The sequence below is a fragment of the Carassius gibelio genome, chromosome A13, assembly GCF_023724105.1.
Source record: "Carassius gibelio isolate Cgi1373 ecotype wild population from Czech Republic chromosome A13, carGib1.2-hapl.c, whole genome shotgun sequence".
In the NCBI taxonomy this organism is placed as follows: domain Eukaryota; kingdom Metazoa; phylum Chordata; class Actinopteri; order Cypriniformes; family Cyprinidae; genus Carassius; species Carassius gibelio.
In genome coordinates this window covers 10,696,588-10,768,676 of record NC_068383.1, presented here as the reverse complement: position 1 = coordinate 10,768,676, position 72,089 = coordinate 10,696,588, and the positions used below count along the sequence as shown (strand labels likewise).

The 72,089-nt window shown below is 37.5% G+C and overlaps 4 protein-coding genes across 5 annotated transcripts in view; 3 read left to right on the top strand and 1 right to left on the bottom strand.

Moving 5' to 3' along the window:
• The window catches only part of cxcl12a (chemokine (C-X-C motif) ligand 12a (stromal cell-derived factor 1)), a 7,021-nt gene extending 5,084 nt beyond the window's left edge, over positions 1–1,937 (top strand). The window contains exon 4 of the mRNA XM_052612878.1: positions 1–1,937. This exon is cut by the window's left edge and continues 77 nt beyond it. The gene's annotated coding sequence lies outside the window, so the exon portion shown is untranslated.
• A 25,153-nt stretch (positions 1,938–27,090) lies between these two features.
• ercc6 (excision repair cross-complementation group 6) lies at positions 27,091–44,090 on the top strand. 2 transcript variants are annotated; one of them, XM_052612877.1, is made up of 20 exons: positions 27,091–27,237; positions 27,692–28,110; positions 28,222–28,342; positions 28,504–28,612; positions 29,312–30,017; positions 31,609–31,740; positions 32,084–32,242; positions 33,921–34,056; positions 34,853–35,023; positions 35,379–35,555; positions 38,347–38,463; positions 38,789–38,884; positions 39,829–40,047; positions 40,486–40,596; positions 40,692–40,811; positions 40,934–41,028; positions 41,462–41,607; positions 41,949–42,636; positions 42,744–42,822; positions 42,923–44,090. In XM_052612877.1, the coding sequence occupies exons 2-20, from the start codon at positions 27,725–27,727 to the stop codon at positions 43,346–43,348; spliced, it is 4,194 nt and encodes a 1,397-aa protein (XP_052468837.1). In that variant the 5' UTR covers positions 27,091–27,237; positions 27,692–27,724; the 3' UTR covers positions 43,349–44,090. The 2 variants fall into 2 exon arrangements, with proteins under 2 accessions (XP_052468837.1, XP_052468836.1); XM_052612876.1 differs by having other exon boundaries at positions 27,097–27,237; positions 27,715–28,110.
• A 1,652-nt stretch (positions 44,091–45,742) lies between these two features.
• On the top strand, positions 45,743–50,952 carry LOC128026784 (dorsal root ganglia homeobox protein-like). Its single transcript, XM_052614053.1, has 6 exons — positions 45,743–46,139; positions 46,670–46,770; positions 47,280–47,381; positions 49,079–49,248; positions 49,330–49,442; positions 49,907–50,952. Exons 1-6 carry the CDS (start codon positions 46,082–46,084, stop codon positions 50,236–50,238), a joined length of 876 nt encoding a protein of 291 aa, XP_052470013.1. The 5' UTR covers positions 45,743–46,081; the 3' UTR covers positions 50,239–50,952.
• Positions 50,953–56,305: 5,353 nt separating this feature from the next.
• The window catches only part of LOC128026125 (uncharacterized), a 17,470-nt gene continuing 1,686 nt past the window's right edge, over positions 56,306–72,089 (bottom strand). Inside the window, exon 2 of the mRNA XM_052612875.1 lies at positions 56,306–71,795. Within this exon, the coding sequence (XP_052468835.1) occupies positions 62,391–71,678 (9,288 nt within the window). The 5' untranslated portion in view covers positions 71,679–71,795 and the 3' untranslated portion in view covers positions 56,306–62,390. The remainder of the gene's footprint in view (positions 71,796–72,089) is intronic.

Below are 72,089 nucleotides of genomic sequence, written 5' to 3'. Positions count from 1 at the left end.
ATATGTACCATATAGTCCTCTGGCATGCTTGCTGACCCAGCACTTAACCTGCCAAATATGCATCCCCAGTAAATGACCACCAGACCATCATTGCCACCCATGTAGTCTCCTCTGTTAGCACCAAGTGCAATTTTATATGTATGACTGTATTTTTTTCTTTTTTACATATGATGTATATACAATGTTTTTATATATCGTCTTAAAACAGTAAAGAGCTATTTTTGGAGTCGTGCTTGCTCCTTGTTTGTTGGGTTATGTTGGGTTAGGCAGAACGGCAATGAGATAATGAGGTATTTTGGAGCAAACATTCAAAACTCTGAAATATATTTTAATCTCAGATGTTAAAGAATATGTGACTTTACATTAGCAGGACTGAATTTCTGACAATTCATATGCATGCAAGTGCTTTGACAGAAAAATAAGGGCATTGATTTTTTACTATTTCGTTATGTATTTTACTACTTCATAACTTAGACATCTGTAACAGCATAAACTACATGTAAACATTATATAGCATATCAAAAAAAGAGTCACTTGTTTTTGTTCTTGGAAAGGCAGGTTACTTTGCAAAACAAACATGAACATTTACCCAAATGGTTTTTGAATGACTTTATGTAATAGGTTTGGTGGAAGGCATTCGAACACCGATAGAAAGTCTTTTGCAACGTTCTGTATATACCAAAACATCTGTGCTTGCAAATGTTAATGGACCGATCAGAGTGTGTGTAAGGAGCTTGGTGTCACAACATAATAAATCTTGCTCCGGCAGAATTATGTAATGAACAGAGACATTAGAGACGTCAGTCAACAAAGAAAAAACTAGAGGTTAGTGAATTAAAAGCAGTGTTCTGCAAATACTAATTCATTCAATGATGAAAACTGAATTTAAAGCATGGTAGGCATGCTAATCTCAAAAAACTAAACAAAATAAAAACAGCAGTGTTAGTGGAACATTTGAGGCAGACCTTGAGGTAGAACTAATTGATGTAATGACTACCTACTGTATATATAACAATGCACTTTATAACCCCTTGTGACATTGACAGAAAAAAAAAAGATTCTGAATGACACGCATGACGTAGTGAATAGTTCTAGTGTCTTTGTTTAGATGTAGTTATGACTGTATTGCCAAATGTATTAAACATCTGTATCTTCAGCATCAGAATTATTTTGGGGTTTATTTAATTTGATTCCCCCCCTAGTGAAGAACAACCTAAGTGAGTCCCTTGGAAAACCATTTTGTCTAGGAATACACATAATGTGAACACCAAACATTTAGCAAAGCATGTCAATGCCTTCTACCTCTCCAAAGAAAATGAGTGTATGGAATTTGTGTTACATTACTCCCAATTTCATAATGTTTCAAAATATATATAAAAAAAAAAACAGACCTCAGAAACACAACCCTGAGGCACAAAATCTATAAAAAACCAGTACAGTACATCTTGCAAAAAATATCATGCACTCTTTGAAAATGGCTATTTCAGAATGTGGTTAAAGCCATATAATTAATGAATATTTTTCAACATTTAGAAAATGAAAACAGACACAATAAATGTGATGCCAATAAATAAACCATTTCCAGGATTAAACAGCAAAGTAAGGGTCGTTTAATATATATATATATATATATATATATATATATATATATATATATATATATATATATATATATATATATATATATATATATATATATATATATATATATATATATATATATATATATTCCATCAAATTGCCAATATTCTCAATGTTGTAACATAAGTAACTGTGGAATATACCGTCCTTCCACTCATTTTTCCCACTTAATGTGAAGATTACTTCTGTGTAAATGGCAGCTTAAAGCATATCTGTTGTTCTTTCTTTTGTAAGTTTGTATATTGACTTGATTTAATCCCTTACATGTTGATTTTGAAATAAATCATGATGAAGAATTCTGTATGAAGTTTTACTAATGGATGCATATGAACATCAGTCATGTCACCTGTGATTTGTTTCACACCAAGAGAAAAAAAGGTCACCTATATGTCTCCAACAATTAGAATATGGATGTTACATGAGCAAAAGGGAAATTAAGATTTCAAATGAGAATTGCAGGAAGACTCAAAATTCACACCTTGAATTCACACAGCTCTTATAAATAATCCTGGACTTTTTTTGATTTACACGAGACACTGAATGACTTTTCACCTGTCCAAACAACCACTGAGGTTTGTTGTCAAATAAAATACCTGCCTTGTACATTTTATAAGTTGTCATATTCAATTTGCCTTAAAAACGGAAAAAGAAACCCAATAAAAACCAAACTTTACCCTTACTCTCAGAAGAAATCATTTATAGCACAGCAGGGGTAATTCAGTCATATTAAAACTTAGTATAGCTGTCAAAATCAATATGCACAATAAGGTCAAAATAAATTAATATTGTTAGTCAAAAAATCTGGTACAGAGCTTATGCAAGATATATCCTTTAAAATAAATTCAATCAAGTTTAAATTTGAGGTACTAATTAAAAACAGACATTTAACTGACAGTAGAATAGTATAAAAGTACTTGTATAAGGTTACATTTGTTCAATGTTTCTAATACTTACAAAAGAGATACTTTAAGCAAATTAATAATGGAATTATTATTCAGATTAACACTTTTAACTGATATTAAAAAAGACAAAGGGAATGTGTGGCTAAACAATATTATTTGTGATATGTTTATGAAAAGTGTAGAATGATAAATGACAAAAAACATTACATATTTAAATTGTATAAATTGCTTATGTGAGTTAAAAATGTGGAATATAGTCCAAAACTAGGAACATCACAATGTTTATTATGTATTATAATTTTTTTTTATAGTAAATAAAGTTTCAGATTTAAGTGAACAATTAGAAGTTTAAGTTCAACATAACTTCTTTCACCAATTTCACAAAAGTCACAAGCAGCTACTTTAAGGCTAAATGTGATGTTTCTAAAAGGTAATACTAGTTGTATGAAGTCTCCAGAGGTGAACTGATCGATTCAGCAGAGAATGAACTGAATGAAGAGTTTAAAATTGAAAATACAGAAACTCAAGGTTGCCTGAGCAACCTCATGTAAGAATAATACACCAAGCTGCTTTAGAGCTTGAAAATTAGGACACTTACAGTTAAAATTGAGAAAATTGCTTTCGCAGACTTCATAATGAAATCAGGAGCAAAAATATACAAAGTCCTTCACAGAAGTCATTCTGGGCACTTTATTAACAAGCATGTAAGATTATTAATCAAACAATCATTGTATGGTAAACTCTGACACACTTTTATTTATAACCACCTTGTTTTAAGATCTACAGTCTAGAATGACATTGTGTAAAACTGTTTGAGGATGCCTCATTTTATAACCTGTCATCAACTATTAGGAATGAGTTACAGTATTCAAAGAGAAAGCTATAAAGATATCATCAACCAGATCAGTGTTTTCTGTTGCTGTGAAGATAGATATGATGTGAGTTATGAGTGTCAGTTTATCTTCACCGCAGGGCATGAAGAATGTACTTCAAAATGTGATACAAATATTGTATACATAATATACTTATTTAAAACTTATGTTTTAGCATCTGATTGGGTCTCAAGAGAGCACAGAACAATCAGTCACTATGAACACAAGTGAAAATTTGAATGCACAAAACAAAGTTCAGTGAAACTAAATGCAGTAAAAAAAAAAAAAAATTTTTACAGAAAAGGAAAAGTATAAATGTGCATTATGAAGCATAAAGTGTATAATAATTTGCATGGCACTGGGAGACACTGGGAGCATTTGAGAGACAGTTTGTCAAAATTCAAGTCAACAAATCTGTTATTACAATCTATATATCAATACATTTCTAGAGAGAGAAAAAAAAACACTGCACCGACAACCACTGAACTCATTGCCAGTTAATCAACAACCAGACTAACATGCATCAAATATTCTTTAAAAAGCTTTTGTGCCATTTAAACAGTTGTACTCTATTTGGAGGAAGATAATATATTTTCCTTTAAAGTTCAGCGAAATAAAAAAGTGTTTCTGTTTTACAAAGTGATCACCAGCAAGATTTTAGCTCTGCTAATTTCCAGTTCTTAACTTTGTGACCTCAAAAACAAAAAGGAAAAGACTACAGTAACATGTTATTGATAATATGATATTTTGTCAATATTATAACTGAAAGTTATTAGAAAGGGATTTGTGACTATGATCTATCTGGATTAATTACAAAAAAAGAAGGTATGCTAAAAATGATTTATACATTTCCCTCATTCAGATCAGTGATAGGTCACAGCGGTTAATTCTCATAGGGTTTCTGCGTCAACCCCTGCATTATATTTTGTCTAATCTTTCAAATAGCTTGAAAACCACTCTAATTCGCTCCCCAGGGGACACACAGCAAGGGCTACTGCACTTTCTCATCACAATCTCTCTGAAGTTGTACGATGTGGCCTATGGCCATTTAACTTAGTCCATATTCTTGCCTTATTGCAAGCATGCTCAAGGTTATGTGACAATCACTGAGTCACAATCCAGCAGGGGATCGCGCCGCATTGGCAAGCACTAGTTGTTTCTGTATCTGATGAAACTTTATGATACAGCATGCAAACGCTTTCCCTCAAAAGGGCAATAATGATTCTGGAATGGCTCTGTTTGAAACGTTTCCTGATTATACATAGCTGAAAACCCTTTAATTGTTCCTACAATGGACAGAACCTACAGAGACATAAATCAATTCTAGAAGGAAATAATTCGGCTGAATTTCTCGAGGGAAGGGCAACAATTGAACAGTGTTCCTGTACATAATAACATCTTCAGAGTTCCTTTAAAATATAAAAACAGCCCCCTGTGGTTGATGTGTTTCATGTGTTAAGGGAGGATTTTAGATTTAATGCCACAGAGTCCGAGGGATTATACAATATACATTATACAGGCTCCAACAATGGTGAACATAGATGTTGGCGAGAGCGAGATCTGAGCAGCAGACAAAGCATTGCACTGCCAGATTCTTTCGGAGTGACTCAGGCTCTGATGGAGGCTCCCCATCCTCCAACCATGTGAATTCCCTCTTTCAGATGGTTGGTGTTCTTTTCGATCACAGATATTCACAAGACAATAGACTCTATTTCATGCGGTGAAGTGACCAATAGAAAAACACTTCTCTGGGGGCTAACGAGGCATGACGGGGGCCTGTTTTTGCTTCCCCTCCACACCTTATGCTAAGATAATAATGTTTCAGGAAGCCATGTTGAAGTAAGAAATCATTTTCTATTACTCATTAATTACTAGCGGTAAGACACAGAATACAGTCTCAAGATATCATGACTTAAAATCACAAGAGGCCACATCCAACAGTGAGGCTCTAGGTGACTAAACCACTAAACAGCTGACTGCTGACAAGACAGTGATCTTATGAGATTTTTTGAAACTTTATCGGAGACACTTTTAACTAATTAGAATCAGAAACAAGCAAGAATTCTATTCTGAAGTCACATTTGCCTGTGTGAGTGTATATAATGCTGGGTAACACAGTAACACTTCATAAAAAGGTTAAATTTGTTAACACTGGTTTATGCGTTAAGTATCACAAACTAGCAATGAACATTTTTACAGCAATTATTTACTAACCGTTTGGGGTTGGTAAGATTTTTAAATGTTATATGCTCACCAAGGCTGCATTTATTTGACCAAAATACAGTCAAAGTAGTAATACTGTGAAATATTACCATTTAAAGTTTTCCATTTTCCATTTTAATACGAATAATAAAAATGCTATTTGAGAGCAGAGGATACCGCCCATTTTTTTTTTTTTTTTTTTGATATTTTGATATTTTATGTACTTAGTGGATTTTTTTATCATTCAAAATTAGCTGAGTGGTTAAAAATAAATTTTTCTGTGGTGTGACAAACTCAGAGCACATTAATATTGACTTTACAGGGACTTTGATAATGATATAAAGCCAAAAATCCAGAATGTGGCCCAAAGTGGCAATAGCCTGAAAGCTTACAAAAGTTTGCATTCGTTCATAGCAGCACTAAAATGAAAAAAGTATTGACACTTACAACCTAGCTTTTCTAAATCTATGCTGCAGACAATGGAAAATCACAATAAACACAAATTCCAGAGGATATTATCTGTCTTATTCAAGTTAAACTTATGCACGACCAGCCAAACTCAAATGTTCAGATTCCCTCAGGTTTTGAAAAAGAGACCTTCAAGCTGTGACAGTGACATAATACAAAATGTGATGTTCAGCCCATTCGAAATGTCTGGGGTTTAGTCCGGATGGAATTAAATTAAGATGACAGATGAGGAACATTAGAACTAATAACATATATTTCGTTAGCTTTATTATTACACTTTTCAGTCTTTAAATCAGAGCTGCTGCTGCTGCTGAGGAGATGTACAAGTGTTTGGTTTTTCTAACTGGAATGGCCAAATAATGTTGAGTTTATTTATTTTGGAGTGCTATTTATCCACAGACATACGAGAAGCCAAGTTGAGTCAGGGCTGTACTGGCACAAACATACTTATGTAATCATGCATATGGCTGTTGATCAGCTCCTTTATGCAGGTATCAGTTGTGAAAGATTAACTCTGGGCTGATCGTAATGAAATTCCTCTGGATCAACAAAACGGTTAAATCCACAAAAGGAACTTTACAGTAATAAAAGCACTGCTTCAGCTGGGAAATGTCTGAATGGCAGACAGTTGGAAGAGTGAAAAGGGAAAGTGCAGGGCCAGTAATAATTTGTAGTTTTGTTGAAATAAGCTATTCTGGGAAGAAATAATAATTGGCTGCTGTACATAGTCTTGCTTTACACATGTAAAGGATTATAAGAGAGAGAGAGAGAGGAAAGTTAATGTAAGAAGCATTGGATGCAGAGTAAAAATAAAATAAAATCTACCAGCAGGGGCTTTATTAAGCCAAACATGTAACAAGCCAAACAAAAAAAGAGAAGCAAATCTTTATTCAACCAGTTAAACATCTGCATGCACTCTTACCACATTGGTAAACTGTAATATAGTACCTTGGTACATCAAAACATATCTTTTACAATTAAGATTCATAGAGTAACAGACATGTACTGTTGAGAACATGAAACGGTTACGTATGGAGAGTTCCAAAAAAAACACTACCCTGATCCAAACTAGTACAACTTTTACGTCATTCACTTTTGGCATCATTCACGCTCTACTGTGCATTCAGCATTTTAACAGACACACTGATTACTTTTCAGATTCACAATGTATTCATTACATACAGACACAAGCCAAATGGATGACGCAATCAAGCATTTTAATATGATGGGCTGCTTTCTGCATGTGTCTTTTTTATTTTGACACCACAGACAACAAGATTGATTCCTCAACGAGGCATGGAACTGCGTAATAAAACAAGCTTTTAAGGTAAATAACAGTATGTCTTATTGTGATTGGACAGATAAGAACACCTTTCTGGCTTTCTTTTGAGCACTTTGCAAGTTCACAAATTCTCAGAAAGTATTGTTTTTTTTCTGTCACAATATTGAAATGATCTACAATGATGGTTCGTCATACATTTACTTTCACATTTAAAAAATGCACTTCGTAAGGTTGTAATTAAATTTTAATTTTGATTTAAAACCATTTTTAAAGTCTGATTTAATTTTTCTAAATTACATGTATAAACAGTTTTTTATGACCTCACCTAAGTTACATACCTTGACTATAAATCACCTCAGTTTCATGTTTGTCATTGCTTTAAGTTGCAGGTTTACAATTACTCTGTCAATTTTTTTTTAACTTGCATTATTTTGTGACCAAAAAAAACTCTACACAACAAAAAGATGTGGGGTCAATGGCCACATGAAAATCCCCCAGATGGCTGTCCACATAATCAAACCCCTATGCATGTCAGTCTGTCAATGAAAAAAACCCCGGACATTTTTACATTGAATTTGACAGTGTGGACTAATGGCACAGGTTCAAACAAAATACACTGGCAATACTGCTGTAAAGAACTGCACTCCTTTTCTAGTGTTTCACCAACATACTTCAGTTAAATGTGTTATAAGGCTGCAGAAACTGTTCTTTCTCAGCACATTCTCATTGTTAAGAAACCACATGAGGCTTATAGCAAGTCAATGAGAACTTTGCCTCCAAGGAAATCCTATTTATTATCACAAATCAACGGTAAAGCCAAACCACACAACTAAACAGTCTGTTTGAATGAGTAACAGACAAAAACAACTGTCCAGATGAAAAGTGTTTTGAAGTGGAATAGAAAATCAAATACATTTTCTTTAGTCCTATGAATATAAGGCAGACCATAGGGCTGTTTCAACATGGCACCATCACAAAAAATGTGTATTGTGCTTCACATGCACAAATATTGGTAAAATCATTAGGAATTTTGGATACAGATATCACTTACATGTTTTAACACTCTTTTTTCCGCTTGCAAAATTTAAAGCATGCACATGCAGAACTCACTCATGCAAAAACATGAGTGTCTGAAGAAACAGCCTGCAGATGTTTTAGTCCTTCATCACTTCCTGCCCCACTGAGACGCCACCAGGTTTCCAGGCCCTAATTAAAAGGTAATTGAGTTGGACCGGTTAAAATCTACCTAACCACTGAGCACACATTCCAGACATGGCATGTTTCACCTCTCGAAGAAACAACAAAAAATACTTTGATATTTAAAGGCGTGCTGTTTTGTCTCGGGTGGCATTACTTCAACAAACAAGGATAAACCGCAGGGTCATTTTGTTAGTGAAAAGAAGTCCAGGATTATTAACCTTGAAGGATGCAGTCTGAATGTGCTCAAAATTATTTTAGCAAATTAAACAAAAGCAATGAACGTTTCAACCGCTTTAACTTATATCACAGCTTAAACACTCAATATAATGGTATGAGTCATATTATTCACCAAAATCGTCTGGCTCAAACCCTCGGAGGTTCTGGTAAATCTGGACTTGGACACTCCTCGGTATGAGTCTTTGTGAAAAGTGGAACTGGAAAGTTACGTCAACTTTGTATTATATCTGAACTCTCTTGGATTATTTATACACCATTAAGTTCTAGAAAATGGAAGAGCATAAAAGGAGAGCATAAACACTATTTCCAAACTTGGACTGAAAGAGAATGAGTCAAACTATGAGTCAAATGTTTAGAGCAAACAAAAGACCTCTGCATTGAGAAATCAATAATAAACTGAAAATAAAAAAAGTGGAGGGACAGACAGAGATGGACAAGAAAAAAAAATGTAAACGACAGGACAAAAAAAGCAGATAAGATTCATACAAGAAGAATTACAGTAAATCCAAATGGAAAGCAAAGACATGACTTGGTGAAGATTCCTGGGAATTTGAGGAAAGAATAGTGAAATTAGAAAGACTGGAAGAAGTCAAAAAAGGTTCAAGAGTGTCATACAGAATCTTTTGAGGGGAGCAATAGAAATGACCAGTTACCACCAACATCTGTGGATCAGTTTCACCCCTAAAAGAAGAGCAAATTCCAAGAACATTCATAGTCTGATATTCTCCAGTAGTAAATCTCCACACGCTCCCTATTTAAAGTTTTTCATATTTTCAGGCTCGTACATTAACTCTGAGTCACACTGGTCAAATAATTCTTACCCTTTCACACTAGACAGCTATTTAAAAATTATTAATGGCCAGTTTAAATTTCCCCCTAAAATGCTCTCATGCTGAAACACCTGCAGTTCTTTAGACCTAGATTTCAGAAGCTGTCTGTGATGCACTGTCATAGCTTCACTGCTTTAAATGCACTGTAAATCTGAGTATCATCATGTGATTCATTACAATTCTTTACAGATTAAGCAAAATAATGTTTTCCTTTAAAATACCTTTAATGACTTATATATTATAAACATGACTAATATATGACATAATATATTTATGTGATTTCTTCATCTTGTTTTGAGATTTACACTGCATTTACTTCACTGTTTATATATTATAATTTGATGAAACACGGAATGTATAAATAATCTCCTACAGGTGGAGATACCTTTTATCGAACATAGCAATGTTGAACTCTCACTTGATGTTGGCTTACATACTAAGCCCCCCCAACTCCTAAATTAAAAAAAAATAATAATAATAAAGAACCTTTGCAAAGGGTATAATTTCCTGAGGTGAGAGAGCAGTTCACACCAATGCTGCTTTATTATTCCAAAGGTGAGAAGTATGTACTTTAATTTGATCTAGAGAGAGGATAAGGATATTAGTTACACAGGTTTTTATTGTTGTTCAATAAAAATGACAGAACAGAGTGTGCAATAGTCACATTCACACCTGTTTTTGTGAGACACAGTATAATTAGTTTAATGTGAGAACCTGCTTCAGAGTAAACTTTCTGAATAAACTTCTAACACAGTTGGTTATTATTATAGTCTTTAACAACTCTATAGTTGAACTCTTTGGATATTATCATACTATAAACAAGGACGTGTTATGCTTGGCACAATGCTTAGCATAAAAATGTTGTCTTAAATATAGGCATGTATATATAATTTAATAAGATGGAACTCTTTCAAATTGTCATATTGTTAAATTATTGTCAGATATTTTTATCATCATCTTTTTTTTTTCTTTGTAAATTTAACAATATATCAATAATGATCCAAAATGTGGTATTTCAGGACTGATCAATTTCAAAAGAGATTTAAAAAGTCAAATAAGATCAAAACTGTAATTCAATAGTGTAATAACATAACACTGCGTGAAGTACAGTGCAGCTGAGTGTGTAGCGTGAAAGTTCACTTACGTTTTTATTAGATTGTTTATAAGAAGAGTGTGAGGTTTCCAGTGAATTCCTGAATGTCAGTTTCATTCAAGCAGCTCCCTCAGTCCTGAGTTAAAGCAGAGATCTATAATCAGCCCCAGGCCTGACATCAAGTCATCCACAACTACCAACAATTTTTCACAGATCGTATGAAACATACGTCAACTACAAATCTCAACTAGAGCTATAAAGAACAGATAATGACCATATGACCCATTGATGCCCCACACTGTTGTAAAAATATTTCACGGAGCGATTGCTTCACTGAGAGATAAATGAGGAGTCACCCCACTGAGAACATTGAAAGATGTTTATGTTGCTTGTTGTTATGGGCCTTGAGCTCATTTGTGCTCCTTGACACTAAAACTGGATGAGACCACAGAGATCAGATACTTTATATAAGCCCCTTTCACACTGCACGTTGGTCCAGGAAAATTGCCAGAGCATTATCGAATTGCCTTCTGTGTGAACGCAAACACGTCCCGGGATTGTCTCCGGCCCGGGATCGTTCCCGAGTTGGTGAACTAGTTCAATTTCCGGGTTCAGTCTTGGAACGAGCTCTTTGTGAACAAAAGCCAGAACCAATGCCATAAAGGGTGTCATAGTGATGATGCACATTATCGTGCAACTCTTTTACAGAGTGTTTTGAAGGTAGATCAACGTTTGCGACGAAAAAATAGGTGCAAACTGTAATGAAGCAGAGATCAGTTAGTTCCTCACCATCCGCACTGAAGCTTAAAGTTAACGTGCCTAGCGTTTTTGACTCGTACATTTCACGTCACATCCTGATGTGTCACGTGTCATTACGGGGCCTTTACGGGTTGTGTGTGAACCCAGGCACATATTCCGGGAAATCACTGACAGTGTGCATGAACCAAAATCTAACGATCCGGGAACAATTGCCGGGACACATTACCCGTGTATTATCCGGAATCTCAGTGTGAAAGGGGCTTAAGACAGATGTATTCAGAAAAACACATTGCTACCTTCGTGACCTGCTTAATCAGATCAAAGGCGATCATATGGCCTTATACCGATAACTGCATCATATTTAATGGAAAGCCATATGGGATGCATTGGAAGGGTTCTGTAAGCAAAACACAAATGATGTTTACAATAATTGTGAAAAAGACACTTCTACATTGCTAGCAGCCAGAACGAGACGTGGCAAACACATCTGCTAACTAATTTCTCAAATGGGACACTTGTAGCAGTGAGTTTAGCAGAACTGAAAAGAGAAAGCAGCTGTGCAGATTAAAAGCCAAGCACACACTACTTTCCACCATTCTTTGTAGAAGCTGTAGAAGCTTTTTACTGGTTACAATAATGTACATTTAGCAGATTCTTTTATCCATAGCAACTTACAAATTAGGAAAACAAGTGATTCATCTTAAAGAGGCAATAACACACTATAGCAACAGAAGTCATGTTGCTATTGTTACTGGGGAAGTCATGGCCTAATGGTTAGAGAGTTTGACTCTTAACCCCAAGGTTGTGGGTTTGAGTCTCGTGCTGGCAATACCATGTCTGAGGTGCCCTTGAGCAAGGCACTGCACCCTCAACTGCTCCCCGGGCGTTGCAGCATAAATGGCTGCTCACTGCTCCGGGTGTGTGTTCATGGTGTGTGTGTGCACTTTGGATGGGTTAAATGCAGAGCATGAATTCTGAGTATGGGTCACCATACTTGGCTGTATGTCACTTTCACTCAACACAAAGCTCTGAACAACCTCCAGAATTGTTCAAGATTTTTAGAGAATCTACTTAAATGTCATCCTGTTCATCAAATAAAGCAATTGCATGGCTTCAGAAGAAAATGGAGTGCATATATAATAATAAATGTGATGCTTTTTCTGTCCGTCACAGCCCCTAGTCACGATTCACTTTGACTGTATTCAACATTCTACACAACAAAGAATGTGATCCAATTACTTCAAACATTCGAAAGGTGATACGTTTCACTCTTGCAGCGTGCGTTTAGCATTAGCAATGTTCCTCAGCTAAAGACTTGGTCTGTTTTGATTGCTGTGTGTGTGTGCAAAGGAGAGGAAGGTTATGATTTCACCCTGAACGGCAAGAGGTCAGGAGTGATGTGTATTTGTCTTGCTCTGTATGTGAAGTCTGGGGATGTTATTAATCACTGCTGTTTTACTTTAATGGAGCTGGTGCTATTCATCATGATCGCTCACTGAAAGTTGTTGAGAGTGATTAATTCAGAAAGTAGTCACCGGAAGAGGAATGAAACAACTTTACAACTCTTGTTATTTCATCAGAAGTGAATGAAAACATATTAGTACCTTCAGTTTTGGAGATAAATTGTGTTTAATCGTGATTTTTTTTTTTCTCCCCAAATTAACCAATCAAGGTGTTTAAGGAAATATTAAATTTAAAGTGTAAACAAATTCAGGTTGGACAATTTGTAGTATTGCAGCATTTGATGAAAACCAAATTTACAATACAAACGAAGCACAAAATCAGCTAGGATTTCCATAAAAAAATGTTTAAGCCTCCCAGCCAAACACTTGTTTTTATTCCTTATGTGAAATTGAGAGGAAGTTTAGACGCCTTTCAAGGCTCACAAAAATATCTGAGGGGCAACCTCGTGTATCAGACCTCCAAGCTCTCCTGACCTTTGCCTCTTTATGCCAGGGTTTCTAAAATCACGAACGCTCAGGGATTTCACATGCTTATAAGAGGGCCTCAGAGCAGAAACTTGTTTTGCTGAGAGTGTGATTGTCTTTAAAGAGCTTTGTGTTGGTCTAAAGGTGTGAGAGATAATAAAGCAGGGCTTACAGATGCTTAGTAGGGCAACAACCTTTTTAGCAGCATTACAAATTGGACCTGTATTACTGTGTGCTCAGATAGAAACACTTCACTAAGCCCAGCTGAGTCAATAGCGTCAGGACGGGAAATCCAGCTACCTGATAGAAGTTAGATAGGAAGTATTTCAGAGATGACTAATAGGGCACACTAATACATTTATTTATCCTTAAGTCCTTCACAGACTATTAGTCAGGTTTGACTTTCATAGCAAGAGAATAATGTATCTAATAGATTAAAATACATTTATCATTTTTTTGTAACATTATACACTACTGTTCAAAAGTTTGGGGTCAGTTATTTTTACTATTATTAATAGCAAAACTGTAATAATATTTTACAATAGTACTGTTTTTACTGTATTTTTATCAAATAAATACAGCCTTGATGAGAATGAGAGACTTTAAACATTAAAATTTTTATAATTTTTAAATAAAAAAATATATATATATTTATACAGATATATTTTAATAATTTTTACAATTATTCTAATAAAAGACAAGAATCAGTTGATAATGTTTACATATTTTATTTATTAATTAAATATTTAATAACATTTAAATATATATGTATATATATATTTTACTGCATTCAAACAGAGAACTTACAATCTGTAGTAAAGTTAGACCAAACTGATCAGTGTGTTCTCACTCTATTGATCTCCTGACACTCTAAACATGAGTAATATATTTGCCACATAAAGGGCCCCACACATTGTATACACTACCTTAAGCAAGCAAAAATAAATGTAATGTTGAATGGGGGAACAGTGTGCTACATATATTTTCTCTGGCCCCGTGTAATCACTAAAGATGGCTGTCAGTGTTTGCTCTTATCTGGTAGAGACTGATTGACTTCGTTTCTCGATCCAGTTTTACTTGCAAATTCCATGTCAGCATTTTTTTTTCTTTGTGAAAGGCCAGAGAATAAAATAGATGAACTGTAACTCACATTATTGCCTTTGCGCAATGTAGAATTATCTGAAAGCTCACAATAAAAAAGACTAGGTTTGCATTTCTTACAGTTGCTTAAACTACACTCAGCTCCAGGGAACCAGAGTCATTTGAGTGAGCAGCAAACCCAAACCCAAACCCGGACTCTTTGAAAAATAATTGTACAGGAATAGAATGATTGCACACATAAAGCAAAGAAACAGTCAATTGCCATATTTAACCTACTTCCAAAAAAATAAGATGTACCTCCTCTCATTTTTCAAAATATGCTTTGTGTAGAATAATAGGATATTATCCCCTATGGCACATTCACAAAGAAATGCGTTCCTGTACGGTTCTAGATTAGAAATGCAATCTAACCCTGTGGCAAAACATCTGGTCCTCACATATGAGTTGTAATCTGTAGAGTTTGGAAAATCCCAATAGAACATTTGTCCCCAACTTCCATCCTCTCATTGGCATGAACAGGATCTCTTGTATCAGATTCAGCTGAACAGACTCGTTACATATTTTCTCTGAGAATGTCTTTAATGTCCAGTGCCCTGGAGGCCTGAGTGCTGTCAATTTGGAGAATGAAAGGTGGCGACTGTATTCTGCACAAATTATATGATACATACAGTGCCCTGAAGGCCTTAGACTGGTCAATAAACAATTATATACAGCACTACTTGGGGGTTTCCATTTCCTCCCAAAATTACATGCCAAATCCGATCCCTTGCCATTCTAGTCATCAAATGAACCAGAGGAAGACTGGTTGAGTACATTTCATTTTAGAGTATATATATGTATTCTTATTTTTTAAAGTTTTTAAGACTCCAATAACCAATAATCTTAAAAATACATTTGTTTTAATATTAAAATAACACTACACATTCTGCTAAATTCTAAAACCACACTTGCAAAAAACTTGAAGTTCCTTATAAAGAATGTTAAAGGGATAGTTCACCCAAAAATGAAAATTATGTTGTTAATTACTCACCCTCATGTCTTTCCAAACCTGAGATATTTTTGATGAAATCCAAGAGCTTTCTGAACCTACAGACAACAATGTAACTACCACGTTCAAAGCCTAGAAAGGTAGTAAGGACATTATTCAAATAGTCAGTCAACCGTAATGTTATGAAGCAACAAGAATATATTTTTTGTGTGCAAAAAAAAACAAAAAAAAAAACACCTTTATTCAACAATGTCTTCTCTTCTGTGTTGTGTTCATGAGAGCACCACAGCCCATGCATCTGCATTCCTTTGCTTGTAAACTTGTAAACATTTCTTGCATCAGCATCATCACATGCATGTGTTGTGGTCCTCCAGTGAACATGTCCACTGACAAGGAAGAAAAAAAATAATTGAAAAAATGTGTTATTTTTGTTTTCTTTGTGAACAAAAGTATTCTCATAGCTTCATAACACTATGGTTGAACCACTGATTTCACATTGGAAAAAATATCTTAATTTGTGCTTGTGGGTTTAGAACAACAAGAGGGTGAGTAATTAATGACAGAATTGTCATTTTTGTTGAACCATCCTTTCAACATTCTTTTTAAAGGAACTTCAAGTTTTTTGCTAGTGTGGTTTTAGAATTTAGTAGAATGTGTTTTGTTATATAAAAGCAAAATTATTAATTTTTTTTGTTAGAATTTTCATTTTTGGGTGAACTAACACTTTAAGGGGAAACCGTCTGCTTGAGTTATGTTCTCAGTGCAATGTACAAGTTTTTTTTTTTTTTTTTTTTTGGAAGGATAATGTGGGAAAATACATATTTCTTTCTTTTTATCACAACGAATAGCAGCAAGTTGGCATATTTATGAGGTGATCCTACAACAGTGAGTCTCTTTGTAATAACCTTTTGCCTGTACATAAATAATATATTAAGGACTGGGCTGTGTCTGCAGTTTGACTCTGGACCATTTAGTTATCCAGAATGGATCTGCTATTCCCTGCACACTTCTTTTAGGTTCACTCAAATTATTAGTGTACTGAATTTGACATATGATCCAATTCATCACAACATCAGTTATCTCTGAAAGATTAGCCAAGGCACAGGGCCAAGAGTTCACATAACCTTTACTATATTAGATTCAACTAAAAACCAGCAAGACTAAGTATAAGGAAAATCCCAAAAGGCCAAAATGATTGTCTGCCAAAAATAACAGATTATAAGAGATAAACTCTTGCTGCTAAAAGTAAATGAGGAAGTGCAGCATAAGCTGACATTATACAAATGCAATGTCACCAGGCCCAGAATACGATAACAAGGGTCCTGGGAAAAGGAAACCATTCAAGTGGTTTGCCTGCAAATATATATTTTTTGTAAATGAACAAAGGTACAGTTGGAATTTACAATGATCTGTTTGCCCCTAACTGGTACCTTGAGCAGGTGCTGACAGCAGCTATGTTGGGTGCCAAGCAAGAAAAACAAAGAACGCAGCCAAGAACATGCTCTGTTTGTAATGCCAATCCAACCCATGTTCCTTCCTGACTGCCAGAAAACTGATAGTAAATTTTTTTTTCCTCTTAGTTACTTTTATTGATATAAAACTAACAAGGTGTTGACAAACAGGTAACACAGTGAGCAGATACAGCTTTGGGACTTTCTCACACTGTGTTTGTCTCACATCTGTCTAAATGAATCCATTCCCAAAACCATTAGCAGTCAGTTTGGGACGTCTTGTAACAGTAAATGAACATTGCATAACCAGGATGTATGCTTGACCCTCCAAAGAAGCATTAATCATTCCCTCTTAATGTCAATTTACTGTTTATTTTTGATTACACCAACTTATTTCTTGAAACTCCTCAGTGAACCTCTGCAATGTCAAAGGCAAAGGACCTGTACATACCTTACAAAAAATACAGCACATTCTGTTTTTCAACTATTATTAGATGTGGCTAGCTGATTCTTGATTTTTGTATCCCCCCAATTCCTAATATTTCACATTGAACAGTCTCCTCTCAAAGTAAATGAACAAGGACATTGTGTTTCTCCCAGCAGTGATTGTGCAACTGATACAAATTTGTGCAAGCTGTAAGATGGATCGAAAATATGTCTTCCATGACCTGCAGTTGATTTCTGAAAGTTCCAGATTGTACACACAAGAAATAAAATGACAAAAACAAAGGTTTGTTTGATGGGCTGTGACTCTGTCACCTGATTTTCAGTTGGTTAAACTCATTTAATTGTTAAAGGTCTTTCCCCTGGGCCACTACAAGAAGCTTGCACAGCTTCAAGCCTGATTCTGTGTGACATTACAAACCTTGTAGAACATGACTTTAGTATGTTGAAACAAATGAAGTCTGAACCCTTGAGGTCTGGTCTCTCTAGTCACTTACCTGAAGCACAGTCGACTTCTGCAGCAATGAAAGCATGCTGGAAACATTATTTTGACAATTAGATAAATTAAATTCATATAGAATATATTAAACTAGAAAAAGTTATTTTAAATTGTAAAAGTTGTTACTGTTTTTATTGTATAAATGCAGCCTTGGTAAACATTAAAAAAACACTAAAATAAGGTGACAAGGCACACAAAATTAACTTATGTATTGTGAACATCCCAGTTCTATAAATAGACAGAATGCACTCTTTCCTAGAGCCACATTTTTTTATTTCATCTTCCATGATAATTATGATTTATATAACAAATTGCCAGTCTGCCAGGGTTTTTATTGTGCTTGACAAAAGCAGCATCTGTTTCCTAGAGTCCTAGCAGGGCACACTGCAAACTCACCAATGTTGGGAGTGAGGACAGAACTGTGGATTGCTCCTTGACTAAACTTCAGAGTCTGTTGTAAATGATCTGTGACTGCTCTTTTTCTGATTTAGCACCTCGAGTTAAATAACATCGACCACAGGATCCTCGTGGGCGCTCTGCACTAGGCCAGACAGTCAATCTTTGAGTCTTCAGTCTCTTTCAGACTTTAGAAAATATCAGTGGCTCCACCAGCTGACATGGGTAAAAGATAGAACGATACGGGTGGACAGTTCTTTTGACCTGAGATTTTAATCTCTCATGACTTCTGGTGGGGGGGCAAGACTTGACTGGAAGCTCAGGTCTGTTCCCATTCAATGGCATAGACTAATTGTCTAAGGTCAGCGCTTGAGGAAAAAACTAAACAAAAAAGAGAAAAGAAACATTGACCTCCTCAAACTGCGAAAACACAGAATCAGTTTGTTGTCCTCAACAGTATTACTCAGAAAGGATGTGAGCATCAGACCTGGGCTACTTCTGTGTTGCAACCTACCACATATTTCCTGTCCTTTATGCATGGGATCTTCATTGGGACGTTTTGTTTTGCTGTAAAAGACAATGCCACACACATCTGTTTGTCTCATTAGAGATAATAGAGGGGCAAGGTAATATCAGGGCACTGAACTCAAGTTTTTCACTGCTGCTCGCTTACTGTAAAACTCTTATTATCCACATAAACGTAGCAATGCCTATATATACAGTATGAATATATATATTCTCGCCACAATATATATATAGTGTCTGGAGGCAGAGCAGATGTAATCTTTAGTAATGTTTCATTTTATCTATCTATCTATCTATCTATCTATCTATCTATCTATCTATCTATCTATCTATCTATCTATCTATCTATCTATCTATCTATCTATCTATCTATCTAATAAGCTCTCAGAATATGGCAAGAGCAGACATGATTCCTTAGCACTAAAAGTGTAATACAGTCTTAGTCTGCTGGCTCAGGGGGGTGTGATGGCTCATTAATAGTGTTGACACAGTGAATTCTTTCTCATAAAGGGAAACATGGACACAAAGGGGAGGTGGCACAAGGGAGAGAAGGGGAAACTTAGTGAAAGCATGTTTCCTACCACGGGAAGAGGTTTATAAGCACATAAGGCCTAACTGCAAGACTATAAAAGTGCCAGAGCCATATTTAACACACTGATCTGCTAGAAAAGACTGATGAAGATGCGACGCTTCTATCTGCAGCCTTGTTTCTGTTTCTCCTTAGAAAAACAGGAAAATGAGGTCAAACTTAAATCTAATAAATTATTGTTAATGACTGCTAGAAAAGACTGATGAAGATGCGACGCTTCAATCTGCAGCCTTGTTTCTGTTTCTCCTTAGAAAAACAGGAAAATTACGTCAAACTTAAATCTAATAAATTATTGTTAATGACCACTAAAGACTTGCAATTCAAATGCAATTCAAATACTATGTATCTTCCAAAAATGAACATGCTATCATCATTTACTCAAGTTAATGTTGTTCTAACTCATGTGACGTTATTTCTTCTGTGGAACACAAAAGTAGTTTGGCTTCAGAAGACATGAAACAGTGTGTCCTAACTGGCTTAATAGTGCTTATCCGCTCCTAAATATTCAGCTTCAGAGTTCTACATATGTCTTTGCAGTCTGCATTGAATGTGATGCAAAAGGGAGACAAATGCAAAAACAAACATACAACACAACCAGTGTAGTCAGATTCATGAACAAATTATGAGCAAGTTTTTACATTTAAAAAGACGAGTTACCAGTTTCAAATCTTTTTAACTTAATCCATTAGTGGCTACTGAATTTTCTGATTTATCGAACTGCAAATGTGTTCCAATAAAGACCGAAAAGAAGCGCAATAAAAGTATTAATAAAGATTCAAAGACAGAGACTATCAACATTAGATAATTATATACAATTGAAGCCATTTAACTATAAATATGGTGGAATCTGTGGTTACGGAACCATCTTCTGACTCACTCATTGAACTGCAAATCCAACAAATATATTCAGTGTTCCAGAAAATAAAGAAAACCATATGCAAATAGGGTGAGTGAACGTTTGCTTTTGGATGCAGCAGTTCCTTTGTTGTTTTTCTGACTTGCACTAAACCGTTGCCTTCACACTGAATTATGCATCTGTAGCCTGTTCAGTGTCAGTGCAACCTCAGACAGAAGATTAGACGGACATGTTGTGTGCTTATTTCTCTGGTTATTAATCTCAGGCCTTTGACTCCTCCAGAACTGTAACCCTCCCGGAGATCTGCTAGTGAATGGAGTCCTGATGCCATTGCTGAAAAGACACAGCATACATCACCCCCTTGGAATTCCAGGCACACTTTCACTAGTCTGACCAGATGTCGACTCATCATGGTTAATCATTATTTTGACTACAGCTGCTTTTTCTCATGATTCACAAATGCTTTTTCAGTGGATGCACTTTTGCATTAAACCAAGGCTTGATTGTGGCTGTAGAAAATGGTTCCAGTGGACAATAAGATCCCTGTGAGATTAATTCCAGAAAAATGAATTGTTGCTCGACACTGACACCTCAACACCAGAGGTCTCCAAGCCTTCATGCCCCATCAACACATCTGATGTGAGCATCAGTTCAGAAGAGCATATAATGATTCTTTTAATTGCTAAATAACTTACATATGTATTTTAACTCAATACTGCTTAGCTAATGGACGTGATGCTACCGACTCATCCAAGCTAAATATGAAGCAAAGGCTCAAGTCATTTATCATCATCAGAATCATGGCAAACTGTTCTCTGCAGCCATTCCCTACAAAGGCTGAAGAATTTAATTACTACCATAAAAAGAGAAGGGACGGGTGCTGTAGAGAAGACATGTTATGATGCAATCTCTGAGTAAATTATGATAATACAAGTACAGTGAAGCCTTGGTTGTATAATCAGAGACAGCTGTTGAGAAGTGTCCAATCACTAATTGAATTTGTGCAATCAGGAACCGATTATCCCCAGTGTATAAACAATTCATTCCTGTGAATCAAGTTTCTAACAATCATTAATATGGAATAGAAAGTAAAATTATTTAGCAGGAAGTTCATCCATTTGGTCACATAAACAATTTGTGCATTAATTCATTTTTAACTCAGATATAAACCAAGAATATTAGATCCACCAGTGTTGTTAATGATGTGAGAGGGGGAAATATCGCAAAGATCTTCTTACACTCCACCTGTCTGAACTGAACTGGAGCTCCACCTGTCTGAACTGGAGTTAATGAAGAATGTCATTAAAATGGAAGTGTTTTGCTGCTTGCCTACAGATGTATGAGTCTCATTTCCTTAAATTAATCTTAAGACTGTCAAGGGTGCTATGGATCCATATAGTGACACCCTACAAAAGACTCACTGGACAGATCCCCAGCTCTGATTTCATGAATTATTATCTGTACATGATATGGCAGACGCATTAACACAGCTGGTTTCTCATTAGAGTCTAAAAAAAGTGCCTAGTGCCTCAATCTTGAAGAATCTTGAAGGTATATTCCTTGTACAAGTAAAGCTTGGTAGAACCTGTGGTTAGGTATAACGTCCATTATCCCAAAGTAAATAAATAAAATGAACTATTATTATTATTACCATTATTATCAAAATCATTACTTTGACTTGCCCCTTCCTTTCTTTCAAAAAAGCAAAACTTAAGCTTACAGTGAAAGACTTTTAGTATCAAAAACCTTTTTGTGTACAGTTATATACTTATACTTTGACAATGTAAGTGCCTCACCATACCCCTGTTATTGTTGGTTGGTTGTTTTTTGTGTTTTTTTTTATGGTAATAAAAAAGGTTGATTGATCTTAATTTCTATTGAACTAGGAATATTCTTTTTAATTTATTCTTGACAACTTCCTTAAACCTATACCAGTGAATTCGACAATGAAAAATACAAACAATCAAGGCATGCAGTCAAGCATAAGGAGTTTAATGAACCTACAAAATCTAAATTAAAAAGTAGTGGCACTTATTTCACATCTATTAGTTCTGGTGCCTTCTGCTTGTGTATTCCTAAAAGTTGCTCCTAAGAAAGTAGCAACATAAACCCATTAAGATCTTAAAGGGGTCATATGATGTTGCTAAAAAGAACATTATTTTCTGGATTGGTGTAATGTAATGTGTTTATGTGATTATGTGATTTAAGGTAAAAAAAAACACACACACACACATTAATTTCCACATAATGTACATTATTGTTTCTCCTCTATGCCCAACCTTTCTAAAATGTGCTATTTTTTACAAAGCTCATCAGTCTGAAAAGCAAGGTGTGCTCTGATTTGCCAGCTATCCAGAGCGTTGTGATTGACTGAATGCCTCAAGCGTGTGACAGAAATGTTATGTATCTTACCGTGATGCGTGTTCTGGTCAGAACACTGGTGTGACTAGACAAAAACAATAAAACCCATTAGAAACGAGCCATTTGTTGCATCCAATGGGGACATAAGTACGAATTATAATGACTTATACTGTCATTTTGCGCATTGCGCCATGCCACGTAAAAATAAAACCATGTCTGCATTTTGTGATCGGAGAAACGACAAACAACAAGTGCTACTCTACACTGCTCAAAACTTGATTTGAAACAGTGTTGTAAATAGAAAGCTACGCATTCTTTATTTGCGTGAACATTTGGGCGTTGTTATGCAAATCTTCCCACACAGTGACATAGACATGGGGTGGGTGTTTAATCGAGGCGTTTAAGGAGGGTGTGGACGAGTCTAAACATTTATTAAAAATATCTCTTTGGGCTTGAGACTTTAGTCTTTGCAACTTTAGGGATGTTATCCATTCACGAACAGCTTGTGACACTCCAATGAGAAAGGTAAACTTGAAATAGCACCATATGACCCCTTTAAATTTAAATATCTGAATAAAAATCCCAGTTGGTCTTTGTATCTGGGGTGTAGGCAGGATTTTCTCTTTGGATTGGTCTCCAAAATTGTGCATTGTGGCTGGGTGGGCAAGAATGCAGGTCCATGCTGGCCTAACCAAAGTAATGTGCCTGCTTTATACGCAAAGTCCTGGGTAACTGCTCAATGCATCTGTGATGTGGTGGCAAAATCTTTAGAAATTATTGGGTCTCCAAGCACATTAAGTTCCCATGGTGATAATGGCAAGCAAAAGGTGAAAAAAAGACTTACGGTCCACTTCATTTCTTTCAAAGAAATCACATATTAGTCTTCCATCTCCCCTACTGTTGTGGGAATTTGGGCAAGAACTAATAGTGCTGAATTAAAAGGGAAGGGAATTGAAGGAAATGCCAACTCCAGTTCTAATATTAGCCATGTCATGCAACAGTGAATGCACAGCTAAATAAATAAATAGTATACACACATGATAGTTCAGAAATCATTCTAACATGCTAATTTGGTGATCAATGTTTTTACTATTAAAAATGTTGTGCTGCTTAATATTTTTATAGAAACTGATTTTTTTTTTTCAGGATTCTCCAATGAATGAAAGTATTCATTTCTTTAAAAATTTACATTTTACTGACCCCAGAGGTAGTGTATGTAGTTATTTGTTATTTTTAAATATCATTTACAAATAATTAAAGTACCTTTTTTATATCACAGTATAAAATGTGGCAGCATAGTAGAAAACTTATTAATTAATTTATTAATGTATTAATTGTACAAGCTGTATGTGCACTGCACTTTAAACTAGCAGCACCAACGTGTTTCTGAGGACATTCATACAGCTACAACCGCAGGTGGTTGCCCAATACATTACCACCTTATAAGATTCAATAAATGACTCATATCTGCTGGCAAGTCAGATCAGGGAGAAAATCCCCAAAGTATGGAGCCAGTTGACATTCCTTTTAACAGGTCAGCCTTTGATTCCAAACAACATTAAGAACATATCACTGGCTGAGGTAATTCATTTGTGGCTCCGTAGTTTATTTGAGTAAGCTTTCTCCACCTGCCTACACTCTTGGCTCTCTCCCGGAGCAACCTGTACAGACTTGTGCTGGGAGCAATTCAAACATCTACTTTTATTTCCCTCCCATGAGATTTCCCCTCTCCTTTTTCATGCAGTGTACATGCTGAGTAAATATTTTAATTGCCCATCCACCTTCAAAAAAATTCACACAGAGGCAGAAATTACGTAAAGCAGTGATTAAGTGATTTCATCATACACATTTGTTCAAGATGGCAAGAGATTTACTGTGGTGCTTGTAGTTTCTGTGCCATAGACATTTTAGTGAATTCTGATAAAGAATGTTCATGTTAAAGGAATAATAAGAATGCAAAATATTAAAAGTATCATAAGAGTGTAGTCATACAACATGTGTGCTATATTTCTCTTCTATGCACAATAGTTTGTTGTGAGGAACAGTATGAACTTGTTCAAACTCTGTTATTTAATATTAACAATAACTCCCTGTGTATATGCAATAAATGTTATTTGTTTCTGCTCAGTGGGCCTACGTGACATTTATTAAGTCTATTCGCAACATACAAAAAAAAAAACATTGCTATAATGCGCTGTGTATATTTTAATTTTAATGTTTGGTTAAGATGCCTCTGCATTTGTGTATGGCTGAGTAAAACGTGGATACGATTTTAATTAAATCCTCTGTTTATTTTGAAATGCTCCGTAAATAAACACTTTGTACCATCGGCTTTGCTTAAGTTTCTGTTCATAGTACAGATGTTCCAGTGAAAAAGAAAAAGTTAATTTGGGGTTTACACAAAACACCTTCCCATCAATCTATCAATAATCATCTGAAGCTCCACTAAGAAGTAACATTATTCCTCATATTTCACAAAGATCTAACTTCAGGGGTCAGAAACTACAAAGTAAAGGAAAGAAGTGAGATTTTAATTTATAGCATCATCAGAAGCATAGACTTAAGCTAACCCAAGATTCACAAACACACACACAGACACACACACACACACACACTCAGTCTGATCCACTGAAACCTTCCAGGTGCTGCACATCATTGTATTTTACAATATGAATAAAAAGCATTTCATGTAATTCATCACTGAAGCCTAGACTTATGATTCCGATTTGGGGATTTTTCTATAATCTATGGATTTATGGATCTTTGTATCATTTATATAATTTTCGGTCAATTCTTAATAAAGATATCTACAGTCCAATTTAGTCAAATTGACAGTCTACTTCTAGCATTTAAGATTATTAAATTTTCAGATAGTAAAAAAAACATAAGATTAGAATTTTAATAACGTCACAAACTCAATGAGCTTTTCAAGTAAGATACACTGCCAACAAAACAAATAAATAAAACCATTGTGATTGTTGAAAGATGAACGTATTAGGAATTATAGAAGACAATTAAGAATAAAACATTCAGAAGAAGAGATTAATTAAACACTGGATATATCAGTTAGTACCTCAGCAATCCCAGGTTGACACAAAGCCAAATAATATCATTTATTTCAGGCTTCTGAAAGGAAACATACGGGAGTGGAAACCTATCATATGGAAGAAAACATCTGCCAGCAAACTCAAGGACAAAGAACAATTGAATTAGGCTGACATGATATCATCAAGAAAATAAGTAATAAAGTATAAAAGTTGTGCAGACCAAGCACAGGATATTATGGAATGGTTGTTTTCCTGATCGCTTGCTTTGATGTGTCACAAACTCTTGTCATTCCTACTGTAGCCTATTTAACAGAGCCATTGAGGAAAGGAGGAAAACAGAATTGGAAAACTAAATATAAATCTATTATTCTTTCGGACTTTATTTGGATTGGATTGGAGGCACGAGAAAGTAATCAAAGTCTGGGAGACAGTCAATAATATTAAGCAGTTCGCTTTCGCCATCTACAGTTCATTCACCAGTATTATTCTAAAACAAACACAAGCCTCAGCCGAATTAACACTAAACGCTTGAGAAATTGTCATTTATGTAGCCTATATATATGTTTTATCCCTTAATGATGTTGAACATTTTAACTGTAAAATATACATTTATGAAGAGGGTGACCGTGTATTCAGTGTAGGGATTGTACCACTGGCGTATATTATCCAGACCCTCAGTGGATTGAAAACGTTTTGATCTCAAGAGGGCGCTGTATGATCTTGTAACGTGTCCATTAAGCGGCAACGTTGGCATGCTAGTCTACTACATAATGTTTTATTAAATTATAAAAATAAGGTCAATAAACTGATAATAATAGTTGTTAAATGTTAAATCAAATTGATTTCGAATTCAAAATATGTAAATAATACACAATTTATACACAATAATAATAATAATAAATGTAACATCTCAAAGCGCTTCACATAACAAATAAAACAAAAACACACCATAAAAATGTATGAAAATAAGTGAAAAACAAACAAACATATACATACATACATACATGCATTTATATATATATATATATATATATATATATATATATATATATATATATATATATATATATATATATGTATCAAACACTTTTGGAAAGTGTTATACTATATATATATATATATATATATATATATATATATATATATATATATATATATATATATATATATATATATATATATATATATATATATATATATATATATATATATATATATTCATTAATTAACTAATTAATTCTTCAGCCCACAAGTATGCATTTTATATACAATGAATACAAACAGGTAAATTAACTCGGGTTAGAATTTTTGCCATTATTAATATGGCAATAACAATATATCTCTCTTTACTTTCACTGTACATGCGATATTGACTTTTATTTTGACACGTTTCCTCAGTCGGTGACATTTACGTCGTGCCTTGAACTTTCTTTCTTCACAGTTTAAAATGCAGTGATTGTATAACAAGTTCACATGCTAGACAGTAGTACACAGCAAAATAACGAGATCTTAATGGATTTCACGTTAAAAGAATAAATCATTTAAAAGAGTCGGGTCGTTGTGAAGGTTTGTTGTTTAATGTTGTGCTTTTTAGAAGTCATGAGTTGAAGGCTAACAACAATAATAGTATGCTAGCAGTTAGCATTTAGCACATAAGCCTATACTATTAGACAAATCGTTATTTAAATAGTTTTCAATTTGAAAGTGAATAATCAAATATCATTTTAATCACATTTGTTTTCAAATTAAACGGTTCATCGCGTTGTTATTGTGTGTTACTTTGAAATTCGTGGCTGTTGTAGTATTCAGTTATTGTGTAACGTTATGTCTTTTGTTATGTTCTTTGACAGTTACTGTAATTGTTCAGTATAGCTGCTTTAACCATTTTAAAAATATATTTATGACACAAAATACATTTTAAAATGGGATTCGATATATAAGTTATTATTGTTCAATGGTTTTCTTGTTATTTTAATACTTTTACTTTGGTGTCTAAGTAATCAAACGTCCAATATTACAGTCTTAGATCACCCTTATTCACAGCTGCTTGATAATGCCAGTAGAAGGTAACAAGGACCAGGCCCTGGCTCCTTTGTCCAGCCCCGTCAGTGCCCTTACTCCTGGAGTCCAAGAAGACAATGGCCTTTCCATCCCAAGAAGCAGTAAGGAAGAGCCAGCAGCAACATGTCCCGAAAATGTTGGTTCACAGAATCCTAGAAAATCACAGGCCCTGCTCCAGATCAACCGTCAGGAGATCCAGTCAGTGGACCGCAACTCTCAGGCTGCTGAGCTGCTGGGATTGGGAGTGGATGTGTACGACCAGGATGTTCTCGAGCAAGGTGTGTTGCAGCAGGTGGACAGGGCCATTCAGGAGGCCAACCAGGCTGCGGCTAAAGCGGAGGCTGAGAAAGAATATGAGTCCGTACTGGATGACGTCAGGTGAATTTATGCTTTCTTTGTTGATCTTGAAACAGTGTACATTATTGTATGTTTGTCAAAGGATGAAGTTAAAAGCTAAATATAATGTAGTTGGTTTGTAATGCATTTCAGGTCATGTACAACGGCTTTGAAACACATCAACAAAATTTTAGAGCAGTTAGCCCCTCATGCTGCATCTAGCAAGGACATCAGTCGGAAAATTGAGTCTGTCAAACGACAAAAAGAGAACAAGGTTAGCATGAGCTGGAATTTTTTTTATTATTATTATTTTTATTTTTGTTGTTGTTGGATTGGTTTACCCTGTACCACTGTGGATTTTTTTTAATATCCTTTTTTTAATTGATTGCTATTATGTTAAATATATTTGAACTTTAAGTCCGTTGCCTTTTACAGGAGAAGCAGTTAAAAAAGATCAGAGCCAAGCAGAAGAGATTGCAGGCTGTTCTTGACGGAGAGGATGTCCAGAAGCTCGAGGCAGAATTATTGATTGAGGATGACGAAGGTAAGTTTGAAACAGTTCTTTGCAGAGGCTTTACGTTCATTATTAGCACTATCCATTAAATATATTGTAGCATCATGAGCTTTTTTGATCTTGCTGAACAATAATTTTGAGTATATAAAAGAGTGTTACATATTTTACATTCACAGACTATCTGTATCATGCAAAGTTGTCTTTTAATATTTGCTTGAATGTATTTTTGTGGAGTACTTAGATAATAGTGGTTCTGCTTACTGGAGAAACCTTTTAAGGAGCAATGTTGGGGCTCTGAATTGATGTTCATTAGATGTTATTTTCTAGATATAAAAACCTCTCAGCATATTGTCAATTTATAAGACTCAGTGAGCTAAAATAGATTATACTGACCAGTATGGTTGTTAATATTATATTATATAACATTAAAAAAATAGTTGCACAATTATTATATTATGTAACATTTAAAAAATAAATGCACAATTTATGATCACAATAAATGCTACACATACAATTTAAATATTCAGAAATTATTCATGCTAAGTGTTTTCAGAGCTGATTTATTTATTCATTCATGTAAAACACTTTCTGCACATTTAAACAAAATGTGACAGAATGCCTGCATCATGGAAAGTAAATTTCCCTTTTTGTCTTTCTTCAGTGTTTGCTTTGATAAGCTTTTGTGTGCCTGTTAGTTTTACTGTTCTGCACTCTGTTTGTTTTTGTTAGAACCAGGCCCATCCACCTTGGGCAGCATGCTTATGCCAGCCCAGGAGTCTGAATGGGAAGAGCTCATCCGCACAGGTCACATGACCCCCTTCGGTTCACGGATCCCTCAGAAGCAAGAGAAGAAAGAGCCTCGAAAGGTTATGCTCAGTGAGAACTCCGGATTTGACAAGTATCTTGATGACCAAGCCATGTTAGCGGATAGTAGGAAGAGACCCATCTTAAAGAAAAAGATCACTAAGAAAAACTCAGGACAGACCATGGATGGCAAAGAGAAAAAGAACAAATCCCTCTCCAGCAAAGATAAGAAGCTCCAAAAGCGAATGCGTAAGCTCCAGAGGACTGCTCTGAAGGCTCACCCCAAAGCCAGGGCCAAGGTGGAGAAGGAGCCACTCCGAGCCAGGAGGAGGAAAGGTGATGGAGAGCAGACGTCCGACAGCGAGGGTTCAGAGTACATCCCGAGTGATGAGCTGATGGATCCTGAGGAACCAGAGAGAGATGATGATGATTTCTGGGTGGATGAAGATGAAGAATACCAACTTAAACCATACAAGAAGAAGAACCAAGCCAAAACCAGGAAGCCCAAGAAGGAGGATGAGAGCGATGAGTACATTCCTAGCAGCTCAGATGACGAAGACTCACAGAAAGGCAAAAAAGTCCAAAAATGTAAAGACGATGGAGATATTGAGTGTTACAGGCAAAGGATTAGGTAAGTTTAGTTTGAATCCATTATTTCCAAAACTGTCACAATCATTACAGTCAGAGTCCATTCATATGTTTAGTTACTTTGCCTAGCATGTATGCTGGAACAGATAGTCTAATCCACTGATGAGATTGGCAGCTGTTCCTTGACTAAGCAAATTCTATGCCTATTCATATTTTTTCATTATGGTATGCATGTATTTATTCCAGTGTTAACGTGCAAATAGATGGAAGCAAACCTAACAAGATTTATGCATTTGTATTTATAGTAAGCAAATTGAGTTGGCATACGCTCTCTCTCCATAGTTTCTCCGCTCTGATTGGTTTAAATGTGAATGCGGCTACTCATTTCTGCTATGGTGGCGCGCAAGCAGTGCCGAGCGGTGGAGGAAAGGGGGGAAAAGCATAATTAACTGAACCAATGCTTAGTCTTGACTTAATTACAAGTGCAGTCTCGGAAGCCCCAGATAAAGGGAACAGTTTCATTGCAGAGTGACAGGACCAACCCCAAATGAAGATGGATTTTGATGGACTCTCTGTGTACCTTTCTTGGGGAGCTCAAACTCCTAATTGTCTATATCAATCTTAATTTGCCTTTCTGACGCCACTTCCACTAACTGCTGTAGCTTTCCCTGAAGCCAGAAATGGGTCAATTAAATCTGGCCTGCTGGAGTAAGGGGCAGAGGAAGGGAAAGGTCTCTCACTCTCTTTCTCTCATTGGTTTCCGTCTTTGTCTGTCTGTAGCTCTTTGGCTAGGAAATTAAAAACCGAGGCCGGGGACTTTTGGTACCTGCCCGTCCCTTGCAAACTTTCCCGTAGGAGGCATCTTTAACGGAGTCAGATTTTAAATGTCAGCAGTAGACTTGTTTTAGTTTGAGAAGATTGTTCATCAAATACGTTATGTGAAGTCTACAGCATGGGAAATATCTGTGGGGTCTGCTGTTCAGTGTGACACCGTGTCCACACCAGTCTGCGCTGTGTTTCTATTTTTGACATGCAGCACAGCTACTCGAGCCACTTTGTTACTGAACTGTAGCCTTGTGCTTAGTGGTCGACTGATATTAATTTTTTTATGGACGATATCATGCAGAGCAGGGTGGCTGTAGCCATAATAAAACAGATATGTATGTGATTGCTTATATCACACTTAATTTAAAGTGTAAATAACACATGCTGCAATAAGATTTCTGTATATTTTACACAATGTGTGTTAGAAATGAGAAATCAATCATTTGAAAACAAATCAATATGAAAAAAAACAATTAGTTGTTGAAAAATAAAACTTTAAAATAAAGATATTTATACTTTTGATAGCAGTTTCTTTGATTCTGTAATTCTAATATTTCTTACAAATAAAGAAATAGTTAAAATATGACTAAAAAGGAAGTATATTCCATAGTCTGTGCGCACTGGGAATCACATTCCGGTTACACAACTAGTTCGAGATCAAGAAAAACATTTTGGCCAACGGGATCATTATATATTGGTCAACAACTACTCATACTTAATGCTGATTGGTCTGTATTGATGAATGTTCAGTGATAATGTGCCGATTTAAATGCCTGTAATGGCATTGTTGTGGTTTTTTCTTCTTGCAGGAAGTGGAAAAGGCGCAGACTTTGTGAAAAAGAAGCGAAGAGAGAAGCAGGAGAGGATGAGTCCGAGGAGAGCGACGTGGAGTTTGATGAAGGATTTAAAATGCCTGGTTTCCTCTGGAAGAAACTCTTTAAGTATGGCTCAACACAAATCACACATACAGTACTCTAATAATAAAAGAAAAGAATCAATAAGTCAAGGTTTTCTCGCACATGCTCATACAATAGGAAATATTAACTGTGTCAAAAAATGTATGAGTCTTGAAAGCTGAGCTGTAAAGGAGGGGAGGGGTGAAGTGCTGTAGACTTGTGTTGTGTTCTGGTTGTGTTTTACAGCACATCAATTGGGCAACACTTATGGCCCATTTATCCAGAATCAATAGTGATAATGGCCTTATGATTAATTCAGCAGCCACTGTGTTTGTATTTGTGCTGGATCTGCGTTTTGTACTACAAAACGTTTGCTTTTGTTGTCCAGGTATCAGCAGACAGGTGTCAGGTGGATGTGGGAACTGCACTGCCAGCAAGCAGGAGGTATTCTGGGAGACGAGATGGGCCTGGGTAAGACCATCCAGATAATTGCCTTCCTGGCAGGCCTGAGCTACAGCAAGCTAAAAACACGCGGCTCCAATTACAGGCAAGAGACTCCACTTGGTCATACATTTTTGTGTCTATATCTGCTGTATTTATGGAAATCTGTTTCAGTTTCAGAAGAAAAAAAAAAGATTTTATAAGTAATAAAAAAGTAGTTGATATTAATATAAAACAAATTCTTAACATTTCTTTTTATGGAATGGAAATGGGCTTCTGTATTCTGTCTTTTCTTTGAGTCTTATCCTTTCCAAAACATGCTCATCATCATTAGCCACCCAGTCACACACGCACACATAGATATGTACAAACACTGGTAAACACTAACACACATAAACATAGCCGTCAGCCGTCTCCCCCACCCCTCCCAGACTCCGAGTCTCGATTGCGATGAATATTTCAGCAGCTGGATTTCTGGTGGAGAGAGGTTTTGGATGAATTATTAAAGACATTTCAATTATGATATTCCTCTAATTCTCTTAGTGGCGGCATCAAAGGAGAAACAAGGACGTGACATGAAAGAGAGACTGCTGATTGGGCAGGGAGCATGGAAAATGACATGTAATTAAACATGCTTAAAGTAGTGCCTTTTTACTTTTTGGCTTTTCATGCCATACACACTTGAGGTGGAGGCCCTCCTGGATGGTCAATAAGCTGTCTGGCATCGCCCATCCGCAAATTGATTGTTTGCAAACTCAATTATGGCTTGCTATCAACTGCTTTCACAATCTGGAATATCATATCAAGCCGTAATGCTCCCAAAGCCATTTAGTGCGTTTCGTCAGTTCATCTCTTTTAGTAAACACTCATGTAGAGAGGAAGAGCAGAACAGCTGTGGTGTAAGCTCCTGGAGTTCATCACCTTGAAGGTAATGTGTGTAATTGCAAGTAAAACATTTGTAGGTGGATTTTACCAAAAAGGACTACAGATAATAAGCCAATAATGGTATTGACACAGAACTCTCCTGTTTGCCATTTGCACAACATCACTGAAGTCAGATAACCAGTAACCAGAGAAAGGTTGGTCTACAAGATGCTTTTGAATCACTAAAACAAAATGACTCACAAGAGACATTTGTTCATGAATCATTTTACACTGGTTATATTTTTTTTAATGCAATCCACAAGGACAACTCTATAGAAAGCAGTTTCTTAACGTTGTTTTGCAGTAAATTTGCAAACTCAAGTTCACAACATAGCTTACATGTATATTTATTTCATAAATGTATATTATTTACTTTTTTATATATAAATATATGCAATTTATTCCCATGATGGATTCAGTGTCACAGAAATGATTGTATTATACTAATTTAGTGCTCAATAAATATTTCTTCTTATTAAAAATAATAAAAAATAGTGGTGCTGCTTAATATTTTTGTGAAAACATTATTAATATTATTAGCATAAATCTTGGGTGTCATTCTAAATATCTTTACTGTCACTTTTGATCAATTTCATGCATCCTTTCTTAATAAAAGTATTAATTTATTTTTAAAAAGTCATCATGACCCAAACTTTTCAATGGTATCATTTATGTATTTATTTTCTTGCTTTGCTGCTGAAGAGTGCAGGGCTTTGAATTATATTTGATTAAAGGCTTTTGTTTACCTCATATGAACAGCAGATGACTGGTTGCATATTAAAAACCTGGTGCATATTACAACTAGTAATCCAACTCTCATAGTTTCCCCAGTGTTGTGACCACATTCTCCTCTCCTGTAGGTATGCTGGATTGGGGCCCACGGTCATTGTGTGTCCGGCTACAGTCATGCATCAGTGGGTGAAGGAGTTCCACACTTGGTGGCCTCCGTTCCGTGTTGCTGTCCTCCATGACACGGGCTCCTTCACCTGCAAAAAGGTGAGTCACGCTTTTCCGGAGCTGAGAACATCCATTGTTGAGACTGTCATAATGCGAACTGTTTTGTTCCACTCTGTATGTAATCTCAACCCCCAAACTTTTCTATGAAAAGAAGCTACATGACAACAAGAATAAGATGAACGGTGTCATTTTGGCCTGTAACGTTTATGCCAGTGTGAGGTTTTCCCCTTGTCAGCAAATATCCTAGTGTGTGGAGTCGAATTGGCTCCAAGGAAATGTTAAATTAATTAAAGCTAAGGTAGCCGGAGCTGCTGTGGGGCGGCTGTGAAGCGTTTACTGTGAGTGGTCTTCACTGCCCCCCTCCCCACCCTGCCTGACACAGTGATTAATGGGGGTTGTTGTCTGGCAGTCCGTGCTTTGCCCTCTAGGTGGAGAGTTGGTCTCAGGAGCTTGTGGGAGAGAGACAGAGGAACGTTTATGCAGCGTTGGCACCTAATGATACGCCTTCACGCTAACACTAACACTCCTGTAGAGCAGATGTACCTGATTAATTGGCTACAAAGTAAAAAAAAAGAGCGTGTGTGTGTGTGTGGGGGGGGGGGGGGGGTCTGGGAACAGAGGTTAGTTGCTTTGCAGGTCTATAATTGGAAAACACTTGAGACCGTTCATGTGAGACATCAAAGCAGATGTATAGACTGGTTGTTCTGATGAAGACAATATCACCAAGGGCCTGATACCGGCAACCTATAGCAATTTCCTCAATTTAATTAACAGCCAAAAAAGACAAGCGAGTTACTTTATTTTATGTTTTACTCCTTTATTCCTCTTTTTTCAGGAGAAGCTCATCCCAGAAATAGTTGCGAGCCACGGCATCCTCATCACTTCCTACTCATACATCCGTATCATGCAAGATTACATCCAGAAGTACGACTGGCATTACGTCATCCTGGATGAGGGCCACAAAATTAGGAACCCCAACGCTGGGGTTACGACGTCATGCAAACAGGTGACCGTTGCTTTCTTTATAATAGAGTTCTCCTTTATTTTACAATCAAGCTGTCAAATGAAGTCCCAGGGGTATCGCAAAGGATCACAAGTAAAGCTAGTAGAGCTTTAAGAATGATCTTTGTTCAGTGTGTAACAAATTATATGAGCTCCAGTGCTATTGATCGCTATATAAAAAAAATCAATTTTAAATTTCACAACACTTTGATTTGGTATTGAATAAACTGAAGCTAATGGAGCTTTAAAACCAAATCCATCACAAAGGGAGTCGAGTATTATCTAACTGCTTGTGCACTTAAGCTCGAAAACTATTTTGATCTAATAAATGATGTGTTTTTTGTTTTGTCTGTACACAGTTCCGGACACCCCACCGTTTTATTCTCTCTGGCTCACCCATGCAGAACAACCTCAAAGAGCTGTGGTCGCTTTTTGACTTTGTGTTTCCAGGGAAGCTGGGGACTCTGCCCATCTTCATGGAGCAGTTCTCTGTGCCCATTACCATGGGAGGATACTCTAATGCGTCTCCAGTGCAGGTGAACCACTCATCACCCAGAGCTTACGGATCAATCCAGTTAAAAGTCTCTCATTATTTAAATATAAGGCTATAATTTGCATCAAATATAACAGCATAATGAACACAGAACACATTGTATATTACACAGAGATGGAAGTGTCTGTATTAATTCAAAGGCATATAAAACAATTCGAACAGCGTAGTGATGCTGTATGGTGAATGAAATCTAGATGCACCATTATTAGGAAACCTTTTTAATAGCACACTTACTTTATGGATTTCATTTCCGAACTGCTTTAAAAGGCTATTGATGTTTCCTCTGCCAATAATAAAAACCTTTACTAATTATTAATGTTATTAAATGGTTGTAGATAGCTAACCCCTGACTCATGGCGCTCTCTCCTTTCCCAGCTGTCTGCACATTCCCGCTGACCAGCCTCATACATTCATACATTTTGTTTTAGTGGATATTCATTTGAGAAATGAGAGAAGATGATCTTGCAGTTAGAACACTTTCTTCTTTTCTTTGCACGAAAAATATATATATATGAAAAATGAACTAACATCCATCCAGTGCACTATTTAAAATCACTTTGCACTCTCATATATCTGACTCCCAGCTATGGAGTTTTTAATTTTGTGATCAAATTTAACACCCTTATTTCATGAAGATATTTTGTAATGATCATTTTAATTTAACTAATTTTCACATTGTTTGTTATAGATCAACATCTCAGGAAAATGTTATGGGTTTTCAAATCAAAATAGGCCTTTCAGTTATGAAACAGGATATCAGTTTCAGACATGTCCACTTTAGAGGACACCAGGACTTAAAGGGATAGTTCACCCAAAAATGAAAACTCAAACAGTTGGTGGTTACCGTTGACTTCCATAGTATTTTTCTTTTCCTTCTATGGAAGTCAATGGCAACCACCAACTGTTTGATTACCAGCAATCTTCGAAATATCTTCTTTTATGTTCAACTTAAGAAAGCAATTCGTACAGTTTTGGAACGACATGAGGGTGAGTAAATGATGACAGAATTAAAATTTTTGGGTCAACTATCCCTCTAAAGAATGTTTATTATGCATTTTGGGAGACACAACAAGTGAATATGAAAATAAATTATTTATCAGTATACCTAATGGTAATTATTAAACTTCTTTTTCATTACATGTTGCCACCAAAAATACATTAATATGCAAATTAGAAACAGTTTATAGATACATTGATTATAATGGAAAAATGTTTCCTGTTTATGGCCATTTTACACACATTGAATAAAGCAAAATGGTATATCAGATCATTCTGTTATATAGTTTATAGCATAGTTGAGAATCATCTTTATACAAAATTTGGTATAAAAAATAAAAATTGGTTGGTTATTAAACAAAATCCTACTATTTTTGCATTTTCATGTCTTTTCATAAAAAATAAATTAAAAAAGAGGACTAGTGAGGACATAGCATAGCATATTAATAAAATATTATTTAAATATATATATATTTTTCAATGTTTTTCTTATTTTTCAAAAAAAAGTAAGGACATGTAAAATAATAAATTCTAAATCTGGGAAATTCTAAATTTCAGAATTTAAATCAGGAGAAAAAACATTCAGGACTTTGAGCAAGACAACATTAGGACATTAGAAATGTTTTAAGAGCCTTTTAAACAACAGTTTGCTAATTCTTTTATAATCATGCATGCAGCTTTTACATATTTATATATTGAGAAACTACATGTAATATATATACCTTTAAAATTTTATTTGTTATATTGCTGGACCATTTAAAATTAAACAGTGAAGGGAAAGGTTTTTCTTTATTGTTGAGAAAATAATGATGGCTTACAAGTCCAGAAAGAAGGAAACATGAAGTCTTGAGCTCTTTTGCAGCCAGCTTCATTACTAAGGCATATGCTGTATCACTATTTATTCACACTTCTCTCTCTGTATATTTCTCTCTTTTGTCCTCTCAAATGGGCCCTAATCCGGGCTCATTGTACGCCCTACAGTGTTGTGGTTCAACTGCAGGCTCTCTTTTGATCTGCAAACCCCTTTAAATTACAGCTAAATGGCATTTGGCCTAACGCTGGATCAGGAGAACATTATTGATAAAAGAGTGCAGCCCCCTATGGAGTCCAGCAGCACTCTTATGAATCTTTAATGTGTCAATCTGCTGATCGGAGGAGAGAAAGAGAGCAAGCGGCTGTTGACATGCCTCAGGACACACACACATTTGTTTGCCTTTCATAAAGTCTATTGAAGTGGATGCTTGTTAATTAGCCAAAAACATACATAGATTTTAGTTTTTTGGTGCTTGCAAAAAAGTTAAGACATACACACTGATGTTTAAAAGTTTGGGGTCTGTAAAATTTTTTTTATGTTTTTGAAAGAAGTGTCTTGAAAGATGCTTACCATGCATTTAAAATGCATTTATTTGACAAATAAAATAAAAACAGCCATATTTAAAATAGTAAAATTTAAAATAAAATTTTTCTACATGGTTCTGCAGAAATCATTCTAATTGTTCCAAAAACATTTATTTTTTCATATTTATTTTTAATAATGAAAACAAATAATCTGCTTAATATTTTTGTGCAAACTGTGGTACAATTCTTCAAGATTCTTTGATGAATAAAGTAAAAAAAAATGCATTTGTTTGAAAATATAAACATTATTATAAGCTCCTTTATTGTCACTAGACATTTTAGATTTTTTGAATCTAAGTACTATCAACGGTTTTCATGTTCATGAGGAATATTGTTATTGATTTGTCGCTAATGGTATTTTTTTAATTTCTATTCCTCAGGTCCAGACAGCCTATAAATGTGCTTGTGTTCTTCGTGACACGATTAACCCTTACCTGCTGAGAAGAATGAAGGCTGATGTGAAAGCAAATCTCTCTTTACCTGACAAAAGTGAACAGGTGCCCATACAATACATATAACAAAGAAATCTATACTCCACTATTTGTCTGGGCATTCCTTCTTACAGGAACTTGCATTTCAGACTCTGCTTGGCCTGTTTATTTTATTTATTTATATATAAAAAAAAAAAATGTTTTAAATGAAGCCAGTGCATCAAGCTTTATGTCAGCAAGCAATTCCAGAATTTGCAAACATTGAAACTTCATTCTGTTGTTTTAACTGTTGAATAATTATTTAATAAATTTAATAATTATTATTAAATATATGTTGCCTTCTATCCAAACATCAACAATTATAGCCTATAATGTTTTATATTCCGAACAGGTCCTGTTCTGCAGATTAACAGAAGATCAGCGTCAGGTTTACCAAAATTTTCTGGACTCCAAGGAGGTTTATCAGATTCTGAATGGAGACAAGCAGGTAAAGGATCCATGTGTGAAACACTTATGTGATTGTTTAAAATTGATGATCTTCTGTTTCTCACATATTCAGTATCCATTTATTTGAGAGCGTTGACGGGCTCTATCATTATATGTTCACATTCATGTTTAAAAGCATGTAAAGAGTAACATTTAAAGAAGTTCAGGAATTTGTGGTGAAATGTTTGAACATTCCAACTGTATAAGTGTTTTTTTTTTTATTATTATCATGTAGAATAAATGAGATACAAAATATGTATGATTCACCATTAATTGTTGGTCACTAAAAAAAAGCTAGTTAGCAAATCAAGTTTTAAGCTTTTAAAGCAGCTGAAGCACTGCTGTCATCAAAGCAAAAGTGAGTCAAACTGTGCAACTTTTCAAGCAAATTATGCAGATAACAAAAAGTGTGTAATGAAAAAAAAACTGTTATGTTGAACTGCACTTTTTATTAATAATATGTGTACAGATACATTTTCTTTGTCGATATTACCTTGTCACAAACATGCAAAATCGGTTTCATTGATAAATGTTGTGTCGGCCTTATACAGTTGCATAAAAAAAAAAATGGTCTATGTGATCTATTGACACTCTTTAAGTGTCACAGAAAAGAGGAAGCTCCTTTATTCACACTATTCATCACAATGCTCCAAATGTGTTTTGTGGAGGAAAAAGCTGTGGGTTGCAGAGCAGTTTACAAACCCCTCTTATGTGGTCACAAACTCCATTAAGCCACATATATAATGCAAAGACTGCATTTACTTCAAGGAAGAGACTGTACTTTGCTCTGGTCAATTACCTTCATTAAATTAACCAGGTTTATTAATATTAAGATTTGTGTTTGCTATTTCTTACAAGGAAAGGGAACAGTTTTTCTCCCTCCATTAAATGTATTAAGATATCCACCCGGTGTATTCATCTCAATTCCCCACCCTGTGGTTCTAGGTTTTCTCAGGCCTCATAGCTCTGAGGAAGATCTGCAACCACCCGGATCTGTTCACAGGCGGGCCACGGTTGCTCCGAGGCATCCCTGATGATCAGCTGACTGAGGAGGAGCACTTCGGTTACTGGAAACGCTCTGGGAAGTTGATTGTGGTGGAGTCACTGCTGCTCCTGTGGTTCAAACAGGGACACCGAGTTTTGCTTTTCACCCAATCCAGGCAGGTCAGTAAGAAATGAGTGACGAAAACAAGGAGAAGAAAAGAAAATGTTTGCAGGTTGGCAATATGATCGGTGGAATTTAGCCAAATCCATCCAAATAGATCCATCAGGCCATCGTTGAAGTAAAGATGTGTGAATAAACCAACAGTATTGATGGATAAGCTGCACTCTCCCTATCTCCAGCAGCACCACTAAAGGACCAATAAACGTATTATGTCATTTTGCCCTCTAATAGAATTCATTAGGAGATCTTATTGCATTGTAGGGTGTCTGTCAGGACCCAGCTGTCTTTGTTCAATAGAAATGAGATTTGGCTTCAGAGAGAACCTAAAACCCACACAGTTGGTACTTCTGTACATGTAATATTAATCTCACTTAATCCTGTTAGCACTAATCCTGTTCTCAATGCTCTGTCTGAAACCATTTCTCCCACACACACAGATGCTGGAGATCTTGGAGGTGTTCGTGAGGGAGAATGGCTTCTCGTATCTCAAAATGGACGGCACTACTAACATTGCATCCAGACAGCCAATGATCACTCAATTCAACCAGGTGAACAAGATCACGGTGTCTGTGTTATGCTTTCTGTGATGGTTAAGAAGCTTTCAAATAAACTTTTTTTTTTTTTTTGCTTTTTTTTTTTTCAGAACAAAGACATCTTCGTCTTCCTTCTGACAACAAGAGTTGGAGGTTTGGGAGTCAATTTGACTGGAGCCAATAGGGTTGTAATCTACGACCCAGACTGGAACCCAAGCACGGACACTCAGGTCAGCCAAAGCAGTATCTTGCAATTAGAATGCATGTTCTTGCAGTATCTGATCCAAACTATTCTTCTTAAAGCGTGCAGCAAAGAACGGTATTGATGTGAACTGTTGACCCCTTCCTGTAGGCTCGTGAGCGTGCCTGGAGGATTGGGCAGAAGCAGCAGGTGACGGTTTACAGGCTGCTGACAGCTGGAACAATTGAGGAGAAGATTTACCACAGGTTAGTTTCCTAGGGTTTGGCATTGAGATGGAGCTGGTAATGGTGAGGAAGACTATTATAATCCATAATGTCCTACTTCTGTCTGCAGGAGCTCAATAGACAGTAATTGAAATGCATTATTTTTCTTAATTAGATATCAACACAGTTTGCTAATTGGTCGCGAAAGGCTGTTGTAGACTACCGGGTTATTTGTGGGGAGGCGATGAGAATTTGGAAAGGACTGTGAAGACCAGGGTTGTTTGCATATAAATTTTTGCTATTTTGAACTAACCACAATGTATTTAAGCAGATAAACCATCCAGCAGGGTGAGATTGTAGCATGTCAGTGTTTAAGCTATAAAGGAAATAATTCAGAAAATGTGGGACTAGGTTATATAATAATGATTAAAAAACAAAAAAAGTACATTATTCCTTGTTTTGTTTTTTTCAATAGACAAATCTTCAAACAGTTTCTCACCAACCGAGTGCTAAAAGATCCTAAGCAGAGACGGTTTTTCAAGTCTAATGACATTTATGAACTCTTCACGCTGAGCAGTCCTGATGGCTCCCAGGGAACAGAAACCAGTGCAATATTTGCAGGTAATTCATGGATATGTTAACATGTTAACTGAACATATTTTCTTTGCAAGAATGTTCATTTGCCTGATTTCACAAAGAGAACGTGTGTTGAAATCATTGTAAATAGAATTAAAAACTGGTATGCTGTCAGGAAAAAAATGCTTGTCACTGGGGCAAGTACCCTTAAAGAGACAACTATATTCCTTGACTACCCTGAAAACATGGATATCATTATCATCTTAAGGTAGCAATATGTGCCCTTAAGCTACTACAATTAACCATTTAGGGATAAATAAGATAGAAAGTTGATCTTTGCACCAGTGACAAGCTGAAGTTTTATTTATTTTTATGTTATTTTATAGGCACAGGGTCAGATGTGCAGGTTCCAAAAAGACACAAGACCTCCCGTCCATCTCAGGGGACCTCGAGACCATCCTCTTCATCTACATTTTGTGTTGACGACCAAGATAACACATCTCTGTCAGGAAATAGAAACGCTACCTCAGTCAATGGTCTCTCAAACAACAATGCTTTTGGGTCGCAGAACAATAGCCTTGAACCTCATTCCACTGCTGATCGTTTGACAAACAGCACTAGTAAAGATCATTCTTCTGCAAACAGCCCTCAAAAGCACAGAGAGAAGAAAAAGCACTGTGAAACGCCAGAAAAGGACACGATATCCTCAGACAGACACCAGCGCAAGCATAAAAAGCGCAGGCACTCTGAAGACGCGAAGTTTGAGGGCAGTCGCATTCCGCACCTGGTGAAGAAACGGAGGTACAAGAAAGAGGAAAATGAGGAGGAGGAAGAGAGAAAAAATGAGAAAAAGAGTGACGATTATGTTCTAGCCAAACTCTTTAAAAAATCAGGGATCCACAGCGTCATGAAGCACGACACCATCATGGAGGCATCGAACCCGGACTATGTGCTTGTGGAAGCTGAAGCCAATAGGGTTGCGAAGGATGCGCTTAGAGCGCTGAAGATCTCCAGACAAAACTGCAGGCTTTCTTTCTCAAGAGGGCCAACAACAGCAACCCCACCTTCAGTCAAGTATGTCTGTTTTAATTTTAATAAAAAGAATGGAAATTAAAAATAATGTGTATTGTAATATTATCAAATTTAAATACATCTTAGTAAATAGTGAATTTTGCTCCTAGGAGAAGGTTTGGGCATAAGAAAAACTCTCTTCTGTCTCAGTCGTCTGGGACAATGGCAACAGCAGCAGAGAAATGCAAGGTATGTCTATAAGGAGACAATATCCTGTGAAACCCCAAAAGAATAAGAAATAGTTGTTGGGCACTCATGTTCTGTTCCGTCTTTTCTTTTTTTACTATAGGATGCAGATATTATAAAGAAGTCGGTTGTAAAGAAACCAGAAAATGCTGCTCACTTCAGCGGTGAAGGAGCGCAGGAGGAGTCTGGTTCTCTCTCCTCATCTTCTCTTCTCGCTAGAATGAGGGCCAGGAATCATCTCAAACAACCCCAGAGACTAGAGGAAGAGGAAGAGGGAGAGAGAGAGTCTGCTGCCGTGCATGCTACCCCTACAGAACACGATGAGCTTCTGGTTGACCTGAGGAACTTTGTGGCCTTCCAAGCTCAGGTGGATGGCCAGGCGAGCACCAAGGAGATCCTGGAGTACTTCACCCCGAGACTCACTTCCACACAAACACCAGTGTTCAGAGAACTGCTGAGGAATATTTGTGAGTTCCACAGACTTCCTGGTCAGGAAGGGATGTGGAAGCTTAAAGCTGACTACAGGTAGACAGAGTATATTAAAAGCTATATACTGAGAAGCTCCAAATGGAATATATACCTCACACTTCGAAACAGGTGATCAATGCATTAGTTATTTTAAGATTACAAAATGTGTGAATGCAATTCATTTCAATAATCCTCCTAGAACTTTCCAGGTTGGCCGTAAAACGTACAAAAGAATTGTATTGACCCAATTATTGTACAACACTCCTATTGAATTGAAAAAAAAACCTGATGTCATCCTATTGTTGTTTTTTGTAAAATTCCTGGAATTTACTTGAACTTGGGAAATCTCTTGAAAATGTGTTATTCATGCAATTATTGTAGAGACCAGTACTTTTTTCTATACTACGTTATAATACTATTACAATGTTTTTGTAATACTGCTGTGATTTTCTTTTATATTTCTTTTTTTTATTATTATTCACTCAATTATTGGTTGATAATTGAGTTCTACCAATAATTTGGCAATAATGGAAAATGTACATTTTATATAGGGTTTTCTACCCTATAAGGTGCTTGGTGTCAATGTGTTTCCATGACATTTTAGTAAGTGAAGATGATTTTGAAACTTATCAAATCAACATTATTTAATGTCTTGAGAGTACCTCTGCCTTTCACTTACTGTATGTTCACTGAGAACAAATTAGATCTAATGTAATTACAATGTGTAAAGCCAGTGATGGAGTTGAGGGAATACTGAACACATTTAAACAATTAAATGGATTCATTAAAAGTTACCCAATAAGCATCCTCCTTTATATCAAACATTTTATTAATATAAGCTAGGAAATTTAATGCATCACTATATGATGAACCAGATACACCACCTCACAGGGGCTTATTGGATCTCATTTAGAAAAGGACTATGATTTTCTGTTGTTGCTTGTTGCACATTAATCACAATGCCATGGCCTCTCAGGGACAGGCTTTTATTTCTTGTAAGTTAATGTGTCAGAAATGAGTATATTGTTTGCCAGTGCGAGTTAGCACACAAGCAATTAAAAATAATTTCAAAAATACTTCTGCAATTGCAAAACTATTTTATTTTATTATTATTTTAGTGCTTTTGTTATAATACTTTTCAAATAAGAGCGACTACATTTTTAAATGAACTGAAAAATGCTTTTTGAAACAATATAAAACAGAGCTGAATTTATTCAACGCTCTATTCGAGTTTTCGACCTCATTAAAAATTTTTATTCGTTTCTGCAGTCGATAATGGGCTCAGAAAAATATTTTACTAATTATTTTGTAGTCTATTATTAAAATTTTATTTTTAATATTGAATATTTGTGCGCAAACTGTCCTGTTGCTGACCAGGGTACTGGAAGTTTGTATTTTGTCTTTTCCTTTCTTATGAGACCTCATGCACACACAATCATTCTGTTAAAAATTGAAAATAGCAATTATTCAGTCGCACGTGCATTATAAAGACATGTTTTAAACAGAGCGCTTAATGGCACTTATTTCATCCGGCACATATAATACACTCCCACCCAGTCAAACTCCCACGATCGTAGAAATCAGTTGATCTAGATTTTATCAATCTAAATATATCTCAGTTTCGTATAGGCTAATATTACAAATGTCAAGTTATAAAGAGCTCGTCCCCCAGTTTCCGATGCATTTTGACGAGATCATAACACCAACTTTATTTTCAGCGGTGCATAAATTAATTACACGCATTTAATAACTAAAATATCATTATATTCCCCTCTTAATATCATAAACGTTCTACGCCAGGGAAGCACTTAATAGTGCAGGGGGCCATAACAGGCTATTATCCTTGTGTAATGCTATTAGAGAACCAATTATGCACCATTACACTTGCTTTTTTGCAGTTTATGTGATTTCATCCAATACCGTCCCGCACTTCAAAATTTCAGCTGCTACTCGGAGCCTCATTTCCAGCAGCAGAGGAGCTGCGGTGTCTGCGCGCGGCGTCCCGCGTGCGTTTTAAAAGTAATTGAAAGGGTCCCGCAGCATATAATTTACGAGAGAGTGGGAAATAAATCCTTGGACCCCTTGCTGAGAACAAAATCAAAATTTGGACCTGCGAGCGCGCAGCCAGTGGATTCTCGTATAAAGTGGACCCCTAACCCATATAATGAGCAATTACTGGTCTGACAGCCAATTTTAAATTCAAAAAACAGTAATCTAGATTTTTAATATAAAAAGCAACAGTGTAAAAAAAATAAAGTGCATCATGCTTGTGCCCGTGTGTTTGTGATTTGGGAATATGCATGCATCGAGCTAAAGTTTCGTAGTATTGATGCCTTGGAGGATTTAGACGTTTCCACCACGTGCAAAGCCGGTTGGCCGCGGAGAACCTATCCAAATGACTTGAAAACGAAAATCTGATTAATTGCAATTACGTGGGAGATTATAAAGGCAAGTGTTGTCATGCTCTAAACAGTCACAAAGACATCTGGTCACTCCCTCCGTATGCGCGAGAGAGCGGATAAACTGAAGCGCTCAGTGATTGACGGAGGGAGAGCGATTGCTTTGCTTAGGTTGTGCTTGGAGACACGAGAATCGCGATTGCATAAAAAACCATCTATTGGTATAGATGCTTTTTTACTTTATCTAATTCAAACCGATTGCAGAAACGTATTAGTATTGTTCAAAATTATCTTTTTATGACGTATGCGATTGCAGTAATAGTTGAGCATTACGTTTCAATATTTTATTCTTTGCAGAGTGAAATATACCGTCCACTCGCAAAGCACCGGGAAACATGTTTTACTTTCACTGTCCTCCACAGTTAGAGGGAGAGTGCTGCAGGACCAACACATGTAAGTATGATTCATTTCTTCTGTAAGAATGGAGTTTCATCTACAATGTTAACTTTGTAATTTTATATATTAACAGTTCTTTCTGTGGCAATTTATAGTTCCATAATTTACCTTCATAATGTGCATTACTATATTTGACAATCAAAGTTACTTAATAATTAGCCTATGTTTGTGTTCGTCTTTTGGTGTTTAATATTTTGCCACATGGTAACGTGATCGAGGGGCTTGAGAGCCGCCCAGCTGAGACTTTTTGTTGCAGTCTGTCTGAGAACAGATGTTAGATGTCATGCCTTTCAACTGGCGTTTTGTTGGTCACGGTTTCTCATTGTGTCCGGCGATAATTCAGGACTCTAGCAGATGAATACAATAAATCAACTGTTCTCTGTGAATTAGTCCGTAGCGATTAAGTGAGAGACAACCGAGGGAAATCATATTTTCCATCGCATTTGAGGATATATGAAAATGTTTTTTTTTTTTTTTATCCTATATAAATGTTATTTTTAAAAGTGTGTCGTTACTGTTTTAAACAGTGAACACAAATGGGTTCGGGAATCACGCCTCTGGAGACTTTGATGATGGTTTCCTGCGCAGAAAACAACGCAGAAACAGGACGACCTTCACTTTACAACAGGTATCAAGATTTCCAGTGAATACAAAATAGAACCACTGTTCTCAAACTTATTTACATAGGAATGTTGATTAATAAACGCCCTGTTTTTATTTTTGTATTTTTATTTCTTAGGTAGCCTATGCAGTAGGCCTATGTAGATGCACCTAAACATACATTTATATGACGAAGATATCGCCTTTTAGAAGTAAACTTGTTCTTTTATTTGTAATTAAAAAAACAAGCATTTGCTTATTTAGGTTAAACATTTACACTACAAAATGTAAGACATCCAGAAAGGCCGAAGAGTTAGGCCTGTTTTCATTTGAACTAGGCTTTCTGTTTCAAAATCCATTCAAAGTGTTACAAAAATTCTAATTCCTGTTATTCTACCACTTAAGGCAGCAGTTAAACAATTTTACAGTTTTAGTGCATTATGCATGCAGTTATTAATTATCAGCAAACGCAAGATATTTATTTCTGAATTATAATGCATAAATTCTAGAAATTAATATATAAAATATGATTTACAGTTGGAGGCTTTGGAGACGGTTTTTGCACAGACCCACTACCCAGACGTGTTTACGAGAGAGGAGCTGGCTATGAAAATCAACCTAACAGAGGCTCGTGTCCAGGTGAGAGATTTTCCACAACTGTCCCGATCCAGAGAGGTAACCAATAGATCACTCAAAATAAAATTCTCATCGAGCAGGTTTGGTCAAAGAAAGTAGGCTAATTGAAGCCACTCCGTCATTTCCGTGATGCGCTTTAATAACATCAGCATAATGTAGAATATTAGATTAGGTTGATTAATCGGTCATTCATAATTAACTAGTGGTAATGCTCTACACTAATTTGCCCTCGTCTCTAAGGTATAAAAAATTGCTTGGATGCACTACCATTTCCGTGTTTCAGCAAATGGAGAGAGGATGCATGCGTTTCGAACAAGACAAACATCCCGAGAACGATTTTGCTCGGTTATAAAGCACTCGTGCACCTGAAACCTCCGATTTCATATTCTGCGGCCTTGCAAAACATCCGCAGTAATATCAAGTTGGCCACATATAATTGCATTCAATGTGTCTGTATGTAATTTCCTGCATTCCAGATTTGCTTTTGGGTTTCCTTCTGAGCTCAGATCTAATTGTGGGGAATATAATAGTTTCCCTTTTGTTCCCCAGGGTCATCTTACTATCGCTTAAAACCAATGACTGCGACGCGATAATGGAATTCGCTGCTGTAAATTAGGGATTGTAAACAAATTATTTCTCTCTAATCGGATTACCCGATTCCTTTTATTAAATCTGAACATGAATCGGTCGCAGCATGCAGGGATATTAAACTTACATTATTATTAGGAAATAAATTTTCTTTTTGTTGTAGTATAGTGGGCATCCACCGTTTTTAAAGTGTCAATTGGCTTGTGCTGCATTAAGAACAAACTGCAAATTGAGATTAATGGTGCAATTATGGCGCATTCAGTGCTGGGGGATCATGACTTCTTGCTGGAAGGTGCAAGGGTGAGATAATGTTGCCACAATTACATTGTGAATATTGTTGTCCTGCCAGTAAACTGTTGTGTCATATTATGTGGAGAGAGCAGCTATATGTGTGGCCTTTTGTTTGTTTGCATAACCCTTTGCACAATGCTGGCCAGGCGCTGGAGATATGGATGCATTATGCAACCTTTCCCATTCAAATATGATTAATGCCTTAAAGAGCACAGACTTAATCAAATCTGATGTTGTCAAACAATCACTAAATAGAGAAATAAACGACTTCATCATGGTTCTCTCTCAGAAGCAGGGAGACTGTCAGTACGAAGTCATTAAAAAATGATAATGAAAAATTGCTCAATTAAATGTTGTTATAGGCAATGACCTTCATTCAGTTAACACAAGAACTTCACTGCATATGCTCAGCAATTGTGTTCGTGAAGTTTCAAATAAGTCACTGGCTTGTTAGATTCTGTAGCATATTTCAGAAATCAGCACTGGGTGCAAATAAGAATTATAATATTTATGCAACTGCTACTTAACAGGTGACATTTTATAGACTGGGTTTCAGCAGATGTGGATTTCACCCCCAAAATGACAATTCAGTAGTTTATTCACCCTCATGCTGTATGACTGTTTTTCTTCTGTGAAACACTAAAGGAGATGTTAGCCATTTTTCGCCGAACATCTATTTTCTGCAGAATAAATCAATTCACAGTTTTCAAATGTCATGAAAGTGAGTAAATGACAAAACAGAATGTTTTATTTTTAATCAAACCAAGAGACAATATTACTCATTATTACTCAGTTTTTTTAATACTGTGCTTTCTCTTTAGGTGTGGTTCCAAAATCGAAGAGCAAAGTGGAGAAAAACAGAAAGAGGAACTTCAGACCAGGAGGGAAGCAAAGAACAAATGAGTGACGGCACCCCTCCAGCACGAAACCTCAACCAGTCTCCTGTTGACCACGGCAGAAATAAGAAAGAACCAATGGAACTACAGCAGAAGTGTGTGGATCCTCAAATTAAATATATGTTTGTTTGTTTTTGTCAAGAGATATAATGCCAAACTCTTTCCTTTATCCACAGTATTAACAGAGTGGTGGGTTCAGGTGGACCTTTTTTCCCATCTTGTCTGCCCGGGACTCTGCTGAACACAGCCACTTACGCACAAGCCCTTTCACAAGTGGCAACATTAAAAGGTAAGATCAAGGATCTACTGGATGAATGTCATCATAGAAACGTATCCGATAGATTTGATATCTTAGTTTTTTTGTTACTGCAACTGATATGGATGAAATGTATAATATACAATATATTTTTATAATATTTTGTTGTCTCTATATTAGAATCGTAGATATATTGCATTACCCTAGAGCTTACCTTAGACTTAGAGATAGATATATAGATCTTGAGATTTTGAGCTACATTTTATTTTTGCATTCTGTGTACTTTATATATAGAACCTTTTTTCTGAACTAATTTTTTTCTGAAAAAGTCTGAAAAATGTACACAACTTAAAAAAAAACATCACATGATGTATATAAGTTTCACAGAATAAGAATATGTGAATAACTCCATTTTTACAAAAATGACAAATAGAACCTTATAATTCTAAGGGGACAGTAGGCTGCCAGATTATGACACACATTTCTACTCTAATTAGGAAGTCCACTGTGTTCCTGCTGTGTGCCTGACCCAATGGGCCTCTCCTTCCTGCCACCATATGGATGCCAGAGTAACCGGACAGCCAGTGTTGCAGCCCTACGGATGAAGGCCAGGGAACATTCGGAGGCAGTGCTGCAGTCAGCCAACCTGCTGGGGGCAGGGTCTCCAACCGGGACTGGAGCAGGTCCAGGGGTCGGGCTGGGCCAAAGCACTGTTTCTGTGGGAGGAAGTGATTCCAGTCCTAACTCTGGTACCTCTAAGATTATATCAATACGGAGAACTCCAGACAAACATTTGCACTGCCAAAAGGAGGGTCCGGATAAGAAATGAAGGAGCCTTGTTTTTTTTCTTTTCTAATCCGAGGACACTTTTTGGACGAAGGATTTACAATATAATCAAACATTGACTGCCTGCTGCCTCTTTTTTGAGTCACTGATATACCCCGGACAGGACGGTGTTAAGTGCAATTCCTTGTTGTGTATTCTGCGTGTATGTGTCAAACTATTCATTCAACTATAATTTTTCCTCCCATTCCTTCACTTTTACTCATGATTCTTGCCTTTGGTTTTCTTTGTTTTGGTGTATGTGGGTGCTGCAAGTCAGTTTTATTTTTTTGTGGTGGAATGACTTTTGAACATGCTGTGTGGTAAAAGAAAACTCCCTGGATGCCAATGTGAACTTATTTAATTTGTCACAATCCACTTTGATGTTTGACTTGTGTGCTGTGAAGTCAGGTGGTGATAGACATTCTGCATTGTGTCAAGATATATGCCATGCTGAAATATAAATGTACTATTGTGAAATAATATATGTAAGATAATATCAAGGACAGAACTGTATATTACGTGGTTGGTCATGTTTTATGATGATCCGGCTAACTCTTATTCATGCTGATGTGATGGTAACTGACATCTCTCTTGTCATCACATCTGTACATCCATGATAGACTGCAAGAGTTCAGACACTGGTCCTGTTTTGACATGTTCTATAAAACAATTAAACATGTAGGCAATCATGTACATATCATGTTGCCTATTGCTCATACCATCTGGCTATGATCAATTATTAATTAGTTCACAAGCATTAGGGCTGAAAAATGGAAGCTATGGTTGGTCTTATTATTTATTTACAGTAAAGTACATCATGACTTTCTCAATTCTTTTTTATATTAAAATTACAAACATAACTACAATGTTTTAGATTGTCAGTGCTATTATATGATGAAGAAAAGGCATTTAAGAGCATACGAACCATCAAATAGGTTATTAAAAGGAAACGTGAGTACTGGTTTTCGAAGAAACACTTAGCAATATTGGAAAATCAAGTTAGTTTAAGAACACTTAAATGCTACCTTTGAAAAGAAGCTGAACTGATTAAATTCTCGTCCTTGAGGATTTTCAGGAAATTACTTTTGATGGGCAATAACACAATTGAGTAAACTGCACACACATTAGCATTAATAACTGATGTTGAATTATGTATTATCACAAAGTAGTGATTTAATTATTCATGATGTGACACCCTGGTGAAAAAGCAGAGGCAGATAATGTCAAAAGTCTTGCCTGATGGCATATTTGCATTGTTTGGTGACAATAATATACGCTTTGTTTAAAATATGTGTAAAAAAATGGTATTATTTAGATTGAACTTAAAGAAAACTCTTCTCTTTTTTTGGCTACAAATAATATGAATGATGACAATAATAGAAAATGAGACTATAATATATACAAATAAGGTTAGAGAAAATTAAGTTTGACCAGGCCACAATCGCTCATCTCCATATAACAAGCAGAATTACTATTACTCATAACATGACGTTAAGTGCGAAACAAATGAAAATTGTCATATCACACGACACATGCAAACAGATGAAAGAATGTTGTGAATCTACAACAAAATATACTGAAAATAACTGTACATGTTCTCCATACTCAAACTAGTTAAAATTAGTTGGATGAACTATACAGGAACATCTAAAGTATAGATATGTCTTGCATGTAAAATATGATTAAATAAAGATTAAAAATGTAAAAACTCTAAAAAATGTTGGGTTAAATACAACACAGCGCTGGGTGAAATATGGACGAACCAAGCAGCTGGGTTAAATGTTTAACCCAACCTTCTGGGTAGTTTTATTTAATTTATCTATTGTTTAAAAATTATACTATACAACTATATGCATGGCTGGCTTAAAATAAACCCAAGATAAGATGTAACTTAAAAATCAGACACAATTACAAGAGGACTCAGCAATAATCAAAAGGTGAACATTTATTAATAAGCAATTAAAAATATATATTATTTGAATATTATTTATTCAACTTATTGATAAATGTTGATTTATTGACCATATAAATACATGTTAGTTTTCAACCTATATTGGGTTCATTTATAGAAATTTTCAAGCAGTGGTTGAGTTAAATAAAATTACCCAAATGGTTGGGTTAAACATTTAACCCAACATAAAGATTAAACATAATGTCTAAACTTAATGTCTAAACTTAAATATTAAATCAGAAGTCCACACTAAATATTGAATTATGCAAAGTGATGAACAAAGCAGAACAAATTAAGATTAATTAAGTGACTGATTAGGGGAGCAGACATATTGTGTTTTTTTTTATTTATGTATTTTTATCACTCTTCTGTCATCAAACAGAGATTCCTCTAAAGGTCTCAAAAAGGGTAAAGATGCAGTGCTTTTAAGGCCACATTTACACAACAACGTGTTTTTTACACAACAACAATTTTCCCTTGCATTTTTTACAAGTTTTACGTATACACAACAACGCTTTCGAAATGATTCCTTTTTACACATATCTGCAAAAATGGCCAAAAATGCTGTATTACGTATGTCAGGCCAGTAGTTGGCACCCTTTGTTACGTAACTAAAGTGGCGAAAATGGAGTGCATCGTCTAACATTCCACACTTTGTTTTTCCGTTTATTTAAAGGGGGGGGGTGAAATGCTATTTCATGCATACTGAGTTTTTTACACTGTTAAAGAGTTGGATTCCCATGCTAAACATGGACAAAGTTTCAAAATTTAAGTTGTACGTTTGAAGGAGTATTTTTGTTCCAAAAATACTCCTTCCGGTTTGTCACAAGTTTCAGAAAGTTTTTTTCGAGTATGGCTCTGTGTGACATTAGATGGAGCGGAATTTCCTTATATGGGTCCTAAGGGAACGTCTGCCGGAAGAGCGTGCGCTCCCGTATCGCAGAGCAGAGAGAGCACAGACATTCACTGATCAGAGCGAGAGTGAAATGTCACAAAAGAAGTGTGTTTTTGGTTGCGAGGGCAAGACAACCCTTCACAGATTACCAAAAAAAAAAAAAACATTAAGAGACCAGTGGACGGAGTTTATTTTTAAAGAGCATCGATGGAGTTGTGCAAGTGTTTTTGTTTGTTCCCTGCATTTCGAAGATGCTTGTTTTACAAACAAGGCCCAGTTTGATGACGGATTTGCGTATCGTTTATTTCTTAAGGATGATGCAATCCCAACGAAAAAGGGTCACGATCGTGCGTTGGAACTGCAGGCGGTGAGTAAAACTGCTTAAAATATCTCTGCCTCCTTGATAGTGCGTCAGCCTCCCATGCCGGAGATCCGGGTTCGAGCCCCGCTTAGAGAAATAAACGGCTGAATCTGACTGTTAGCCATGGTTTGTTTTGGATGTTTTTTTCCTCACGGTAATGTCACAGCTTCCAAACGCTCTCAACGCAAAAGCCTACTCGCGCTCGTGATTCTTTAGCTCCGCCCACACGTCACGCCACCAGCGGCTCGTGTTTTTCCGAAACAAATTGGCACAGACTATTTTTCTCTAATAAATATGATAAAACTAAAGACTTTTTGGAGATATGAAGGATGCAGTACTACTCTATAGGTACTCAAAATTAATAGGAGATTGAGTGAAAATGAGCATTTCACCCCCCCTTTAAGTGCATTATGCAGGTGTTTAAAGTGCTTTTCTTTTTGGAATTTTCAGTGTGAATGCACTACTCACACTATTTATACTGCAAAACGTCATAGAATAGTGCATAAGTATGTGATTTGGGATGCACCTTATGTTTGTTCGCACTTGCCTTTAAAATTATATTGACATGTATATACCTAACACATAGTACGCAAGCACATGACATCATTGCTTTCAAAGATTCCCGTTTTGAGTGTTAACACGGAAACAATAATGTGCCGTTTTCAAAAACTCGCACTTGGAAAGTCCCCAAAATGCTGTTGTAGTGTAAACGAACAGGCAAACATATAAAAGTTTCCCGTTTTTGGCTGAAAATGTTGTTGTGTAAACGGCCCCTATCCTGTCTTCACAACGCCCTCTAGATTGATATACTGAACAGTGAGTGGCGGATGGACTTTTCACCAATATATATATTGGATAAGTATTAATTTATACATTTAGCCTTAATTTATGTGAAAAATGTTTGATTAACATGTTGATGTATTAATATGTATACTAGTAACCTATGTAGATGTACATTAAATCAAAATGTTTCAAAATATTACAAAAATGTTAAATTCTTTTTTTACCTACAGATCCCCAAAATGTAATCAAAGGTTGTTGTTGTTGTTTATTTCTGTGCTGATACATTTTGTATCGAATTGTTGAAGGGCTTGTCCCTTTTTTAATAGCCTGTAGCCATTTCATTTAATTTTGTCTTTGTAAAGTCATTTACAATTTTAATAATACTGAATAAAAAAATAAAAAAACAAACCAATGACATAATCTCTGATAATGAATAATACTGAATAAAAATTATATATTGATGTTTAATATTAATATAGTTACTTTCAGTAAAAGTGTGACAATTTCATTATTATTATTTTTTCAGTATTATTAAAATTGTTGAGTTAAATTACTTTACAAAGTCTTACAAACAGGAACAAGTAGGCTATAGGCTACTACATAGAAATTTCCTGTCTGTGCTAAGTGGACTCTGCTTTTCCAGTGAGTATGAGCAGTAGGCTACATGGGTGGTGTGCCATAGATTTTCAGACGTTTTTCTCTTTCAGCCAAAACCCGAAAATACCATTTTCAGGCGATAATTTTTGAGTGTGTTAATCTAATCTTGTCAATTAAAGTACAAATTATGTTGTAGCCTATTATATTGATTTAAATGATTAAATATTAAATAATTTTTATTAGTTATGTAGCCCATAGGAAAGTTAAAAATAGAGTTTAAAAGCTAGTGAAATATGTTTATCTTGCAATGTTTTGAAGTGATATGAAATGGTATCAAAATGTGAACTCGTGAACTAAGGCAGTGTGTCAAAAGCAGGCAAAATACTGGTCATAACGATCACAGTTTTTAAATATCTAAACCTAAAACATGTTTGCTCCATATGTGACCTGTCGTCCTCGGTATGTTTCTCTCATACAATAGAAATACTATTGTAACTGCACATTGCATCATCGGCTGATAAAGATGTCTCCACTTTGAGAAAACCCAAGGGAAAAATCAATTTAGACGCTGTTGCTGTTGTTAATCTTTTTTCCTTTTCCAAAATGAATTCCCGCACAGCAAGCAAACAGAGAAACAAATAGCCTGTGATGGTTTTAAGTAATTTAGAGTTATTGTAGTAACCTAGTAATTTTAGAAGATTGTTCATAACATTCATTACACGTGGATTATTGATTATTCAGTGCAGTAATTCATTCTATTATGAGAAGCATTGTTACATCAAATTAACTGGAGAGAGGCCAAGCAATCCTAAAAAACCTTAAACTAAACTAAATAATGACACAAATCATTGTTTCAAATTATGTTTGAATGAAGTTAATGAGTTCTTTTGTTGCATTAATGATACATTGTCAGTGAAGTCATATCCAAACTCCGGTGCTCCAGTTGTTTGAGATATGGGCCTCCTGCATAGGTCAAGATATGGTCAACATTTGTGCAGTCATCACAACTGCCTGGACTTGCGTAAAAATAAGATCAAAAACTCTCTACATTTATTTTGACTAGGAAAGATAAGACAGAACTATCATTAATGGATCTGATTATGCTTAAACATTTTCTTACACAGTGCTAAATATTTATTATGCCCAGTTAAATTACTGCAGCTTTACACAAAAGAAAATATAACTTATAAAATAATTTTCAACCAGATATTTATTTTTACAAAAAACAGATGTATCTGTAATATGTAATTTCATTGATTTATTATTGAATATAGTTTTTTCATTCAAAGTTCAATGCACCTTTTGTCCACTAGAGTGGTCTATTGTGCAGATACTGAATTCCCTCAAACCCACAAATAGGCTATATCACAGTCCTGGGGTAAAGAAACCAATGAAGCTCAGATACTAAGTCAGATATTACTTGCATATTTTTAATGCATTAGCTGTTTAATGGTACCTGTCTGAGAACAAATTCATTCAACAAATTTTTATTTTACATTTTTCTTTAATGATGATGTAATGAGTTTCTGAAAGTCTGTAAAAGTGGTACATTGCAAGTAGTCGTTTAAAGGCAATATTTTCATAGTCATACATCAGCAACCATGGCAAGGTAAAGACAGTCCACCCCTTTTTAATATATAATCTGCCAAAGCACATAAAGGGAAAAGTTGTTTTAATATGGCAAGTACCATTATCTGTCTTTTAAACCTGACAAATGAAATTTTCATACATATTGTGAGCCATTTGGAAAACATCTCGGTTACGTATGTAACCTTGGTTCCCTGAATAGGGAACGAGATGCTGCGGTGACGTCACCACGTATGGGAACACCTCCGGTGTGACGAATGTCTGAAGCCCTATACCATCCCGCCAATCCTATTGGCCAAATGGCGCATAGCACCACCCTACGCATGCGCACGCATGATATACCTGGGTGCAGCGCGCCATTTCGCTCAGATTTCATGACTGAAGATGAAGAAGTTATCAAGGTACGGAACGGCCAGAACCGCAGCATCTCGTTCCCTATTCAGGGAACCAAGGTTACATACGTAACCGAGATGTTCCCTATCATAGGTCACTTCGATGCTGCGGTGACGTCACCACGTATGGGAACGATATACCAAAACGCCTGACGTACCTGATAACTGAGATCCGAGGAAGCATCTGCTCAAGCGGAGAGAACCCGGGAGCCAGGAGCCATCCTCACATCCAGACTGTAGGACTTGATAAAAGTGCTCGGTGAGGACCATCCTGCCGCAGCACAGATATCATCCATAGAAGATCCACTGAGAAAAGCTTGAGAAGAAGCCACAGCTCAAGTGGAATGAGCCTTAATTCCTAAGGGCGAAGCGAGTCCGCGCGCCTCATAGGCCAAAGAAATTGCCTCCACCAGCCAATGGGACATGCGCTGTTTTGGAACCGCATGGCCCTTACTTTTATGTCCAAGACAGACAACAGCTGGTCAGATTCACGCCAAGGGGCTGTACGATCCACATAAGTCTTTAAAGCTCTCACAGGGCAAAGACTTAGATCTCCTGACCCAGCCTCAGCAGGTGAAAAAGCTTCCAGGAACACTTGCTGAAAGCGAAAGAGGTTAGATGCGACCTTAGGAACATGGTTAGGCCTGGGCCGCAGCAGCACCTTCACAGAGCCCGGTGCAAAATCCATGCATGAGGGTGAAACAGAAAGAGCCTGTAAATCCCCAACTCTCTTGAGGGAGGATAAAGCCATGAGAAGAAGTGTCTTCAGTGTCAAGAATTTATCCGATACGGTCTCCAAGGGCTCAAACGGATGCCCTGATAAACCTAGCAACACAATGGATAAACCCCATGAAGGAACTCGCACAGGGCGGAAAGGCCTCAGCCGTCGCGCACGCTGTACGAAACGAGAAACTAGTGGATGACGCCTCATAGAGGCACCGCCTATGTATTCGTGGTAAGCTGAAATGGCTGCCACGTAAACCTAAAAGTGGCTGGTGTTATGCCATTCGAAAAACAATCCTGGAGGAACTCCAGCACTGAAGCCACTGGGCAGTAAACTGGATCCACATTACGATTGCCACACCAGGCTGTAATCAGTCTCCACTTGAAAGCATATAAGCGTCTCGTAGAAGCTGCTCTAGAATTCAATATAGTCTCAGTGGTTTCAACAGAAAGACTGGGACATACTAATGCACTCCGCTCAGTGGCCACGCCCACAGTTTCCACAGATCCGGCCTCGGGTGCCAAATCAGCCCCTGTGCTTGTGATAATAAATCCTGTCTGAGGGGAATCTCCAAGGAGAGCCCGCTAGCAGACTGATCAGATCCGCAAACCACGGCTGCGTGTGCCATCGCGGAGCCACCAGCAGCAGCTGATCCACTCTGTCCCACCGTATTCTGCATAATACCGCTGGGATCAAACGAATCGGAGGAAAAGCATACAGACTGGTCGTGGGCCAGCTGTGAGCTAATGCATCCACGCCCAGGGGCGATGGGGGCATAGGGAGAACCATAGCGGGCAATGCGTAGTCATGTTTGACGCGAATAAATCCACTTTCGCTTGCCGAATATCCGCCATAAAAGATTCACCGTCTAGAGGTGTAATCTCCATTCTCCCTGTTCCAGAGCCCGTCTGGATAGCATATCTGCTCCGAAGTTCAAACGTCCGGGGACATGAACAACTCGGATCGACAGAAATTTTCTCTGAGACCAGAGAAGAACATGTCTCGCCAGCCTGCACAGGGGGCGAGAGCGTAATCCTTCCTAATGATTCAGGTATGAGACAAACGCTGTGTTGTCTGATCTGAGCAGCACAAGACGGCCGATCAGCAGATTCGCGAATTACTGGAGAGCCAGAAAACTGCCAGTAATTCCAACCGGTTTATATACCAACTGCGTTGTGCAGCTGTCCACACTCCATGGGCTGGTAGCCCTTGACAAACAGCTCCCAAACCGGTCAAAGACGCATCCGTCGTGACGGTCTCTGGGAAAGCTCAAATCCCCAGCCGAACCCCGGTAGGAGAAACTCGGTTGGCATCCATAGCTTTAATGACATCACACAACTCCGTGTCACCGAAATCGTCGGATGCGGAAGACAACGGGGTGGAATATTTCGTCTTTCCGCCCACTTTTCCACTGAAAAGGGCGCATGTGAAGTAACCCCAGACAAATTACGGGGAATGCCGCTGCCAATCGTCCAAGTGGTTAACAGACGGACGCCCTGGAGCCGCAACGGGGCCAGAGCTACATCCATGCATTGAGAAGTACGGGGTCTACGACTTCTATAGCCCCTTTGCTCAGCAGAGTTGACATCTCCTGTCACAACACTGCTATTACCATCAGTCTACCACCGTGGAAAGAATTCAGCGGAAAGAGGCGGGCCTCTAAAAAACGAATTGGTGTATCCGTGACAATTGTGCGTAACACCCATTGAGAAATGCCGGGCAAGCGTTCCACGCGACCCAAAACGATACTAGCAGTCTCAAATTTCCGCTTTCTGCAACGCTGTCATACACATAATGTCCGTGCACGGAAAAGCCTGCGGCATTCGTGCACAGGGGAAGTGTATGCATAAGAGCTATTGCGTCCCGTTGTGTATATTCCTGAACGTGTCCACGGCAGGAATTAGACCAACGAATTGAACATCAGGCTCTGCCGCTAACTAAACGGCGGCTGTGCGAGCCGTCATAAACGGGTCGTCTGTGTAAGACCCTTGAATCGCCCCTCAAGATCTGAAGCTGGATTGCGCAGTGTCTGAGGGATTATTATTTATTATTTACGCCTGGCGTTACAGCCCGATCCAATGCTGCTCGAAGCGCTGTTTGCTGCGAGACAGTCAATGTTAGAGCGTAGGGACTGCAGTGAGAGTGTTGGATGCGCATTAGCGGTCCAACAGCACTCTCTAGTGGAGGGCACAGTCCCTGGCGAACATGAAGTAAAGCGCATGCGTAAACTCGCTGCGTTTCGTTGTGTATAATCCTGAAGCGTATCCACGGCAGGAGTAAATTCACCAAGATAAAAATCGGGCCACGTCGCCATTGCGAGAACGTGGCGGCTGTATGAGCAGTCATAAACTGGCCATCTCTGCCAGCCTTTTGTGCCGTCCCTCAAACTCTGAAGGCTGGATTGTGCAGAGTGTCTGAGGGGGCGCTCAAATGATAGCTCAATCCAATGATGCTCGAGGTGGCTTTGCTGCGAGACAGTCAATGTTAGAGCGTGGGGACTGCAGCGAGAGGGTTGGATGTGCATTAGCAGTCCAACAGCACTCTCTAGTGGAGGGCACAGACCCTGGCAAACATAGAAGGAAAGCGCAAGCGTCAAACTCGCCGCGTTTCGTTGTGTATAATCCTGAAGCGTGTTCACGGCAGGATTTAATCCAACAAGATAACATTAGGCCACGCCGCTGGCGAGAACGCGGCAGCTGTGTAAGCCGTCATAACTGGCCATATTCGCCAGTCTCTCGTGGCGTCCCTCAGACTCTGAAGGCTGGATTGTGCAGAGTGTCTGAGGGGGCGCTCAAATGATAGCTCAATCCAATGATGCTCGAGGTGCCTTTGCTGCGAGACAGTCAATGTTAGAGCGTGGGGACTGCAGTGAAAGGGTTGGATGTGCATTAGCAGTCCAACAGCACTCTCTAGTGGAGGGCACAGACCCTGGCAAACATGAAGTAAAGCGCATGCGTCAAACTCGCTGCGTTTCGTTGTATATAATCCTGAAGCGTGTTCACGGCAGGATTTAATCCAACAAGAAAACATTAGGCCATGCCGCTAGCGAGAACGCGGCAGCCGTGTGAGCCGTCATAAACTGGCCATATTTGCCAGCCTCTTGTGGCGTCCCTCAGACTCTGAAGGCTGAATAGTGCAGAGTGTCTGAGGGGGCGCTCAAATAACAGCTCAGTTCAGTGACGCTCGAAGTGCTTGTGCTGCGAGACAGTCAATGTTAGAGCGTGGGGACTGCAGTGAGAGGGTTGGATGTGCATTAGCAGTCCAACAGCACTCTTCAGTGGAGGGCACAGACCCCAGCAAACATAGAAGGAAATGCATGCGTCAAACTCGCTGTGTTTCGTTGTGTATAATCCTGAAGCGTGTCCACGGCAGGATTTAATCCAACAAGATAAACATAGGGCCACGCCGCTAGCGAGAACGCGGCAGCTGTGTGAGCCGTCATAAACTGGCCAAATTCGCCAGTCTCTATGCCGTTCCTCAAACTCTGAAGACTGAATTGTGCAGTGTCTGAGGGGCGCTCAAATAACAGCTCAGTTCAGTGACGCTCGAAGTGCTTGTGCTGCGAGACGGTCAATGTTAGAGTGTGGGAAAAGAACGAGAGGCTTCTCGTAAAGAACCGTAATAAGAGAATAAAATTTGCCGAAATAGACACGACTCGATACGTCTAGACGAGACTAGGTCGCGGCGGAGTTTGGCGCGATCCGTTCGGCTAGAGAGGTAGTCAAACGGTATCGCTATATAATAGCAGTCCGCCATGTAGCACACTGAGGAAGGGGAAGCGCGTTTCTCCTGTCCGCTCGGAGGGAGAGAACCGCTTGTGCAGGTCAGAGCCTACTCTGAGTAGAAGCTGCGGTTAGACAACATAGTATAAAGCAAAACTGCTCTGATCAACGCGCTCGAGTAGGGGAGAGCGAGCAAGTGGAAAACTCCAGTGCATCACTGTACTCATAGTCAAGCCGCACATATCGCCCCTAACCAACACCTCGTGCGGGGCCTCGGCGACCGCAGAAGCGAACGGTGGGGGTTAGACGCGAGGCGACTGAAGAAATAGACTCCAGAGCGCGGATACTTTTCTTATTTTACCATAGCCGTAGGCTATCACAGAGAGAACATGAGAGAGGCTGCAAACGAATCTCTCATGAGTGCCTCCCTGTGATAAACCCAATACGGCTCTTACCTTTCGTTGACTCATCGCGTCCGCGAAAGAGGAGTTAACACTGCTCGAAGAAAATCGCTGGAGAACGCGAGATGATAGGGCACAGAAGATTCGCTATTCCTGAAGGAATGAAATCTGAGCGAAATGGCGCGCTGCACCCAGGTATATCATGCGTGCGCATGCGTAGGGTGGTGCTATGCGCCATTTGGCCAATAGGATTGGCGGGATGGTATAGGGCTTCAGACATTCGTCACACCGGAGGTGTTCCCATACGTGGTGACGTCACCGCAGCATCGAAGTGACCTATGATAGGGAAACGATTTTTATTCTGGCTGGCTCTAAGGGTAAGGCCTTAAAAAGTCACATTAGAAATATTCTTGCCTTAAATGTACAGTGTGCTCTGTGGGTATGGTCTTTGTGGTATTAAAAACAAGTACACTGCAAAATTATTTTCAACATAATTAATTGGAATGCTTCACAGTTCTTCCCTTGACTTTTTTTTACGATAAAGAACCCCTGCCTACCGTGATTACGGTAACTTCAGCTACAAAACGCAGTTTAACAGCAATCCTCAAATACAAATCAAAACAGTTTTAAGATCTAATTTAACATATTTAAAAGTCACATTTATATAGCTTAGATGTACAGTCATTTAGCTTTAGATTTGTGTACAAACAGTATTTACCTATCTAAACAACTAACTTTACTCGTCATGTGCTCTCCATTGCAAAGTCCTCTAATTCACTCATAGTTATAATATCTGTTAGTCTTTCGTTGTTGTTGATATTGTTTTCTGCAAACAAAGAGGGATTGTGGTTTTGCTCAGGGTATTGCTGTGAATCTCTATTGCTATTCTGCAGATGACTATTCTGACTCCATGGTTCACCACCTCTCTCAAGCATATCCTGGTTGTCTGCTGGTGCTGACATTTCAGATGGTGACCTCAAGGGTGTTAATGAAGACGCAGCCATTGGCAGAAGCCCACGATATAGCATGCAGGGAGTGTTCAACACCTCCAACGATCCTGGCTGTGTTAGAGCACCCTGAGACCTGTGACGGACATTTAGCTGTACATATTTTCCAGTTTCTGGGTCATAAAATGTCTTTGTCTTAACCAGTAATGGTACATCCACCATGAAGTACTGCCCTGAGTTTGGGTCTTGCAAAAGTTTTCTCTGTGTCACGGGGAAAGGTTGTGTGACTATACTTTGTGCTGTGGGGATGTGATTTGGTTGGATGTCATACTGTGAAAGAGGAGGTGAGGCTTGTACCTCTAGATGTGTTGACGGTGTGTCCGAAGGTGAAGAGGGCACACCAGAGAGGTTTCTGATTGATTTGGACTCTAGCTGGTCTTGGTTTTCAGGTGCCATCTTGGGCGTCTCTGCCTTTTTCATACGTCTTGTTGTAAGTCTTTGTGCACGCCGAAGAGCTTTTTCAGATTTTGGGGGCACCACTGGAGGTCTACCGAGTGGCCTCATATCACTACAGGCTGATTCTGGTCTTTCATAGCAGGATGACTCTGGTCTTTCATAGTAGGCGGACACAGGCCTTTGGTAGGTGTCTCTGTAACTTTCATGCTTGGGCATGTAGGCCAGACTTATGTTGGCCACATCTGTGAGGCTCACTGTACAGTTCTCCATATCCCCTGACATTGTGCTGATGACAGAACGAGTTTCTTCTTCCTCAAAATGCTGGCTTCTTCTCTGATGGCTCTTTGATTGTTTTGCTGCATATTCTGCTGAGGGCAAGTTGTTGTGGAGTGTCTCTTTTAATTTATAGAGCCCAAGGGCAGCAATAGCTGGTTCATGGTTGACTGGAGGGTTAGCGGACTCTATGGGGTGAATTACATCTTCTTTCTCTGAACAGTTCAAGTGTTCCTTTGGGGAGCCAATCCTGAAGTCTTCAGAGAATGACCTGTGAAAACAAGGCTTGACGGTTTTGGTCACAGAAGATGTTCTGATGGTATTATCCTTCACTCTGAACATGACAGGTTTCTCCATGGCTGGAGAAGAAGAGTTGGATTGCGGTCCTGTCGCATGAACTTTACCGTAGTCTATTAGACTTTGCAAAAATGAGTCTTCCTCTGATTTTTCAGTTGAGTCTGTGTTTTGAGACATTTTGAGAATTGGAGGAGGTGGTTCAGGTGCGTTTTTTGGCTTTGTTTCAGTGTCAAGAGCATTCACTGTGTAATATTGTAGTTCTTCCATTTCTTCTCCAGGTGGTGATGCCATATTTATTTGGTTGTCTGCTGCTTTTACAGTGCCAGACGCGGACAAGTTTGCAAGAGATTCTTGTCTTCCATAATGAGAAAGATTGCCTTCTTCAGTTGTTTTGTCATGAGTCATTTGTCTTGGTCTGCTTATTGTTCTGTTGGCTTGCAATGGTACACCTTGGGGATTCTTGGACTGATAAATGTTGTCCCTTTCCCTTCTGGCTGGATGCTCCATGAAAGTTGGTTTAGCGTTTGATTCCTTTTGATTGGTTAGAGCCTTTGGTTGGGTGCCCACTGATGCAGCTTCATTTTGTGAACCTGAAGCTACCAGTGATACAGGTTTTAGTTGAACTGTACTGGGAACCAAGTGGTTTTGGTTTTGAGATAGTGTCTCATAATCTGTTTGTTTTTTAAGTTGTGATGTTTTTTGCTTGAGATTTTGACATTTCTCCATTGAAATGACATCTCTTTTAGATTCTCCCCCTACATCTGACACATTTCCATATAAATCTTTCTGAATTCTTAAAACTGGTTGATCATAACTGTTGTAGAAGTCTGTTTTAGGGAATATATCAAGCTCTTTCGTATCATCTTCAGCAGAGATAACTTTCAGTCTAGCATAGTCTGCGATAGCTGATATTTCTGGTATAGTCACCTTCATGTTCCTCTGAGTAGCTTCTGGTTTGGATAATATACCTTCATTTCTTGTTTCTTGTTGACTTAACTGAGCATGCTCTTGTTCATATCTTGCACTTCCTTTTGTTTCTGGCTGAGACTGGTTTGTATTACTCTGTTCACCCTGTTTTGTCTCCGTAACTTCAACATTTCTTTCTTTATTCCCTCTGCTTCTGTTTTCATTAACTTTCAAATCACCATCATTTTGTCCACTCAGACTTAATACAGGGTCTTCTTTCTTTCTTTTGTCACTGTTCAGTGTGGGTTGTTTATTATCATAGACTTTTACTTCATGAGTCTCAACTGCTCCTCGTCTTGGATTAATTTCTGTCTTTTCTAATTTAAATGGATTGCCTTTCTGAAGTGGTGAATTTTCTTTTCCAAAATCATATGTATTTTTTTTTACCATTTCAATGTGCCCTTTGATATTATCCACAGTTTCGGGTTCAATTTGGTCTGTAAGGGTCTTCACTGGTAAGTTCTTTTGCTCTCTAAAATCTTTTTCACCCACAAGCTCAGTCACAACAGCTCCTTTCTTTCCTTTCAGATTTTCCTTCTTTATCACTTCATGTTGGTTTTTGTGGCCGGCCATGAATTCCTTGTTTGATGATACTTCCGCTGTAGACACTTTTATGTCCTCTAAGTGAATTTTTGGGACTTCAAAACAGGCCTGGTCTTGTTTTACAACAGTACACACATCCTCACCAATACTGCAAACTTTATCCCTATAATTATTAACATGTGTGGCAGCGCCGCCTTTTAAATCCATTTCATTCCTCGTGTTAAGTTCAACTTGTAACTTCTCTTGTGACCTTTTCTCCCCTCCTTTGTCATCCTCCTTCACATTCTCTCGCAGAGTTTGAGCATGTTTGTCTGAGACAGATTCTTGTTTCATAGCCATTACAGGATCCTTTTGTTTTGCCTCATGTACAGTTTTATCAACTTTTAATTTAAATGTTTCTGTTCCATGTATTTTATTCTTTTGATATGTAAATGTATCAGTATCAGTAAACAATTTGTCTTCACCTTCCTCCATTTGAGACTTCTTTTTAGATTGGGGTATCATCCTTTCAAGAATTGTACGTTCAGTGAGATTAGTGTTGACTGTATCCCTCACCATGGATGAAATGGGTGCCTTTAAAACCTCAGTTTCAAGTGGTCTTGTTGATTCATCTGTTGTTGTAGGTTGTGTAGCTGTCAGGGATACATTTTCAGTTTTCTTTGGGGACTCTCTAGAATTAGATTCAACATCAATATTTCCTGTCATTTTCCGACTTTTCACTTTATCAGTGTTTCTTACTTGCTCCTCAACTTTCTCTTCCTTCAACTCAATATCATTTCTCCTACTTTGCCTTGATGGTTCAATGTGAGTATCTTGATCTTGTTCAGCATTTTCTGTATCTTTGAGTATTATGGTGGCATCTCTTGTAGAATTACCAAGCTTTGGTGTATTGTTTCCTGTACTCTGTTGCTTTTCAGCCATGTTGTTGGAATGAGTTTTTGATATGGTATCATAGTGTTGCACTTTTACTTGCTTGATTTCACACTCAGTCCCCTTTAAAGGTTGACTGGTAATGGATGCTTGCTGATCATCAGAAACCTGTCTGGAGTCTTCTGGATGTGTTTGTGTTGTATCTGAGATTTTTTCTTTGGATGGTAGAGGTCTGTTCATTTCATGATCTACTGATTTGTGCGGCAGATGAGTTTCAATCTCCTCCTTTTCTTTTTGTTCTCTCTCATCCTGCATATGTTTTGATGTGAGATGACTGCAAACTCTGACCGGTAGCCCATATTTAGCTAAGAGGTCCTCATATGATGTGCTGATTCTTTCTGTGATGTCGGACTTATCTGTAGTTGTTTGTGGGTCACACTTTTCATTCTTGTCTTCTTTTTCTTCAGTGTTTGAAGACACTTCAGTCTGTCTGTGAACATCATCATGTTCATTTTCTGCTCTCTTGTTTTTAATACAAAAGCTTTCATCCTTCACAAATCTGTCAGTTTCAACAGAACTCTCCTCTTCTCGTTTTACCGGATTTTGTTGCTCATCAATAGGACACTTACTGGAGACACAAATAGTGTAGATCATAGGTTCATCATTTGAAACTGTTTCTGTTTTGCTTGAGACACAAATACTGTAAATTATGGGTTCCTCTGCAGGCTCCTCATTGCTTGGTGTAAGAATGGTGATGTTTGACGTATCTGCTGTGGATTCTACATTCTGTGTTAAAACAGGCTGTATATTATTTATTTGAGTTGCATCCTCCTCTACTATGACTTTATGCTGGGGAGAAACATTTGCTTTTAGAGCATCTTCAGATGATTTTTGGGGTTTGGAATTGGTCAGATCCACTTCTTGATACTCTTTTGTGGACTTTTGTGGATTGTTTTTCTCATGTGATATTTCTAATAGTCTGGGAAATCCTTGTTCTTGTTTTGGGCTTGCTCTTTCTGTTATGTTCTCTCTCTGTTGACAGTTATTTACTACTTCTGAATCATCTTTTATACTTGGGATACCCTGATGATTTCTTGGAAGTTCATTCTTGTCAAATGAGAACGGAGTCTTTGTATTTTCATCATCTTGATGGATTTCTTTTTGCCGACAGCTTTCCTTTGCTTCAGCTGAAGCTATTTGTGTTAGAGATTCTTCATCTGCTTCTGGTTTTGAGTGACTCTCCACCATTTGGTTTACTGAGGTCCTTTCTACAGCCTTGACTTGTGAAGTGTTGTTTTGTTGCTTAGCCAAGTCATTTCCCTGTGTTATATTGTTTTTGTTTATTAACACTGGTACATCTTCATTATTAAAAGGTTTTAGTGTTTCGGGCTCCCTGGTTCTTTGTGTGGCCACGTCATTTGTTGGTCCAGAGTTGATTTTTTCTGTTGATGACACCTCTGAATCTGAACTGACCCCAGAATTGTGTTTGTGGGTTCTATTTATAAGATGCTCTGGATCTACATTCAATGTATTAGTGTGAAGGTTTGAGGTGAGATCTGATTTGGCTGGTTCCATTAGTCGTTTAGTAGGTGGAATTCCATTTTTAAACTTAATGTCATTTGATGAGGATGTCAGTTGACTAGCTGCAATCTCAGAGCTATTTTTGATTGGTTCATTTTTAGACTGCTCCATGGCAGCAGTAATCTTACTTTTAAGATGTACATAAACTTCCTCAGATTTGGGTGTGTTTTTCTCCAATCCCAAGAGAGCATTTTTATTCAAACCACTGTTTGATTTTGTAGTTTCAGTGCTTGTAACATGTCCTTCTTCTTTGATTATATCAGCAGGTTTAGTCACAGCTTTTTCAGTGGAAGTATACGGACTCTGGCTACTTCCATACAGATTTTCTTTCCGATCATGCTGAACTGTTTGTTTGTCATTATGCTGTGCAGGTGGATTATGGGAAGTGTTGTTGTCTCTGTAAGTCTTGACTAAGGATGTAAAATGACCTGACATCGTTTTCTCTGGTGATATTTCATGACTTTGCTTCACCAATTCCTTATTAGTGTTTATATGCTCTGAGCTTGTCATACTGTTTTGTTTGTCTTCTGAGATTCTGGATGTCTGGTAGTTTTTATGGACATTATTTTTCATATTTGCCACTGTTGCCTTTCTGTACTGATTAGACGTTTCTTTGATCTCATTTTCATCTACTGGATGTTTGTCATTCTGCCTTACTATAGTTAAAGGTTTGTTTTTTATATTTTCATCCTTTTCTGAGACAGCATTCTGATTATCTTCAAAATGAAGAGGTGGTATTTCTGTTGATGGTGGAGATCTATTCTTGGGATGGTCACTGTGCAATTTAATTTGTTCTTTGTACTGGGTTACACTGGAATAAGTGATATCTTGAAACAAATGATTCAGCTTGTCTGCTGTGATTTCCTTCTTTACAGAATGATCTTCTTGGCCATCATTATTGATAGTCCCTCTTGTTTTTGTTGCATTTCTCACAAGAATGCCTTGTTTGGCAAGTCCCTTTTCTTTAATAGCTGATATTTCCTTTTGAGCATGTGCTTTCAATTTCGAAGTCAGTATTTCTTGTTTACTTTGGCTTCTTTCCTTGTAAGAAAGCACTCTTGGTGTGACCTTGTCAGTATCTTTACTCATTGTACTGTCTTTTGTTTCATTTGTATTTTGAAAATCCTTTCTTACATACCCAGGTGATGGACTGGTAATGTCCTGCACTTTGTAGCCTTGTTGCTCTTTTACAGGCTCTGTTACGGTTAGTTTTTCAGCTGTTTCATATTTAATTGGATTTAGTGGGTTTTCAGATTTAGCCAAAACAAATGTATTATCTTTTAACCTCCTTGCGTGCTCATTATCTCTAATGGAAAGAATATCATTTATGCTGAACCTGTTCTCTTGTTTAGTTGGTAAACTTATATTATTTTGATGTGAGGTATCAGTGTTTGGGATGACCAAATTTTTATCTTGCAAAGCAGGATTTGATTGTTTCTGTGTCCATACTCTTTCCTTAGTGTGTCCGTCTTCGCTTGTTAATGACATGTGCCACTGTTTGTTAGGCTCATATCTGTATGGCTGATAAGAGTACAATCCTTCATTCTTTTGACCTTTATTTAAGTCATGAGCTCTCTGATCAAATGTATTTTGTGTCACCATGGTGTTAAAAGAAGAATTTTGCGCTGGTACTCCTTTAACAAAATCATTTTTGACACTGAAGCTTTGTAAACCACCATAAACGTCTGTTAGAGGAGATGTTTTGGTTTGGAGACTGTTTTTTGGTATTCTGTATGATTCAATAGGCTTTGAAAATGTGCTTAATTGGTTGTCATGTATAGCTTTTTCACTGTAAGATGTTTTCCTGGGTGATATTGTATCATCCCTGACCTCTTTCTCTTCCTTCTTTGCGAGTCGACCTAGTTTAATGTCTTCATTCACTTTTTGCATGTACGTTTCCTTTCGGACAGAATAGCTGTCATTGGCAAAATATTGCTTAGCGGTGGCCTTTCTCTGTTTGTCCATTTCAATCAGTGCTGCTATTTCTCCTCTAAATGGCTGTGATTCAGATCTGCTGGATGTTTCCTTGACTGAACCAGTCTGGTCCCATGAACATTTTTCTTTAACAGCCTCATTTTGACTGTGTTCAATAAATGTTTTTCTTCCAAAGTCCTTTCTTTGTTTTAGATCATTTTGACTTGCGTATCGCTCTGATGTCTGAGCAGCCAGAGAATGTGTCGGTGGGTAAGCCCTTGGAAGCACATTGGCTATTTTTGTCCTATCAGGAATAAAATTATTGAGGTCTTTTAATTGACCTTCTGACGTCAGAGAGCTTTTATCCTGAGCTGAAAGATAGCGTGTTGAGATCTCTATGTTAGACAGCGGATCTGTACTGGGAGAGTGACCCTCTGAAGTTCCACAGAACAATTTGTAATTAGTGACTCTGTCCTGAATTTGAGTTGAAGTTAATGTCAAATTATCATTTGATCCAAAGCCATATGTATAATCTTTAGGGGTGATAGAAGCTGCACTGGGCTCTTGAATTAGGTTACATGAGGCCCGTGCATCATTTCCAATCCGATTCTCCTGAGCAGTTTCTTGGGATACTAAAATATCTGAATATTGGGATTCTCTGCCCTCCAGCTTTGAGATGAGCTTATTTTGATCTGTTATTTCTATCCCTTTAAATTTAGTGGGACTGTACGTACTCTTGACTCTTTTTCGGTTATCTTTGAGGTTGAATAGCAGACTTGAAGCTTTGAATTTGTAGCTGTCACGCAGATGTTTGACATCAGTCTGAATATTAGGGTCAATTTCACTCTGAGAAGAATAGTCAGAAGCATAAGGAGTTTGTGTAAACTGCAGGATCTCAGACGTCTCTGTTTCTTGTCTTGTGTGAATTACTGGTGTAAGGAGCTGAGTAATGTTGAACGGCGTCACACTGCTAGGCAGGTTGCTCTCGACCACTATCTCATGTGTAACTTTGTTATTTCTAAACAAATTTGAATCCGGCCTACATGTTCTCTCATTAGTAGGTGAAACTGTAGAGGGCCGGTTGCATGGAAGTTTGTTCCTTATTAAGTTATTGTTTTTCTTCCAAGGTGGATAGTTGGAAGCCATTTCAGATTCACACCTCTTCTCAATTGCGGAGGTTTTCTGGACAACTGTGGACATGGAGCTCTGGCTGGCCACAACATTCTGAATTTGTCTCTGATTGAAGCCCCTACTTTCACACGGAGAGTTTGGAATTCTGTGGTTGTCTTTCAGCTCTTTGTACATAGGAGAATCATACCACCGTGGGAATTCTCTAGGTGGCATAAACCCCGTTACATGTGTACTTTGGAAGGAGAACCTGTTGTACTCTTCCCAAAGCTGAAAGGGACTAAATTCACTATGGAAAAAACTGTTTTTAGAATTCAGTGCCTTGAACTTACTTTTCAAAGATTTCATCAGGACTGTTGTGTCCATCTGTGCCACTGTGGCAGCCACGCCGGATGTGTAAAAATGGTTTCTGTAAGACTGAAAGGGGCCCGACTTAAAATTCTGATGATATCCTGCAGAGAGATCGCTTTGGATGCTTAGCATAGCTGATTTGTCCCATGATTCCCTGCCAAAGTCTCTATACCTATCCCTTGCCACAATAACGTCACATGTCCCGCTGTCATGGTAACACTCCCCTGAACTAAAGGCTTTGATTAGAGATGACACTCTGGATGTGCTCCTGCTTTGCTGCCATGTCACCTCCTTGGAGCCATTGTTCATATGAGACAAGTTTCCCTCTCTGAAAGCCTTTTCCTGATGGGTTACATCCACATAGGAATGCTGGAATGTCGAGGCCATCTCTGACTGTGCTTCTGCTTCCCCATATTGCTGAATGCTGTATGACAATGCTTCATGGGAGATTTTCTTTTGCTGGGTTTCCTCTGAAAATGCCTTCTGTCGTTCAGTAGGAGATGAGGAGAATTCTGAGTCATTGTAAATGGCCTCCTCTCCGATGCACAGGCTCCTGAAGGCACGATCAGTGAGATTGCCCACCTCCCTGTCTGTGTCATCCATACAGCTGCCGCTGCTGGATGTGTCCCTGGGGCCATCTGAGTATTTGCGGTGACCCTGCATGCTTTCCCGCTGGCCTGTGTGGCGCTTTTCCAGGGAGCTCATTTCAAGCGCTCACTCTCATAGGCGCAGTTGTCCCTGTCAGTCTTCAGATGGCTGACACTGGGTGTCTTGCATTTAAGTCGTTCACCTTCTAAAAGGTGATCAAAATGCCTTCTTTTCCTGCAAAAGTACCAGAGATGTCATAAACTTGCAGTTCACTGTAGCTTTTGACAAAGTTGCAAACTTGCAAATCACACTGCTATTGCTGAGTGATTCAGGTTTTTTGAAATTCAGATTTTGTCATGATCTTTAAATCTGATCATTTGTGAGTTGAGCCGCACTTTTGCCTTGATCCTGAATATTCATATATTGTGAAGCACTATATAATTAGAGAAGGAAACTGCTGCCCATTCTTACACAGATTCACATATTAACCTTCTCTGACACTTGCATACATGCTAAAATAGGTCCCAC

Coding starts and splice junctions, on each gene's coding strand:
- LOC128026784 (XM_052614053.1), top strand. CDS start 46,082: ATGTTTTACTTTCACTGTCCTCCACAGTTAGAGGGAGAGTGCTGCAGG. Junction 49,249..49,329: donor CCAATGGAACTACAGCAGAA/GTGTGTGGATCC, acceptor CTTTATCCACAG/TATTAACAGAGTGGTGGGTT. Junction 49,443..49,906: donor ACAAGTGGCAACATTAAAAG/GTAAGATCAAGG, acceptor TACTCTAATTAG/GAAGTCCACTGTGTTCCTGC.
- ercc6 (XM_052612877.1), top strand. CDS start 27,725: ATGCCAGTAGAAGGTAACAAGGACCAGGCCCTGGCTCCTTTGTCCAGC. Junction 40,597..40,691: donor TGATCACTCAATTCAACCAG/GTGAACAAGATC, acceptor TTTTTTTTTCAG/AACAAAGACATCTTCGTCTT. Junction 42,823..42,922: donor CAGCAGCAGAGAAATGCAAG/GTATGTCTATAA, acceptor TTTTTACTATAG/GATGCAGATATTATAAAGAA.